The sequence below is a fragment of the Pristiophorus japonicus genome, chromosome 19, assembly GCF_044704955.1.
Source record: "Pristiophorus japonicus isolate sPriJap1 chromosome 19, sPriJap1.hap1, whole genome shotgun sequence".
In the NCBI taxonomy this organism is placed as follows: Eukaryota; Metazoa; Chordata; class Chondrichthyes; family Pristiophoridae; genus Pristiophorus; species Pristiophorus japonicus.
The window spans coordinates 22,107,459-22,177,458 of NC_091995.1; the positions used below are offsets into that span (position 1 = coordinate 22,107,459).

The 70,000-nt window shown below is 50.1% G+C and overlaps 2 protein-coding genes across 2 annotated transcripts in view; both read right to left on the minus strand.

The window, feature by feature from the left end:
• LOC139230137 (pre-mRNA-splicing factor ATP-dependent RNA helicase DHX16-like) overlaps nucleotides 1-6,876 on the minus strand; it is an 8,071-nt gene extending 1,195 nt beyond the window's left edge. The window contains exons 1-3 of the mRNA XM_070861980.1: nucleotides 6,791-6,876; nucleotides 4,298-4,502; nucleotides 1,580-1,791 (exon numbers count right to left, since the gene is read on the minus strand). Coding sequence (XP_070718081.1) covers nucleotides 1,580-1,791; nucleotides 4,298-4,495 — 410 coding nt within the window. The 5' untranslated portion in view covers nucleotides 4,496-4,502; nucleotides 6,791-6,876. The remainder of the gene's footprint in view (nucleotides 1-1,579; nucleotides 1,792-4,297; nucleotides 4,503-6,790) is intronic.
• Nucleotides 6,877-18,805: 11,929 nt separating this feature from the next.
• On the minus strand, nucleotides 18,806-45,799 carry LOC139230138 (phostensin-like). The gene is made up of 3 exons (XM_070861981.1): nucleotides 42,422-45,799; nucleotides 23,532-23,748; nucleotides 18,806-19,453 (listed from the first exon to the last, which is right to left on the minus strand). The coding sequence occupies exons 1-3, from the start codon at nucleotides 44,519-44,521 to the stop codon at nucleotides 19,437-19,439; spliced, it is 2,334 nt and encodes a 777-aa protein (XP_070718082.1). The 5' UTR covers nucleotides 44,522-45,799; the 3' UTR covers nucleotides 18,806-19,436.
• Nucleotides 45,800-70,000: the final 24,201 nt, after the last annotated feature.

Sequence of the window (70,000 nt, forward strand, 5' to 3'; positions counted from 1 at the left end):
ACGCAGTATCACACTGCCCTTACACACACACGCAGTATCACACTGCCCTTACACACACACGCAGTGTCACACTGCCCCTTACACAGTGTCACACTGCCACACTGCCCCTTACACACACACTGTCACACTGCCCCTTACACACACACTGTCACACTGCCCCTTACACACACACTGTCACACTGCCCTTACACACACAGTGTCACACTGCCCTTACACACACACAGTGTCACACTGCCCTTACACACACAGTGTCACACTGCCCTTACACACACACAGTGTCACACTGCCCTTACACACACACAGTGTCACACTGCCCTTACACACACACAGTGTCACACTGCCCTTACACACACACACGCAGTATCACACTGCCCCTTACACAGTGTCACACTGCCCTTTCCCTAAACAGTGTCAGACTGTCTCCCCACCCCACAACCAGTGTCAGACTGTCTCGCCCCCCACACACACTGTGTCAGACTGTCTCCCCCCCCAACACAGTCAGACTGTCTCTTCCCCCCACCCACACTGTCACTGTCTCTCTCCCCCCACCCCCCACACAGTCAGACTGTCTCTCCCCCCCCGCAACACACTGTCAGACTGTCTCTCACCCCCCCCCCACACTGTCAGACTGTCTCTCCCCTCCCACACTGTCAGACTGTCTCTCTCTTCTCTCCCCCCTCCCAGTCAGACTGTCTCTCTCTTCTCTCCCCCATCCCACTGTCAGACTGTCTCTCTCCCCCCCCACACCCCACACTGTCAGACTGTCTCTCTTCCCCCCCCCTACCCCACACTGTCAGACTGTCTCTCTCTCCCCCCCCCCACCCCACACTGTCAGACTGTCTCTCTCCCCCCCCCCCCATGTCAGACTGTCTCTCCCCCCCCCCCCCCTCACTGTCAGACTGTCTCTCCCCCCCCCCCCCCCACACACACTGTCAGACTGTCTCTCTCCCCCCCCTTCCCCCCCACCCAGTGTCAGACTGTCTTCCCCCTCCGCACACAGTGTCAGACTGCCCCCTGGTCCCACAAACAACTTGTATTTATCGAGCAGCTTCAATGTAGTGAAACCTCCCAAAGTACATCACAGGAGTATTATGCGACAAATATGTGACACTGAGCTGCACAAGTAAAAATTAGGACAGGTGATCAAAAGCTTGGTCAAAGAGGTATGTTTTAAGGAGCGTCTTGAAGGAGGAAAGAGAGGTAGAGAGATTTAGGCAGGAAACAGGAGGCACGGCTGCTGATGGTGGAGCGATTATAATTGGGGATGCCCAAGAGGGCAGAATTAGAGGAGCGCAGACATCTTGGGGGATTGTGGGGCTGAAGGGGATTAGAGATAGGGAGGGGTGAGGTCATGGAGGGATTTGTAAACAAGGATGAGAATTTGGAAATCGAGGCGTTGTTTAACTGAGAGCCAATGTAGGTCAGCGAGCACAGGGGTGATGGGTGAGCGGGACTTGTTGCGTGTTACAGACACAGGCAGCTGATTGTTGCATGACCTCTAGTATCGGCAGTGTCGACTGTGGGGCACGGTGTCAGACTGCCTCCTGTCCCCCCCCCGCCCCTCACTGCGGATACGCACGTTTTCTCATCGGCATCACTCTCCGATGACGACGCTTTCTTTTTCCGGATGTGCCGCCGTTTCGTTTTGCCTTTGTGGCGGCTTGGCTTCTCCTCGGGCTCGCTCTCCTCGCTGTCCTCCAGCAACGTGTAGGTGCGATTCTTCTGCTGCATGGCCAGGGCCTCTCGCTCAACAGCACGCGACGCCTTCTCAACCTGCTGCTTCTTGGGGATCTGATCGGGGGCGAAGACAGTGGGAAACATAAAAACAGATAGTAAAAGCTTTTACAGATATATAAAACGGAAAAGAGTGACTAAAGTAAATGTTGGTCCCTTAGAAGGTGAGAAGGGGGATTTAATAATGGGAAATGTGGAAATGGCTGAGACCTTAAATAATTATTTTGCTTCGGTCTTCACAGTGGAAGACACAAAAACCATGCCAAAAATTGATGGTCACGAGAATGTGGGAAGGGAGGACCTTGAGATAATCACTATCACTAGGGGGGTAGTGCTGGACAGGCTAATGGGACTCAAGGGAGACAAGTCCCCTGGTCCTGATGAAATGCATCCCAGGGTATTAAAAGAGATGGCGGAAGTTATAGCAGATGCATTCGTTATAATCTACCAAAATTCTCTGGACTCTGGGGAGGTACCAGCGGATTGGAAAACAGCTAATGTAACGCCTCTGTTTAAAAAAGGGGGCAGACAAAAGGCAGGTAACTATCGGCCGGTTAGTTTAACATCTGTAGTGGGGAAAATGCTTGAAACTATTAAGGAAGAAATAGCGGGACATCTAGATAGGAATAGTGCAATCAAGCAGACGCAACATGGATTCATGAAGGGGAAATCATGTTTAACTAATTTACTGGAATTCTTTGAGGATATAACGAGCATGGTGGATAGAGGTGTACCGATGGATGTGGTGTATTTAGATTTCCAAAAAGCATTCGATAAGGTGCCACACAAAAGGTTACTGCAGAAGATAAAGGTACGCGGAGTCAGTGGAAATGTATTAGCATGGATAGAGAATTGGCTGGCGAACAGAAAGCAGAGAGTCGGGATAAATGGGTCCTTTTCGGGTTGGAAATCGGAGGTTAGTGGAGTGCCACAGGAATCGGTGCTTACAATACAACTGTTTACAATATACATAGATGACCTGGAAGAGGGGACAGAGTGTAGTGTAACAAAATTTGCAGATGACACAAAGATTAGTGGGAAAGCGGGTTGTGTAGAGGACACAGAGAGGCTGCAAAGAGATTTGGATAGGTTAAGCGAATGGGCTAAGGCTTGGCAGATGGAATACAATGTCGGAAAGTGTGAGGTCATCCACCTTGGGGAAAAAAAAACAGTAAAAGGGAATATTATTTGAATGGGGAGAAATTACAACATGCTGTGGTGCAGAGGGACCTGGGGGTCCTTGTGCATGAATCCCAAAAAGTTAGTTTGCAGATGCAGCAGGTAATCAGGAAGACGAATGGAATGTTGGCCTTCATTGCGAGAGGGATGGAGTACAAAAGCAGAGAGGTCCTGCTGCAACTGTACATGGGGTATTGGTAAGGCTGCACCTGGAGTACTGCGTGCAGTTTTGGTCACCTTACTTAAGGAAGGATATACTGGCTTTGGAGGGGGTACAGAGACGATTCACTAGGCTGATTCCGGAGATGAGGGGGTTACCTTATGATGATAGATTGAGTAGACTGTGTCTTTACTCGTTGGAGTTCAGAAGGATGAGGGGTGATCTTATAGAAACATTTAAAATCATGAAAGGGATAGACAAGATAGAGGCAGAGAGGTTGTTTCCAGTGGTCGGGGAGACTAGAACTAGGGGGCACAGCCTCAAAATACGGGAGAGCCAATTTAAAACTGAGTTGAGAAGGAATTTCTTCTCCCAGAGGGTTGTGAATCTGTGGAATTCTCTGCCCAAGGAAGCAGTTGAGGCTAGCTCATTGAATGTATTCAAGTCACAGATAGATAGATTTTTAACCAATAAGGGAATTAAGGGTTATGGGGAGCGGGCGGTAAGTGGAGCTCAGTCCACGGCCGGATCAGCCATGATCTTGTTGAATGGCGGAGCAGGCTCGAGGGGCTAGATGGCCTACTCATGTTCCTAATTCTTATGTTCTTATGTTAAGTCAAGTCTGCACACACGGCCATCAATTGACAAATACAACGCAACACCAGCACTGAATTGAAACATACATTTTTACAGGGCTTGACAGGGTAGATGCAGGGAGGATGTTTCCCCTGGCTGGGGAGTCTAGAACCAGGGGTCACAGTCTCAGAATAAGGGGTCAGCCATTTAGGACTGAGATGAGGAGAAACTTCTTCGAGGATGGTGAATCTTTGGAATTCTCTACCCCAGAGGGCTGTGGAGGCTGTGTCTTTGAGTATATGCAAGACAGATCGATAGATTTTGGATATTAAGGGAATCAAGGGATAATGGGGGCAGTGCAGGAAAGTGGAGCTGAGGTAGATCAGCCATGATCTTATTGAACGGCAGAGCAGGCTCGAGGGGCCGAATGGCCGACTCCTGCTCCTGATTCTTATGCTCTTAAAAGGAACACAACAACACATGGGGAGGGGGTTGCTGGGAGTCCAAGCAGCCCACTGGAGAACCCAAAGACCCTGCACACATTACCACATCAGGAACCCAAAAATCCCATACCTTGCACCCCTCATCACATTGATACCGCATTAACCGAACCTGGAACCCCCCCCCTCGTCCTTGTGCATAACCCACCTTCGCCCACAGCTCGTTTGCGAACAGCCGGACGCTCTGCGTGATGTCAATGGTGCCCGTGTTCTCCAGACGCTGGATGAAGTCTGGTGCGCTGTTGCTTCGCTGGGCTGTGCCGATCAGGAACTGTGCCACATACTTGTCGCTCAGCCCCAGCAGCTGGTGGAGCTGGTCGTTCACCCACTTCTCCAACGATCCCATGGCAACTCTGCAAAACGGGTAACACTGAGCACTGACCAACAACCCAGTCCGCTCCAACAGTGACCCAACTAATCCTCCTGGGCGGGGGAGGAGAGAGCACGATATAGGGGCAGACAAGTTCAAAATTAGGTCAGGGACAGGGAGGAACATCAGTGTGGGGGGTGGGGGGGGGGGGGGGGGGGGGGGGGCGAGGCGAGGTGACCCACTGAGGTACTTTTGGGGTGGGCGGTGATCTAATGGGGCAGTCGGAGTGTCAGGGGAGGGGCCACTGGGATACTCCCGGGGGGAGAAACTCCTGAGGGATTGACCACCCGAGACCTGTTGCCTCCATTGTGGCAGACAGCAGAGGGAGTGAGTTACTGGGGACCCTGGGTTAATGGGACTCCAGGTTGATGGGGTCCCAGGTTACTGAGGAGGCCGGTCCCAGGGTTAATGGCAAACCCCCGGTCTGTGGAAACCAATGGGTATGAGCTGGCTAGGTGTCTGTCGGGGTCAGTGGGGTGTCCCGGGGCTCAGTGGGGAGGGGGGGGGGTGGATCCTGGGGCTCAGTGGGGAGGGGGGGGGTGGATCCTGGGGCTCAGTGGGGAGGGGGGGGGTGGATCCTGGGGCTCAGTGGGGAGGGGGGGTGGATCCTGGGGCTCAGTGGGGAGGGGGGGTGGATCCTGGGGCTCAGTGGGGAGGGGGGGTGGATCCTGAGGCTCAGTGGGGAGGGGGGGTGGATCCTGGGGCTCAGTGGGGAGGGGGGGGTCCTGGGGCTCAGTGGGGAGGGGGGGGGGTCCTGGGGCTCAGTGGGGAGGGGGGGGTCCTGGGGCTCAGTGGGGAGGGGTCCCGGGGCTGTGGGGGGGGGGGGGTTCCTGGGGCTCAGAGGGGGTGTGGGGGGGGTCCCGGGGCTCAGTGGGTGGGGGGGGTCCCGGGCTCAGTGGGGGGGGTCCTGGGGCTCAGTGGGGGGGGGGCCTGGGGCTCAGTGGGGAGGGGTCCCGGGGCTCAATGGGGGTGGGGGGTGGGGGGAGGGGGGTCCCGGGGCTCAGTGGGGGTGTGGGGGGGGGGTCCCGGGGCTCAGTGGGGGGGGGTCCTGGGGCTCAGTGGGGGGGGGGGGGGTGGGTCCTGGGGCTCAGTGGGGAGGGGTCCCGGGGCTCAGTGGGGGTGTGGGGGGGGGTCCCGGGGCTCAGTGGGGGGGGGTTCCTGGGGCTCAGTGGGGAGGGGGGGGGTGGATCCTGGGGCTCAGTGGGGAGGGGGGGGTCCTGGGGCTCAGTGGGGAGGGGGGGGGGGTCCTGGGGCTCAGTGGGGAGGTCCTGGGGCTCAGTGGGGAGGGGGGGGTCCCGGGGCTCAGTGGGTGGGGTCCTGGGGCTCAGTGGGGGGGGGGTCCTGGGGCTCAGTGGGGGGGGGGGGTCCTGGGGCTCAGTGGGGAGGGGTCCCGGGGCTCAATGGGGGTGGGGGGGGGTCCCGGGGCTCAATGAGGGGGGGGGGGTCCTGGGGCTCAGTGGGGGGGGGGGAGGGGTGGGTCCTGGGGCTCAGTGGGGGGGGTGGGTCCTGGGGCTCAGTGGGGGTGTGGGGGGGGGGTCCTGGGGCTCAGTGGGGAGGGGTCCCGGGGCTCAGTGGGGGTGTGGGGGGGGGGTCCCGGGGCTCAGTGGGGGGGGTCCCGGGGCTCAGTGGGGGTGTGGGGGGGGGTCCCGGGGCTCAGTGGGGGGGGTCCTGGGGCTCAGTGGGGGGGGGGGGTCCTGGGGCTCAGTGGGGGGGGGGGGGTCCTGGGGCTCAGTGGGGGGGGGGGGGTCCTGGGGCTCAGTGGGGGGGGGGTCCTGGGGCTCAGTGGGGGGGGTGGGTCCTGGGGCTCAGTGGGGGGGGTGGGTCCTGGGGCTCAGTGGGGGGGGGGGGGTCCTGGGGCTCAGTGGGGGGGGGGATCCTGGGGCTCAGTGGGGGGGGGGTCCTGGGGCTCAGTGGGGGGGGTGGGTCCTGGGGCTCAGTGGGGGGGGGGTCCTGGGGCTCAGTGGGGGGGGGGGTCCTGGGGCTCAGTGGGGGGGGGGATCCTGGGGCTCAGTGGGGGGGGGTCCTGGGGCTCAGTGGGGGTGTGGGGGGGGGTCCCGGGGCTCAGTGGGGGGGGGTCCTGGGGCTCAGTGGGGGGGAGGGGGGGGGGAGGGGGGGGGTGGGTCCTGGAGCTCAGTGGGGGGGGGGTCCTGAGGCTCAGTGGAGGGGGGGGTCCTGTGGTTCAGTGGCGGGGCCCGGGTGTATTTCCCCATTAAACAGCATTAACGCGGCAGGCCCCGACTCCCGGTGTGGGCGCTCCGGCTCCGCACTCACCCGCTCCGCCTCGCAGGCTCCACACCGCCCGACTAGGCCGCGCTCGTTTCCCCAACAACCGCAGCTCCGACCTTCGAACCGGAACCGCCCGCCGGGGAGCAATGCGCGCAGACTCGGGGACAGCGCCCCCTCTGTCGGGGAGGAGTGTGTGCAGACTCGGGGACAGCGCCCCCTCTGTCGGGGAGGAGTGTGTGCAGACTCCAGGGACAGCGCCCCCTCTGTCGGGGAGGATTGTGTGCAGACTCGGGGACAGAGCCCCCTCTGTCGGGGAGGATTGTGTGCAGACTCTGGGACAGAGCCCCCTCTGTCGGGGAGGATTGTGTGCAGACTCCAGGGACAGCGTCCCCTCTGTCGGGGAGGATTGTGTGCAGACTCGGGGACAGAGCCCCCTCTGTCGGGGAGGATTGTGTGCAGACTCCAGGGACAGCGCCCCCTCTGTAGGGGAGGATTGTGTGCAGACTCCAGGGACAGCGCCCCCTCTGTAGGGGAGGATTGTGTGCAGACTCCAGGGACAGCGCCCCCTTTGTAGGGGAGGAGTGTGTGCAGACTCCAGGGACAGCGCCCCCTCTGTAGGGGAGGATTGTGTGCAGACTCCAGGGACAGCGCCCCCTTTGTAGGGGAGGAGTGTGTGCAGTCTCCAGGGACAGCGCCCCCTCTGTAGGGGAGGAGTGTGTGCAGACTCCAGGGACAGCGCCCCCTCTGTAGGAGAGGAGTGTGTGCATCTCCAGGGACAGCGCCCCCTCTGTAGGGGAGGAGTGTGTGCCGACTCCAGGACAGCGCCCCTCTGTAGGGGAGGATTGTGCGCAGACTCCGACCACAGTACCCCCTCTGTCGGGGAGGATTGTGCGCAGACTCCGACCACAGTACCCCCTCTGTCGGGGAGGATTCTGCGCAGACTCCGACCACAGTACCCCCTCTGTCAGGGAGGATTGTGCGCAGACTCCGGGGACAGCGCCCCCACTGTCAGGGAGGAGTGTGCAGACTCCGACCACAGCGCCCCCTCTGTCGGGGAGCAGCGTGCGCAGACTCCGGGGACAGCGCCCCCACTGTTGGGGTGGAATATGCGCAGCCTCTGCTCATTCACCAATAATCTGCCCACCGAAGAGCAGTTTGGGGTTCCGCCAGGATCACTCGGCTCCAGACCTCATTACAGCCTTGGTCAAAACATGGACAAAAGAGCTGAATTTCAGAGGCGAGGTGAGATACCAAGGCAGCATTTGACCGAGTGCGGCATCAAGGAGCCCTAGTGAAACTGAAGTCAATGGGAATTGGGGAGGTCGGAGTGGGGTGGGGGGAATTGGGGAACTATCCACTGTCTGGAGTCATACCTAGCACAAAGGAAGATGGTTGTAGTTGTTGGTGGTCAATCATCACAACCCCAGGATATCGCTGCAGGAGTTCCTCAGGGCAGTGTCCTCGGCCCAACTATCTTCAGCTGCTTCATCAATGACCTTCCCTCCATCATAAGGTCAGAAGTGGGGCTGTTCGCTGATGATTGCATAGTGTTCAGTTCCATTCACAACTCCTCAGATAATGGAGCAGTCCATGCTCACATGCAGCAAGACCTGGACAACATTCAGACTTAGGCTGATAAGTGACAAGTAACATTCGCACCACACAGGTGCCAAGCAATGACTATCTCCAACAAGCGAAAGTCTAACTACCGACCCTTGACATTCAACGGCATTACCATCGGCCAATCCTCCAAATTCAACATCCTGGGGAATACCATTGACCAGAAACTTAACTGGGCCAGCCACATAAATACTGTGGTTACAAGAGCAGGTCAGAGGCTGTGTATTCTGCGATGAGTGTCTCACCTCGTGACTCCCCAAAGCCTTTCCACCATCTACAAGGCACAAGTCAGGAGTATGATGCAACACTCTCCACTTGCCTGTATGAGAATCTCCACCACATTGACTGCAGCAATTCAAGAAGGCAGCTCACCACCACCTTCTCAAGGGCAATTAGGGATGGGCAATAAGAACATAAGAAATAGGAGGAGTAGGCCATTTGGCCCCTCGAGCCTACTCCGCCATTCAATAAGATCATGGCTGATCTGATCACGGACTCAGCTCCACTTCCCTGCCCACTCCCCATAACCCTTTACTCCCTTATCGCTCAAAAATCTGTCTATCTCTGCCTTAAATATATTCAATGACCCAGCCTCCACAGTGCTCCGGGGCAGAGAATTCCATAGATTTACAACCCTCAGAGAGAAGAATTTTCTCCTCATCTCAGTTTTAAATGGGCGGCCCCTTATTCTAAGACTATGTCCCTTAGTTTTAGTTTCCCTTATGAGTGGAAATATCCTCTCTGTATCCACCTTGTCGAGCCCCTTCATTATCTTATGTTTCAATAAGATCACCTCTCATTCTTCTGAACTCCAATGTATATAGGCCCAACCTATCTTCATAAGTCAACCCCCTCAGCTTTGCCAGTGACGCCCACATCCCATGAACAAATAAAGAAAGAACTCCGGGAGTACAGCGGCCCCTCTATCGGGAAGGAATGTGCGCAGACTCCGGGGACAGCGTCCTCTCTGTTGAGGAGGAATGGGTGCAGACTCCGGAAACAGCGCCCCCTCTGTTGGGGAGGAATGAATGTAGACTCTGGGGACAGCGCCCCCTCTGTTGGGGAAGAGGTGCGTGTGAGGCTTCGCGTACAGCTGGCGTGTCATTTATTTATGAAAGTCCGATGGATTGGTGAGGCATTCTCTGAGAGGTCAGCCCTCTTAGGACCACAGGAGATGGTGCAGCTACTGGTATCAGGACTCTAACACTACCACCCCAAAATATATAATTACTATTATAAAATCAAAGGACTGCAGATGGTGGAAATCTGAAATAAAAATGGAAAATGCTGGGAATACTGAGCAGGTCAGGCGGAATCTGTGGAGAGAGAAACAGAGTTAATGTTTCAGGTCGATGACCTTTCACCAGAATTGGAAGAAGTTTATAAGCATGTACAGAGCCAAGGAAAAATTAGGTGTGGGAAGTATAAAAGGGAAGGTCTGTGATGGGTAGAAGGCTGGAGTGATTAAATGGCAAAAGGGATGATGGTGCAAGGCAAAGGGTATGGTAATGGGTCACGTAAGACAACAAAAGATGGGACCAGAGGAGGTGTAAATGCTTATAGGCATTACCATAATCTGCTGTCTGAGTAAATGGGAGCGTTTGTTACGATCTGAAATAAAAACTGAAAATGCTGGAAATACTCAGCAGATCAGGCAGTATCTGTGGAGAGAGAAACAAAGAGTTAACGTTTCAGGTCGATGACCTTTCATCAGAACTCTCTCCACAGATGCTGCCTGACTTGTGCTGAGTTTTTCCAGCATTTTTGGGTTTTATTTCCAGCATCCACAGTATTTTGCTTTTATGTCATGCTCTGCCGTTGTTGAACTCGAGACGGCATGATCTTAGAATAAGGGGCCGTCCATTTAAAACAGAGATGATGGGAAATTTCTTCTCTCAGAGGGTTGTAAATCTGTGGAATTCGCTGCCTCAGAGAGCTGTGGAAGCTGGGACATTGAATAAATTGAAGACAGAAATAGACAGTTTCTTAAACGATAAGGGGATAAGGGGTTATGGGAAGCGGGCGGGGAAGTGGACCTGAGTCCATGATCAGATCAGCCATGATCTTATTGAATGGCGGAGCAGGCTCAAGGGGCCTTATGGCCTACTCCTGTTCCTATTTCTTATGTTCTTATTATGAATGTTGAGGGCAGAAGGCTGTAAAGTGCTGAATCGAAAGATGAGGTGGTGTTTCTCGAACTTCTGTTGAGCTTCATTCGAACAGTGTAGGAGGCCGTGGGCAGAGAGGTTTATAAGCAAGTGCAGAGTCATGGAAAAAATGGGAGGAGGAAAGAACAGAAGGGAAAGTTGGAGATGGGGTAGGGGGGAAGTGTGATTAAATAATAAAGGGGATGAGGGCACAAGGGAGACATTGTTATACCAGTTGAGCTTTCGTGGCATTGTAGAGGGGGGGACGTAATCATGTATGGTCTTCGGGTGAATTGGAGTTAGAAGGTGAGGAATAATTGAATCAGGGAGTGCAGGCATAATGTCGCCCCCGTTTAAAGTGATCAATTCGGTACGTATTTTCACATTGTCATTGTGAAATTCTTATGTTCAAGAACTACTTGTCTGACTGGAATTACACCTCCCCCACCCCCCACCACCACTGTGGACATGCTGCAGCGCCATGAATGGCAGAAGAGTGTAATGACAGCACAATATATTTAGCTATATGGATATAGAATCATGGAATGATACAGCACAGAAGGAGTCCATTCGGCACATTGTGCCTGTACCGGCTCTTTGAAAGAGCTATGCACTTAGTCCCACTCCCCTGCCCTTTCAGTGTCAGCTGTGGCTCAGTGGGTAGCACACTTGCCTTTGAATTGGAAAGTTGTTGGTTCAAGTCCAACTCCAAGAACTTGAGCACGTAACTCTAAGCTGACACTCTAGAGCAGTCCTGAGGGAGTGGCTGCAATGTCAGAGGTGTCGTCTTTTGGATGAGACATTAAACCGAGGCCCCGTCTGCTCTCTCAGATGAGGGAATTGAGTGTAATATCTCCAAGTTTGCAGATGACACTAAGCTGGGGGGCGGTGTGAGCTGTGAGGAGGACGCTAAAAAGTTGCAGGGTGACTTGGACAGGTTAGGTGAGTTAGCAGTATAATGCGGATAAATGTGAGGTTATCCACTTTGGGGGCAAAAACACAAGGGCAGAATATTATCTGAATGGAGGCAGATTAGGAAAAGGGGAGGTGCAACCAGGCCTGGGTGTCATGGTACATCAGTCATTGAAAGTTGGCATGCCGTTACAGCAGGCAGTGAAGAAGGCCTTCATAGCTAGGGGATTTGAGTATAGGAGCAGGGAGGTCTTACTGCAGTTGTACAAGGCCTTAGTGAGGCCTCACCTGGAATATTGTGTTCAATTTTGGTCATCTAATCTGAGGAAGGACGTTCTTGCTATTGAGGGAGTGCAGCAAAGGTTCACCAGACTGATTCCTGGGATGGCAGGACTGACATATGAGGAGAGACTGGATCGACTGGGCCTGTATTCACTGGAGTTTAGAAGAATGAGAGGGGATCTCATAGAAACATATAAAATTCTGACGGGACTGGACAGGTTAGATGCGAGTGGAATGTTCCTGATGTTGGGGAAGTCCAGAACCAGGGGACACAGTCTAAGGATAAGGGGTAAGCCATTTAGGACTGAGATGAGGAGAAATGTCTTCACTCAGAGAGTTGTTAACCTGTGGAATTCCCTACCGCAGAGAGTTGTTGATGCCAGTTCATTGAATATATTCAAGAGGGAGTTAGATATGGCCCTTACAGCTAAAGGGATCAAGGGGTATGGAGAGAAAGCAGGAACGGGGTACTGAGGTGAATGATCAGCCATGATCTTATTGAATGCTGGTGCAGGCTCGAAGGGCAGAATGGCCTACTCCTGCACCTATTTTCTATGTTTCTATGTTTCTATCCCGTGGCACTATTTTGAAGAAGAGCAGGGAAGTTATCCCCGGTGTCCTGGACAATATTTATCCCTCAATCAACATAACAAAAAAAGATTATCTGGCCATTATCACATTGCTGTGTGTGGGAGCTTGCTGTGCACAAGTTGGCTGCCACGTTTCCCACATTACAACAGTGACTACACTCCAAAAGTACTTCATTGGCTGTGAGGCACTTTGGGACCTCGTGAAAGGCGCTATATAAATGCAAGTCGGTTTTCTTTCCCCACAACCCTGCCGCTATTTCCCCTACAAGTATTTATAGGATTCCCTTTTGAAAGTTATTACTGAATTTGTTTCCACCGCCCTTCCAAGGAGAGCATTCCCGATCACAGCAACTCGCTGCATGAAAAGATGTTTCAGTATGTCACCTCTGGTTCATTTGCCAATCACCTTAAATCGATGTCCTCTGGTTACTGACCCTTCTGCCACTGGAAACTGTTTCTCCAGATTTACTCTATCACAACCATTCATGACTTTGAAATCTCTCATTAACCTTCTCTGCTCTGAGGACAACAACCCCAGTTTCTCCAGTCTCTTCACATAACTGAAGTCTTTTATCCCTGGTAGCATTCGAGCAAATCTCTTTTGCACCTTTTCTAAGACCTTGGCCTCCTGCCTAAAGTGTGGTGCCCAGAATTGGCCACAATACTCCAGCTGGGGCCTAACCAGTGTTTTATAAATGTTTAGCCGAACTTCTTTGCTTTTGAACTCTATGCCTCTATTTATAAAGCCAAAGATTCCATATGCCTTTATAACAACCTTCTCAACCTGTCCTGCCACCGTCAAAGGTTTGTGTACAAGCACCCCCAGGTCTCTCTGTTCCTGCACCCCCTTTAAAATTGGACCATTTTGTTTATATTGCCTCCCCTTGTTCTTCATACCAATATGAATCATTTCACACTTCTCTGTATGTTAAATGTTATTTGCCATGTGTACTCCTGAAGTCTGTTACTATCGTATCGTGTCATCTGCAAATCTTGAAATTATGTCCAGGTCATTATATATCGCAAAGAAAAAGGAACGGCTCCAATAGAGACCGCTGGAAAACACCACTGCACTTGCCTCCAGTCTGAAAAACAACTGTTCACCACCACTCTCTACTGTCTGTCCCTCAGCCTATAGAAACATAGAAAATAGGTGCAGGAGTGGGCCATTCGGCCCTTCGACCATTCAATAAGATCATGGCTGATCATTCACCTCAGTACCCCTTTCCTGCTTTCTCTCCATACCCCTTGATCCCTTTAGCCGTAAGGGCCATATCTAACTCCCTCTTGAATATATTTAACGAACTGACATCAACAACTCTCTGCGGTAGGGAATTCCACAGGTTCACAATTCTCTGAGTGAAGAAGTTTCTCTTCATCTGGCTTACCCCTTATCCTTAGACTATGTCCCCTGGTTCTGGATTTCCCCAACATCAGGAACATTCTTCCTGCATCTAACCTGTCCAGTCCCGTCAGAATTTTATACGTTTCTATAAGGTCCCCTCTCATCCTTCTAAACTCCAATGAATACAGGCCCAGTCGATCCAGTCTCTCCTCATATGACAGTCCAGCCATCCCGGGAATCATATCCTCGCTGCCACTTCTCCCATTCATAGAATGTATAATGGAAAAAGTTGCCAGGAAGTGTACAAAATCCGTCCCAATTTTAAACTCACGCACTCTCATTTTTTTTAAAATAATCTTGTGTAAATTTCTGTCCATATTTGGAATAGAAACTGGCCGCTGTAGGCTTGCAATTGCCACTTGCCACCAGCGGTGGCGCTGCAGAGGCTGCCCCCGTGGGGAGGAACGTCACTGCAATATGACAAGTTTCTATCGGCATTTCCATTGTAGAGCGAGGACACAGTCTTTTATAATGGCAAGTGGTGACAGGAAGTGCATGCAGACGCAGGATTTCCAATACATTATATTTTTCTTTTTGTGGGAGTTGGATCTAGTGAAACTCTCTCCACACTGCCCCTTCAAGCGCTTGTTCCATTTAGATAAGGCAGAGCTGATCAGATCAAAGATTTGGTTGTACAGCATAGCAGGGCTCTGACACTGGCCGGGAACGCAGCTCTGGAAAGAGCCTCACTGGCTAAATACATTGCCCACTGTGGTACTGACCCATAAAGACCAAGCAAGTCCCAAGCACTGTGCTAAGATAAGCCGATCTCAGTCGAGGCAGCGTTACATCCACACAAACTTGCATTTATATAGCACAGTGTCAGCTAGTGGCTCTGAGTCAGAAGGTTCAAGACTTTGTGCTCAAGTCCCCACTCCTGGGACTTGAGCACAAAGATCTAGGCTGACACTGCAGTGCAGTGCTGTCTTTCTGATGAGACGTTAAACCGAGGCCGCCCCCCCCTCCCCCTCCTCTGTCCTCTCGTATGGACGTAAAAGATCCCGTGGCACTATTTCGAAGAGGAGCAGGGGAGTTATCCCCGGAGTCCTGCCCAATATTTATCCCTCAATCAACATAACAAAAACAGATTATCTGGTCATCAGCACATTGCTGTTTGTGGGAGCTTGCTGTGCGCACATTGGCTGCCACGTTTCCTACATTGCAACAGTGACTACACTCCCAAAAAGTACTTCATTGGCTGTAAAGCGCTTTGAGACGTCTGGTGGTCGTGAAAGATGCTACAGAAATGCAAGTCTGTCTTGCTTCGTAAACAGCTTTAACAAAGTAAAATGTCATAAGGCACTTCACAGGAGTATTATTAAATTAATATAAGGAAATATTAGGACAGGTAACCAAAAGCTTGGTAAAGTTGGGTGCCGCGTTTCACAACAGTGACTATGCTTCAAAAGTACTTAATTGGCTCTAAAGTGCTCCTGATGCTCTGAGGTCGCGCAAGGCACTATAGAAATGCAAGTCTTTCTTTTTTAAGACTATTGTTTGTGTGGAGGATAATCACCAACAGAGACTGGTTGGGCCTGTTTCTGTATTGTAATTTCTGTGCAGTACATTGGCTCCAAAATGACGCCTCCAGCTTAGGTCACATTTAAACTCTATCCAGCAGGCATTCTTCTTTCACCACTGCACGACAGGTATGTAATGCATTGGCTCAGCATTCAGTGTAAACCAACAAGCAAGGCCAAAGAAATGGGTGCAGGTAAACAGCAATTAACCAGTAAACCTAGGTGTAAACAGCAGCAGGGTTGAACAGAATAGGAAAGGATTAAGAAGTTGTGGTTCGGTAAGGCCAAGTTTGGGTTTGGAGGTTGTAGGACAAAGAAAAGACCGAGGGAGACAAGAGGCTCCATAGAGTTGAAGTTTAAAAAAAAATTTGTTCCTGGGATGTGGGCGTCGCTGGCAAGGCCGGCATTTGTTGTCCATCCCTAATTGCCCTTGAGGTGATGGTGGTGAACCGCTTTCTTGAACCGCTGCAGTCCCGTGTGGTGAAGGTGCTCCCACAGTGCTGTTAGGGAGGGAGTTCCAGGATTGTGACTCAGCAACAATGAAGGAACGGCCGATATATTTCCAAGTCAGGATAATGTGTGATTTGGAGGGGAACGTGGAGGTGGTGGTGTTCCCATGCGCCTGCTGCCCTTGTCCTTCTAGGTGGTAGAGGTCGCGGGTTTGGGAGGCGCTGCCGAAGAAACCTTAGCGAGTTGCTGCAGTGCATCTTGTAGATTGTACACACTGCAACCACGGTGCGCCGGTGGTGGAGGGAGTGAATATTTAAGGTGGGGATGGGGTGCCGATCAAGCGGGCTGTTTTGTCCTGGATCGTGTCGAGCTTCTTGAGTGTTGTTGGAGCTGCACTCCTCCAGGCAAGTGGAGAGTCCTAGGGAAGAGTGCCTTAAGATTGGGGGACAGTGCAATAAGTCTTGCTTAGTACAGAGCGAGAATGCAGAGGAGGAAGTTGTATAAAGCTCTGGTTAGACCACATCTGGAGCACTGCGCTCAGCTCTGGGCCCCACATCTCAGGAAGGATATGCTGGCCTTGGAGGGGTTGCAGTGCAGATTCACCAGAATGATACCGGGTCAAGTGGGTTACATTATGAGGACAGGTTGCACAGACTGGGTTTGTATTCCCTCGAGTGTAGAAGATTAAGGGGTGGTCTAATTGAGTTGTTTAAGATGATTAGAGGAGTTGATGGGGTAGATAGAGAGAGAAACTAGTTCCTCTGTCAGAGGGAGTCTAGAACACTGGGGCATAACCTTAAATTTAGAGCTAGGCCGTTCAGGGGTGATGTCAGGATGCACTTCTTCACACACAATGCTTTTGAGGCTGGGGTTCAGTTGAAAATTTCAAAACAGAGATCGATAGATTTTTGTTCGGTAAGGATATGAAGGGTTACGGAACCAAGGAGGCCAAAAGGGGTTGAGGTACAGATCAGCCACAATCTAATTGAATGGCAGAGCAGGCTGGAAGGGCTGAATGGCCTCCTTCTGCTCCAAAGTTCCGAAGAGGGCTTAAGAGGAACAACAGAGGAAAGTTCAGAGGAGCAGGAGAGAGCCACAACAGAGCAGAAACGACCTCACTCCCTGTGGGGGGGGGGGGGGGGGCGAGACTGTCCCTGAACCCCAGTCCCAAGAGGGTGAGAGCAGGGAACCAGAGGTGTGGCCGAGATTCGAAGAGCCAACTTCACAAATCAGCAGCCCGGGTACCAGTTACAAAACTTTATTGAGGTTGTGGCATGCGTACAATTTGAAGGATGCAGAATGTGAGTTTCGAGGTGATGGCGTGCAATGGTAAACCGTTTATACAGAACCGATACACAAAATTCATATTAAAAAAACACCAAAGATCGTACAAAACCCTCCATGTTTAAAGCAGCCTCGGAAAGCCCTCGGACAGTTTTTAAAAAAAAAACACGCGAGCCTGTAAACCATCGAAATCGGACTTCAAATACAAAAGTAACACCATCCAGCGATGCTGCCGGAGGTCGGCTGTGGGAACTTTGCATCCGGACCTGGGGGGGGGGAAAAACAGGAACTCCGCAGCCACCTCCAGAGCATCGTCATTTAATACAAGTGCAAGTCAAATGATACAGTGGCTTCTAAACACAAACAGTAACAACGCTCCATCTCACCCCCCAGCCTGGCGCCCCAGATAATTTCAGGGGGAAGTCCCAGGATGATTTCACGGTTATCTCGGGATGATTGCAAAATGGGTTTAAGGGATGATTTAGGGAAACAGGGACAAAAGTGATGTCAGGGAGAATTGCATGATTGTGTGGAGAATTCTGAGATTTTGCGGCAAATTCCTTGATTGCGAGGAGAATCCACCGATTTCAGGGAGAATTCATTGATTGCGGGGAGAATCTCCTGATTTCAAGGGCATTCCGTGATTGTGGGAAGAATCTCCTGATTGCGGGGAGAATTCTGTGTTTGCGGGGAGAATCTCCTGATTTCAAGGGCATTCTGTGATTATGGGAAGAATCTCCTGATTGCAGGGAGAATTCTGTGATTGCGGGGAGAATTCTGTGATAGAGCAAGGAATCCCCTGATTTTGGGGAGAATCCCCTGATTTCAGAGAGAACCCCCTGATTTCAGATTGAATCCACAGATTTCAGAGAGAACCCCCTGATTTCAGAGAGAACCCCCTGATTTCGGATTGAATCCACAGATTTCAGAGAGAACCCCCTGATTTCAGAGAGAACCCCCTGATTTCGGATTGAATCCACAGATTTCAGAGAGAACCCCCTGATTTTGGATTGAATCCACAGATTTCAGAGAGAACCCCCTGATTTCAGAGATAACCGCCTGATTTCGGATTGAATCCACAGATTTCAGAGAGAACCCCCTGATTTCAGAGAGAACCCCCTGATTTCAGAGAGAACCCCCCGATTTCGGGGAGAATCCAGTGTGCGACAGACACTCATTTTCTCGCACGTTCTCAGATTCCGTTGACTTCTCCATTATCCCGACGATTGGCATTTCCCACGCCAACACCAACAGAGATATAGCTGGGATTCTTACTGCCCGAACCCACAGCCGCCCCACACTGCATTACCAAATCCCAGCCTGTCTTGTACACGGGGCTGGGGTGGGTTGGGGGCTAGGGTGGTGGCAAATGGGGGAGGGGGTGGGGGTTAGGAGATCTGTACAGCCACAGCCCAGATAAAACAACAGCTCCATCAAATCACATGATCAAATCACATGACAAAAGATGGATGCCCTTATGTGTAAAATTAAATTATTATCGAGATGTTTTTTTTAAAAAAAACAAGCAGGTTGGAGGAGTGGTCCAGTCAGGCAAGAACGCAGAAACCCAACAACACTCCCTCCCCCTCATGGGGCAGTCCAGCGTCCACACACCTTCCCCCGCCCCAACCCCATCATAGTCTGTCCCCAGGTCCCTCCCTTCCCCGCCCCCCCACTCCTGTCAGGTCCATTTCCAAGGTCCGAGTCCCACATCACAATCTTAGCCCTGGGTTTGGTGCTACCATCAGAAACTGTCCACGGGGCCTGCCCCTGTCTGGGTCAGTGCCTGGAGTCTGGCCACCGGCAGAATCTATTCGCCACCCCACCACCCCCCTCCCTCCCCCGCCAAGGATCTGGAACATATTTATGCGCCCTGAACAAAATAACCCGTCACGTCACAATCATCATCATCCTGGGAAGTTCCCATCACGTCGCAGTGGGGGCCTCCACTTACACACAGGGTACAAGGGGAATAAATATTATTGCAATACCGACCCCTTACCGTCACACTAAGCACACAAACATAGACATTACTATGGCAACCGGCCTCCTTGAGAGGCCTGCGTCCTTGAAGAAATTCAAATAATCCAGCATATAAAGCTATAAAAAGGTAGGGAATGTGAGGAATCCCTTATAGAGCATTTTTTTTTTTAAAAACACGTGAAAACTCCCAACTGGAGCCGAGTATAAACACCCGAGGCCTGTCCAATCCTGACAACGGGATTCGAGGTTCACTCGGTCTACGAGAGTTCTGTTCAGTTCTGAGACACATCCAGAGGAAATGGGCCACTGGTGATCCAGCGGTGAGTTCAAAGAGTCATCTGTGGGCAGTTCCGCTGAGTGAAATGAAGGAACACGTGGGAATCCGGTCTGTTTGATTGTTTCTTGTCACGTGGTCCTTGGCAGTTTACAAGAGCAAAGCAGAGTTTGGCGGCAGTTCCAAAGTCAAAGGTCGAGTTATCGCGCTCGAAGGTTCAGTCATCACCTGCAGCTTTCGTCTAGAGAGAAAGGAGAATGAGAAACACGACTGTTACTGAGAGGCCGGAATGCCCAGTCAGGGAGCGGTCTTCAGTGAGGATGGAACAAGGCTGACAGTTCGGCCCAGGGTGCCCAGAGCAGGTACAGCACGGGTTAGATACAGAGTAAAGCTCCCTCTACACTGTCCCATCAAACACTCCCAGGGCAGGTACAGCACGGGTTAGATACAGAGTAAAGCTCCCTCTACACTGTCCCATCAAACACTCCCAGGGCAGGTACAGCACGGGTTAGATACAGAGTAAAGCTCCCTCTACACTGTCCCATCAAACACTCCCAGGGCAGGTACAGCACGGGTTAGATAGAGAGTAAAGCTCTCTCTACACTGTCCCATCAAACACTCCCAGGGCAGGGTACAGCACGGGTTAGATACAGAGTAAAGCTCCCTCTACACTGTCCCATCAAACACTCCCAGGGCAGGTACAGCACGGGTTAGATAGAGAGTAAAGCTCTCTCTACACTGTCCCATCAAATACTTCCAGGGCAGGTACAGCACGGGTTAGATACAGAGTAAAGCTCCCTCTACACTGTCCCATCAAACACTCCCAGGGCAGGTACAGCACGGGTTAGATACAGAGTAAAGCTCCCTCTACACTGTCCCATCAAACACTCCCAGGGCAGGTACAGCACGGGTTAGATAGAGAGTAAAGCTCTCTCTACACTGTCCCATCAAACACTCCCAGGGCAGGTACAGCACGGGTTAGATACAGAGCAAAGCTCCCTCTACACTGTCCCATCAAACACTCCCAGGGCAGGTACAGCACGGGTTAGATACAGAGTAAAGCTCCCTCTACACTGTCCCATCAAACACTCCCAGGGCAGGTACAGCACGGGTTAGATACAGAGTAAAGCTCCCTCTACACTGTCCCATCAAACACTCCCAGGGCAGGTACAGCACGGGTTAGATAGAGAGTAAAGCTCCCTCTACACTGTCCCATCAAACACTCCCAGGGCAGGTACAGCACGGGTTAGATACAGAGTAAAGCTCCCTCTACACTGTCCCATCAAACACTCCCAGGGCAGGCACAGCATGGGGTTAGATACAGAGTAAAGCTCCCTCTACACTGTCCCATCAAACACTCCCAGGGCAGGTACAGCACAGGTTAGATACAGAGTAAAGCTCCCTCTACACTGTCCCATCAAACACTCCCAGGGCAGGTACAGCACGGGTTAGATACAGAGTAAAGCTCCATCTGCTCTCTTTTCCAGCCATGTACTTGGCCTCACTGGCAGTAGGTGGCCTTTCGCACAGCTGCACATGCCTTAAAACCTATCACAACTCAAATTTTTTTCCAGCTCTGATGAAAGACCTGAAACGTAAAGTCCAGTTCTGTCTCCAGAAACGCTGTCTGACCTGCTGAATATTTCCAGAAATGTTCTGTTTTTACTGCACATGCCTATGGGGCTATGAGGAAAGATTGGCTCGGCTGGGTCTGTTTTCTTTGGAACAGAGGAGACTGAGGGAAGACCTGATTGAGGTGTATAAAATTGTGAGGGGCCTGGATAGAGTGGATAGGAAGGACCGGTTTCCCTTGGCAGAGGGGTCAACAACCAGGGGGCATAGATTTAAAGTAATTGGGGGGAAGTTAGGAGATATGAGGGGAAATTTCTTCACCCAGAGAGTGGTGGGGGTCTGGAACTCACTGCCTGAAAGGGTGGTAGAGGCAGAAACCCTCACCACATTTAAAAAATACTTGGATGTACATCTGAAGTGCTGTAACCTACAGGGCTACGGACCGAGAGCTGGAAAGCAGGATTAGGCTGGATAGCTCTTGATCAACCAGTGTGAACACGATGGGCCGAAATGGCCTCCTTCCATGCTATAAATTTCTATGCCTAACCTTGCAAGCATATTACCTTCTCTGTGGCATTCCACCACTAATCTTATAAGCTGCATATTATCTTATAATCTAATTGTAATGTGTTCCCCGGTTGTTTTCTACAATTTAAAAAAATATATATAACAACCTTTACACCCAGGATGAGACTTCAAAACAAACGCAACCAAAACTTTTCAGGGGAAAAAAAAATAAAGAACTGGAGTGTCTCCGCACCGATTTGCAAAATCATGCTGCTCGGGATTGTGCAAAGTTTTGCGACTACTGTAGTTCCCATCCTGGGAACTTTTCCCGTGGGAGATCCTCCCTTTCAGTCAGGAAAAGAAAAGGAATCAGGCGTGCCGGCAGGATTCAAAATAGACGGCCAATCCACCACTGCCTCCCGGTTAAAACTGAACTGAATTCTCAACATAATAGCAGGGCTCGGGACTTTCCAGCTGGAAACCCCATGATCCCACCCCCCTCCCATCACATTGTAAATCGGGTGGCCAATCTAAATTGAAATACCTGTCAGCTTTGGTAGAAGGACATAAGATCATAAGAAATGGGAGTACGAGTCGACCATTCGGCCCCTCGAGCCTGCTCCACCATTCAATGAGATCATGGCTGATCTTTTACCTCAACTCCACTTTCCTGCACTGTCCCCATATCCCTTGATATCCAAAAATCTATCCATCCCTGTCTTGAATATACTGAAAGACTGAGCCTCCACAGCCCTCTGGGGTAGAGAATTCCAAAGATTCACCGCCCTCTGAGTGAAGAGTTTTCTGCTCAGCTCACCCCTAAATGGCCGGCCCCTTATTCTGAGATGGTGACCCTTGGTCAGAACTGGAGAGTGTTCGAAAATAACACATTTTTTAAACAAGCACTGAAAGGGGGAGGGGAAGAAAGAACAAAAGGGAAGGGCTGTGATAGGGTGGAAGGCAGGAGAGATTAGAGAGACAAAAGTGATAATGGACCCAATTCAAATGGTAATGGCAGAAGTTAGAAAAAGACGAATCGAGATAGGGTGTGAATGGCGGGATAATGACTGAGTACCATTCGAGACAAGGAGAAAAAAAGAAACAGACTCTGAGAAGCGGGGGTGGGGGGGGGGGAAGGGGGGTGCGGCAGGGGGGAGGGAGAGTGGGGGAGGAGGGGGAAGGGAGCCAAAGATTGGCAGCAATTACGCTCTAAAATTTTTGAACTCGATGTTTCCTTTCTCCCTCATTTGTTTATCCAGCTTTCCCTTAAAGCCTTTATGCTATTCGCCTCAACTACTCCGTGGTAGCAATTGCACATTCTCATCACTCTGGGTAGAGAAGTTTCTCTTGGATTTATTAGTGATTGTCTTACATTGATGGACTCTAGTTTTGGACCCCCCTCCACACCACAAGTGGAAACGTTTTCTCGATAACTACCCTATCAAACTCTTCCATAATCTGAAAACCTTCATCAGGCCTTCTTTTCCAGAGTGAAGGGCTTCAGCCTGTTTAATCTTTGCAGATAGGTACAGCCTCTCAGTTCTCATCCTATCTAGCACCTTTAAAGTAGTAAAATGTCCCAAGGCTTCACGGGGGTGTACACCGGACAAAAATTGATCCAGAAAGTGCCGATGAGCTCAGGCACGTAAAATCCCTGGCGACACAGTGAGGCGCGGGTGGGTTCTGGGCTGTGGAATGACGTGGGGCCGACCCCCCCCCACTCACAGCTGGATTGGAACGGCCCAAATTCAGAACCGGTGGCTCCCTTGCAACAGAACACAAGAAATCTGAGCAGGCGTTGGCCACTCGGCCCCTCGAGCCTGCTCCGCCATTCAATGAGATCATGGCTGACCTTCCAACTCAACTCCACTTCCCTGCACTATCCCCATATCCCTCGATTCCCTTCGTTTCCAGAAATCTATCTCAGTCTTGAATATGCTCAATGACTGAGCCTCTGGGGCAGAGAATTCCAAAGATTCACCACCCTCTGAGTGAAGCAATTTCTCCTCTTCTCAGTCTTAAATGGCCGACCCCTTATCCGGAGACTGACTCCTGGTTCTAGACTCCCCAGCCAGGGGACAAAATACCCTCCCAGGTTCTACCCTGTCAAACCTCTGAAGAATTTTAGATGTTACATTCAGTGAAAGGAGACCTTGATCATCCCTACACCGCACCCCCCCCGCCAACCCAATGCACCCCGCCATGGCTGGGTTCATTTTCTCCTGCGTGAAAAGACCTACCTACGAGAAGCGGTTTCCTGCGGATGGCCTTGCCAACAAGGGGTGATCCGGGCACACCGAGGCGAGGGACCAGGACCTCCTCCTCCTCTTCCTCCTCATCGAGCTCTCGGGCCGGGAGCGGCTCCTCCTCCACCGTGCCGAACTCCGCCAACAGCGCCAGCTCCGACGGGTACTCGAACGTAGACTCCAGCTCACAGTCATTAAAGGAGATGTTCACCTGAAAGTCGGGAAAGGGACGCAGCCGGGTCAGGAGGCAGTCGTCAGCCCAGCCCAGCACCGACCGGCCCTGGCCCCAGACCCTCCCCAGACCGTCCCCAGACCAGACCCTCCCCGACCCCAGACCATCCCTGGACCGGACCCTACCCGACCCCGGACCCTCCCCGACCCCAGACCCTCCCCGACCCCAGACCGTCCCCAGACCAGACCCTCCCCGACCCCAGACCGTCCCTGGACCGGACCCTCCCGACCCCAGACCCTCCCCGACCCCAGACCAGACCCTCCCCGACCCCAGACTGGACCCTCCCCAATCCCGGACTGGACCCTCCCCGACCCCAGACCATCCCCAGACTGGACCGTCCCCAGACCGGAGCCTCCCCGGCCCCAGACCATCCCCAGACCAGAGCCTCCCCGGCCCCAGACTGGACCCTCCCCGACCCCGGACTGGACCCTCCCCGACCCCAGACCATCCCCAGACTGGACCGTCCCCAGACCGGAGCCTCCCCGGCCCCAGACTGGACCCTCCCCGGCCCCAGACTGGACCCTCCCCGACCCCGGACTGGACCCTCCCCGACCCCGGACTGGACCCTCCCCAACCCCAGACCGTCCCCAGACCGGAGCCTCCCCGGCCCCAGACCGGAGCCTCCCCGGCCCCAGACCGGAGCCAGACTGGACCATCCCCAGACAGGAGCCTCCCCGACCCCAGACCGGACCCTCCCCGGCCCCAGACCGGACCCTCCCCGGCCCCAGAGAGGAGCCTCCCCGGCCCAGACCATCCCCAGACTAGACCGTCCCCAGACCGGAGCCTCCCCAGCCCCAGACCGGACCCTCCCCGGCCCCAGAGAGGAGCCTCCCCGGCCCAGACCATCCCCAGACTGGACCATCCCCAGACAGGAGCCTCTCCGGTTCCAGACCGAACCCTCCCCGGCCCCGGACAGGACCCTCCCCGGCCCTGGACAGGAGTCTCCCCAGCCCCATTCCGGACCCGACCCTCCCCAGCCCCAGACAGGACCCTCCCCGGCCCCAGACAGGACCCGGCCTCTCTCAGCTAGCAACAATACCCAACCAAGCATGGAAGGGAAAACTGAGCTCGGCATGTAACGGGCAGCTCATTGGATTGGCCAAATTTGAGGGGACCCCGAGGGTATTTGCAGAGATCGGTGCAGATTCCCAAGTTGCTAAGGGGATATAAAACCGGTGTTTGTGGAGCGGCCGCTCGTTGCAACCACCGGCCATATTTATTTACATCGATTTCCATCTGGTGGTTTCTGCAACGGGCGACGGATCCATAACACCAGTCACTTACACACGGGCCCATCGGAGATCTACCCCAGAGTCTCGGACTGGGGCGGGGGCGCGGTGAATTATTGGTGGTTATGGGACTGTCGCCGGTGGAGGTGCAACTAGGGTTGGGCATGATATGCATTCAGAGAAAAAAATAAACTTTGAACGGATATATTCAGGCTCTGAACTGTGGGTTTCAATAAGCCACTGAGTCGAGCTCCCTGTGGCACTTAAAGCAATGACTGTACGGTTGCTTGATTTCCCTATCAGGAAAACCTGTCTGAAACTCGTTCAACAGGTATACGACCAGGAAAAGAGCATGTATTATTGAGAAACCATTTTTGCATAGAAATTACAGCACAGAAACAGGTCAACAGGTCCAGGTCGGTGTTTGTTCCCCAAACGACCCTCCTCCCACCCCTCTTCATCTCACCCTATCTGCATAACCTCTCTCCCTCATGTGTTTATCCAGCTTCCCCTTAAATGTATCTATACTCTTTGCCTCAACCACTCCCTGTGGTAGCGAGTTCCACATTCTCACCACTCTCTGGGTAAAAAAGTTTCTCCTGAATTCCCCATTTGATTTATGAGTGACTGTCCTATATTTGTGACCCCTAGTTCTGGTCTTCCCCCACACAAGTGGAAACATCTTCTCTATGTCTACCATGTCGAACCCTTTTCATAATTTTGAAGACCTCTAGCAGGTCAACGCTCAGAATTCTTCTTTCTAGAGAAAAGTGCCCCAGCCTGTTCAGTGTCTCCTGTTTATAAACACTCTGCTATCATTCTAGTAAATCTTTTTTGCACTTTCTCCAGCACCTCTATATACTTTTTGTACTATAGTGACCAGAACTGTGCACAGTACTCCATTAAAGGCCTAGCCCCATAGTGTGGGACACCAGCAAGATTAAAAATTGGGGCAAGAGGGGGTGCGGGGGCGGGGCACGAAAGATTAAGTAGATTAAACAAAAGTGTTCAAAATTAAAAGTGTCTTTTTTTTTCAGCCTCACAATCCCACATGATGTCTGCACTCCTCAAATTCTGGTGTCTTGAACATCCCTGATTATAAATCGCTCAACCATCGCTGGCCGTGCCTTCAGTTGCCTGGGCCCCAAGCTCTGGAACTCACTCCCTAAATATCTCTGCCTCTCTTTCCTCTTTTAAGATGCTCATTAAAACCTACCTCTTTGTTGTGAAGCGCTCTGGGATGGTTTACTACGTTAAAGGCTCTATATAAATAAAAGTTATTATTATAAAATGAAGCATGGTTTCGATAGAGTAAATGGGGAGACACTGTTTCCACCAGCAGGATGGTCAGTAACCAGAGGACACAGGTTTAAGGTAATTGGCAAAAAATTCATGGAGGAAATGAGGAGAATTTATTTGATGTAACGTGCTGTTACGAATTGGAATGCCCTGCCTGAAAGGGAGACGGAAGAAGATTCAATAATAAGTTTAAAAGGGTGAACTGACATTCTCGTGAGGCCAACGCCAAGCGGCACAAATCGTCCAGCAACTTGTGGCGATTCGCAATTCTTCCTTGCCACTAGTTGATGATTTTCACGTTAATAATGGCGAGTGCCATTAAACGCGACGCTATTCCTCAGGCAGCCTCCAGTGCACCAGCGCAGCCTTCGACCACCTGAGGAAGAGAATGTTTGAAGACTAGGACCTCAAATCTGGCACCAAGCTTATGGTCTGCAGGGCTATAGTGATACCCGCCCTCCTGTATGGCTCAGAGGCGGGGACCGTATACAGTAGACACCTCAAATCACTAGAGAAGTACCGTCAACGATGCCTCTGCAAGATCTTGCAAATCTCCTGGGAGGACAGATGCACCAACTTCTCAATCAGGCCAACATCCCCAGCATTGAAGCACTGACCACACTCGACCAGCTCCGTTGGGCGGGCCACATTGTTCGCATGCCCAACACAAGATTTCAAAGCAAGCGCTCTACTCGGAACTCCTACACGGCAGCGAGCCCCAAGTGGGCGGAGGAAACGTTTCAAGGATACCCTCAAAACTTCCTTGATAAGATGCAACATCCGCATCGACACCTGGCCAAAGACCATCCTAAGCGGAGGAAGAGCATCCGGGAGGGCGCTGAGCACCTCGAGTCCCATCACCGAGAGCATGCAGAAAGCAAGCGCAGGCCGCAGAAGGAGCGTGCGGCAAACCAAGACTCCCCACCCACCCTTTCCTTCAACCATTGTCTGTCCCATCTGTGACAGAGACTGCAATTCCCGTATTGGACGGTTCAGTCACCTGAGAACTCACTTTTGGAGTGGAAGCAAGTCTTCCTCGATTTTGAGGGACTGTCTATGACGACGATGATATTATTTTGGCAGCAAGATTTGGACCATTGTCTCAGCAACAATTCTACTACTTCCATTTATACAGCGCTGTTAACATACTAAAATGTCCCAAGGCGCTTCACCGGAGCGATTATCACACAAAGCTTGACACCGATCCACATAGCGAGATATCAGGTCAGGTAATCAAAAGCTTGGTCAAAGTGTAGGTTTCAAGGAGCGTCTTTAAGGAGGAGAGAGAGCGCGGTGAAGAGGTTTAGGGAGGAAATTCCAGAGTTTGAGGCCAGGGCAGTTGAAGCCACAGCTGCCAATGGTGGAGAGATTAAAATCAGGACGCACAAGAGGCCAGAATTGTGGGACCGCAGAAATCGCAAGGGGTTGTAGGGCTGGAGGTTTGCCTGTCAGCTGTGGCTCAGTGGATAGCATCACACTTGCCTCAGAATCAGAAGGTTGTGGGTTCAAGTCCCACTCCAGAAACTTGAGCACAAAAAATCTAGGCTGACACTCCAGTGCAGTGCTGAGGGAGCGCTGCACAGTCGGAGGTGCCGTCTTTCAGATGAGGCGTTAAACCGAGGCCCCGTCTGCTCTCTCAGGTGGACGTAAAATATACCATGGCACTATTTCGAAGAAGAGCAGGGGATCCTCCCCAGTGTCCTGGGGCCAATATTTATCCCCTAATCAGCATCACAAATACAGATTATCTGGTCATTATCACATTGCTGTTTGTGGGAGCTTGCTGTGCGCAAGTTGGCTGCTGCGTTTCCCACAAAAAAGTGACTGCACTTCAAAAGTACTTCTTCATTGGCTGGAAAGCACTTTGAGACGTCTGGTGGTCATGAAAGGCACAATATAAATGCAAGTCTTTCTTTTACAGAGATATGGAGAGGGTGGGGGCGGGGGGGGGGTGCGGGAAGAGATGGTGAGGCCGTAGAGAGGATTTGAAAAACAGCTTCTGGAGTTGACACCATTGCCATTGCAACACTCCCCTCAATACTGCACCAGAGTGTCAGGCTAGATTGGGAGGTCCTAGATGTGGGTAATTCAAGAAGTAGTGGCAAACTGGACATTTAAAAAGTCTGTAAGGTTGTTCAGAGGACAGCTCGACTGAAGGAGGTGAGCTGTTCTACAGCTCTTGGAATGAAGGAGTTAGCGTAGGAGCCTGGGGTGCCCAGTCTTGGTTCTCAACACTGCAAGAACAGCACGATGAGTGTGTCAAACAGGCAAGATTCTTGCTCACAAGCCAGGGCAAAAAAGAAAATGTTGCATTCCGATCTCCCAGCTCATTACCAAATCCACCAATACCAACTATCAGTGTTTCATCCCGTGCGTCATCTCGTCAGCATTTCACAATCATTCTTTTTTTTTTGTTGTTCCCTCACATTTGCAATGAATCATAGAATGGGACGGTAACGAAGGAGGCCATTCGACCCATCATGCCTGTGCCAGCTCTTTGAAAAAGCTATCTGATCCATCCCACTCCCCGCCCCATCTCTTTCCCCATTGGCCCTGCAAATTTTTTTTTGTTGCCTTTTCAAGTATTTATAGGATTCCCTTTTGAAAGTTACTATAGAATCTGCTCCCATCGCCCTTTCAGGCAGCGCATTCCAGATCACTACAACCCGCTGCGTAAAACATAATTCTCCTCATCTCCCCCCTCGGGTTCTTTTACCAATTGTCTTCTATCTGTGTCCTCTGGTTACTGACCCTTCTGCCACTGGAAACCGCTCCTCCCTATCTACTCCATCACAACCGTTCGGAATTTTGAACCCCTCAAGGCCTATGTTCGGGGTTGTTTATTGAGCAGTCAGCTTTTTGGGGTTGAATCAGAACTTTTTTTTTTTAAAAAGGGAGCACTGGAAGATTTTCCAATTTTTGTTTTTAGGTCGGAATAACTGCAAATCTTTCCCCTGCGGGACTGGGACCAACTCGCAAGCAAAATAAACCGCCTGCTGTTTCCAAAGGATTTCCCCTTCCCGCAGTCACTTCCCGTATCCAGCTGTGGGACGCGGGCAGTGCTATTAGTCATGCGGATTGCAGTGGAGAATAATTGGTGGCGGGTTAAATCCTCAACTTGCCTGCACTTGAACAGTGAGATGCGCCCAGTATCTGTCCAAACTTGGGTTGTGTCTGGAGACGGGGGGGGGGTTGGGGGGAGGATAGAGAAGGTCACTTGCAACTGGGGTGAGGCACTGAGGGCTACAGGTCTGCCAATGGTGGGAGGACCAATTACAGGACATGAATTCAGAGCCTCACACAAGCTAGAAAGAATGACTTGCATTTATATAGCACCTTTCACGACCACTGGACGTCTCAAAGCGCTTTACAGCCACTGAAGTACTTTTTGAAATGTGGTCACTGTTGTAATGTGGGAAAACGCGGCAGCCAATTTGCGCACAGCAAGCTCCCACAAACAGCAATGAGATAATGACCAAATCATCTGTTTTTTGTGTGATGTTGATTGAGGGATAAATATTGGCCCAGGACTCCGGGGATAACTCCCCTGCTCTTCTTCGAAATAGTGCCATGGGATCTTTTACATCCACCTGAGAGAGCAGATGTTTAATGTCTCATTCGAAAGATGGTACCTCCAACAGTGCCATGCTCCCTCAGCACTGCATTGGAGTGTAGGCCTAGATTTTTTTTTCTGCTCAAGTCTCTGGAGTGGGACTTGAACCCTCAACCTTCTGACCCAGAGGCGAGTGATCTACCCACTGAGCCACAGCTGACACCAAGAAGCACGTTGAGCAACTTTAAGACACACTTGACTAAGCTGCGGCTCGGGACACTAGCACTCTCCCTGCGAGTCGGAAGGTTGCTGGTTAAAGTCCCACTCGAACTCCTGTGACTTGAGCATCTAATCAAAACTGACAGTACTTAGGGAGAGCATTGCCCTATCGGAGGTGCTGCCTTTCGGATGAAATGTTAAACCAGGACAGCGTCTCTGCCCTCTCAGGTGGACGTAAAAGATCCCATTTCGAAGAAGAGCAGCGGAGTTCTGGTCAATGTTTATCCCTCGACCAACAACACTAAAACCGAGGGTCTGGTTGATGCTGTTTGTGGGAACTTGCTGCATGCAAATTAGCTGCAGCATTTTATCAACTTCAGATGTACCTCATTGGGACATCCTGAAGTTGTGAAAGGTGCCATATAAATGCAAAATCGCTCCTTAAGTTTGTTCTATTTTGTCCTACAAAATGATGCTTATATCATCACAAACACTCTTTGGAATAAATTGCCTGTAAACCACACAGCACATTGCGGGGGCTGGGAGAGGGGGTGATTGAACATGTGAACTCTCAGCACACTCTCCAAGAGGACCGATAGTCTAAATGTAAACACTCATCAGCACTCTAGTTATTTGGGCCAAAAGGAACGTAGAAACAGGAGGAGGCCAATCAGTCCCTTGAGCCTATAGGAACAGAGGAGGCCATTCAGCCCCTCAAGCCTATAGGAACATGAGGAGGCCATTCAGCCCCTTGAGCATATAGGAACAGGAGGAGGCCATTCAGCCCCTCGAGCCTATAGGAACAGGAGGCCATTCAGCCCCTCAAGCCTATAGGAACATGAGGAGGCCATTCAGCCCCTTCAGCATATAGGAACAGGAGGAGGCCATTCAGCCCCTCGAGCCTATAGGAACAGGAGGCCAATCAGCCCCGAGCATATCGGAACAGAGGAGGCCATTCAGCCCTTCGAGCCTATAGGAACAGGAGGCCATTCAGCCCCTCGAGTCTATAGGAACAGAGGAAGCCATTCAGCCCCTCGAGCCTATAGGAACAGGAGGCCAATCAGTCCCTTGAGCCTATAGGAACAGAGGAGGCCATTCAGCCCCTTGAGCCTATAGGAACAGGAGGCCACTCAGCCCTCGAGCCTTTAGGAACAGGAGGCCAATCAGCCCCGAGCATATCGGAACAGAGGAGGCCATTCAGCCCCTCGAGCCTATAGGAACAGGAGGCCAATCAGTCCCTTGAGCCTATAGGAACAGAGGAGGCCATTCAGCCCCTTGAGCATATAGGAACAGGAGGAGGCCATTCAGCCCTTCGAGCCTATAGGAACAGGAGGCCAATCAGCCCCGAGCATATCGGAACAGAGGAGGCCATTCAGCCCCTTGAGCCTATAGGAACAGGAGGCCACTCAGCCCTCGAGCCTTTAGGAACAGGAGGCCAATCAGCCCCAAGCATATCGGAACAGAGGAGGCCATTCAGCCCCTCGAGCCTATAGGAACAGGAGGCCAATCAGTCCCTTGAGCCTATAGGAACAGAGGAGGCCATTCAGCCCCTTGAGTATATAGGAACAGGAGGAGGCCATTCAGCCCCTCGAGCCTATAGGAACAGGAGGCCAATCAGCCCCGAGCATATCGGAACAGAGGAGGCCATTCAGCCCCTCGAGCCTATAGGAACAGGAGGCCATTCAGCCCCTCGAGTCTATAGGAACAGGAGGAGGCCATTCAGCCACTCGAGCCTATAGGAACAAAGGAGGCCATTCAGTCCCTTTAGCCTATAGGAACAGAGGAGGCCATTCAGCCCCTTGAGCCTATAGGAACAGGAGGCCACTCAGCCCTCGAGCCTTTAAGAACAGGAGGCCATTCAGCCCCTCGAGCCTATAGGAACAGGAGGAGGCCATTCAGCCACTCGAGCCTGCTCTGTCATTCAATTAGATCATGGCTGATCTGTATCTCAACTCCATTTACCCGCCTTAGCTCCATATCTCTTGATACCCTTACCTAATAGAAATCTACCCATCTCAGCCTTGAAAACTCCAATTAACCCTTAATCGGGGAGTCCCGAGGTCAGGCAAGACGCAATATAAATGCAAGTCTTTCAGCATCCACAGCCTATTGGGAGAAAGAATTTTAGATATCCACCACTCTGTGTAAATAAGTCCTTCCTGATTTTGCACTTGAATGGCCCTTTTACGATTATATCGCCCTCTTTCTTGATTGCCCCTACCAGAGGAAATAGTTTTCCTGTATCTACCCTATCGAATGCTTATAACATTTTAAACCTCGATCAGATCACCCCTCAATCTTATGCACTTGGGGGAATACAAACCAAGTTTAAGCAACCTGCCCTCGTAATTTAATCCCCTATGTTCCGGTATTATTCTGGTGAACCAACATACTGTCGCTGGAACTCTTCTCCCTGCTTCCGTCACCTCCAGACACAATTGCTCCAAAGCTGGCCTTCCTTTGCCCACCCTCAACATGCAACTCAACATGTCCAAAATGCAGCCGCCCATATAGAACATGAGAACATAAGAAATAGGAGCAGGAGTTGGCCATTTGACCCCTCAAGTCTGTTCCGCCATTCAATAAGATCATGGCTGATCTGATCTTGGCCTCAACTCCACTTCCCTGCCCGCTCCCCATAACCCGTTATTCCCTTATCGCTCAAAAATCTGTCTATTTCCAGCTTAAATATATTCAATGACCCAGCCTCCACAGCTCTCTGGGGCAGAGAATTCCACAGATTCACAACCCTCAGAGAAGAAATTCCTCCTCATCTCCGTTTTAAATGGGCGACCCCTTATTCTGAAACTTTGCCCCCTAGTTCTAGATTCCCTCACGAGGGGAAACATCCTCTCTGCATCTACCCTGTCGAGCCTCCTCAGAATCTTATAGGTTTCAGTAAGATCATCTGTCACTCTTCTAAACTCCAATGAGTACAGGCCTAACCTGCTCAACCTTTCTTCATACGACAACCCTTTCATCTCAGGAATCAATCTTGTGAACCTTCTCTGAACTGCCTCCAATGCAAGTATATCTTTCCTTAAATAAACGAGAACAAAACTGTACGCAGTACTCCAGGTGTGGTCTCACCAACACCCTGTACAGCTGTACGTTTCAAGGGCACCCTCAAAGTCTCCTTGATAATGTGCAACATTCCCACTGGCACCTGGGAACCCCTGGCTCAATGCTGCCCTAAGTGGAGTTAGAGCATCCGGGAGGGCGCTGAGCACCTCGAGTCTCGTCGCCGAGAGCATGCAGAAACCAAGCGCAAGCAGCGGAAGGAGCGTGCGGCAAACCAGACTCCCCACCCACCCTTTCCTTCAACCACTGTCCATCCCACCTATGACAGAGACTGTAATTCCCGCATTGGACTGTATAGCCACCTGAGAACTCACTTTTAGAGTGGAAGCAAGTCTTCCTCGATTTTGAGGGACTGACTATGATGATGATGACAATGACACACAATTGTAGAAGGACTTCCCTACTTTTATGCTTCATCCCCATTGCAATAAAAGGCAACATATAGCATGCTGCACAACGCACCCCCCCCCCCCCGCCTCACCCCTTTGCCCAACTCCCTGATTGCACAGTTCCCCAATGCAGTTAATTGAAAATTCTCATCCTTGCCTTGGAATCCATTCAAGGCCTCTCTACATCCCCGGTTGTAAACTCGTACAGTCTGCCAGCTCTTGCCCTCCCGTGATTTGTCCTCTTCCTTTCATCCCACTAAGCTTTCATCAGCCGAGACCCTGCTGTCTGGAACACCGACCTGCTGCCCCCTCACCACTTCACTCTGCTCTGTCAAACATTTGCAAACCCAATTCTTGGCCCCAATCTTCAACCAGCCCTCCAAACTCTCTCCCCTGGCTCTGTGTTTCCATTTCTCTTCATACTCCTCAGCAAAGACACTATATAAATACAAGTTGCTGTAGACTATAATATAAACCCCTATGAGAACACTCCAGTATAGGGTCGTTAGACTCCAGTGTAAACACTCTGCAATAGGGTTTATAGATTGCTGTGTAAACACCTATCACCACACTCCGTAATAGGGTCGATAGACAACAGTGTAAACAACAATTTGTATTTAAATAGCACGTTTAACTTAGTGAAACATCCCAAGGCGCTTCACAGGAGTATTATAAGTTTAAAAAAAAGAATTTGACAACGAACCGATAAGTAGAAATTAGCACAGGTGACCAAAAGCTTGGTCAAAGAGGTAGGTTTTAAGGAGCGTCTTGAAAGAGGAAAGAGAGGCAGAGAGGCGGAGAGGTTTAGGCAGGGAGTTCTAGACAACAGAAGGCATGGCCACCAATGGTTGAGCGATTATAATCAGGGATGCTCAAGAGGGCAGAATTAGATTTGAAAATAAGGATGAGAATTTTGAACTCAAGGCGTTGCTTAACCAGGAGCCGATGTAAGTCAGTGAGTACAGGGGTGATGGGTGAGCGGGACTTGGTGCGAGTTAAGATACGGGCTGCCGAGTTTTGGATCACCTCTGGTTTACGTAGGGTAGAATGTGGGAGGCCAGCCAGGAGTGTGTTGGAATAGTCAAGTCGAGAGGTAACAAAAGGCATGGATGAGGGTTTCAGCAGCAGATGAGCTGAGGCAGGGGGCGGTGACGGGCGATGTTACAGAGGTGGAAATAGACTGCGGAAATAGTTATGCTGCGGATATGTGATCAAAAGCTCATTTCAGGGTCAAATCAGGAACAGTCTGGTACAGCCTCAGACAGGAGTTGGGGAGAGGGAAGAGTCAGTGACTAGGAAATGAAGTTTGTGGCGGGGACTGAAAATAATGGCTTCGGTCTTCCCAATATTCAATTGGAGAAAATTTCTGCTCATCCAGAATTGGATGTCGGAGAAACAGTCTGACAATTTAGAGACTGTGGAGGGGTCAAGAGAAGTGGCAGTGAGGTAGAGCTGGGTGTCAGCAGCGTACACGTGGAAACAGATGCTGTGTTTTAGGATGATGCCACCAAGGGGCAACAGATATGATGGTAAGTACTTTAGGGAATCTAATATGGCCAGAGTAATCTTAAGACTAGTTTCGATCACCTGGATGAGTCGTAGAGGAATTTTCCCAGATTTTCTTTCCCAATTGGCCTGGGTTTTAAATCTGTTTTGTTGCCTCTCCCAGGAGATCACATGGCTCCGGGTGGGATGGAGTGTAAAGTGTTGCAATATATGGGGTATCGCAGTTGGGGGAGCGGACTGGTCATAGGTTTATATGTAACCTTCAGGGCTGCTGACCGAGGGCCATGCGGCTCGGTGTTGGCCGGCGCGGACACGGTGGGCCGAAATGGCCTCCTTCTGCGCTCTAAATTTCTATGTTTCTATGTAGATGAGAACTAGGAGGGGATCAAGGGTAGATCCTTGGGCGACACCAGAGGTAACAATTCAGGGGCAGGAAGAGAAGCTGTTGCAGGTATTTCTCTGGCTATGGTTAGCAAGAGTCCCACCCAGCTGGACGACGGTGGAGAGCATGGGAGAAGGCTAGAATGGTCAACTGTGTCAAAGGCTGCAGACAAGTCAAGGAGGACGAGGAGGGATAGTTTGCCTTCGTCACAATCACAAAGAATGTCATTTGTGACTTTGATGAGAACTGTTTTGGTACTGTGCCATGGGTGAAAACCAGATTGGAGAGATTCAAACATGGAATTGCAGGAAAGATGGGCACAGATTTGAGAGGTGACATCATGTTCAAGGACTTTGGAGAGGAAAGGGAAGTTCGAGATGGGGCGGTAGTTTGCAAGGACGGAGGGGGTCAAGGCTTGGTTTTTTGAGGAGAGGGGTGATGACAGAAGATTTGAGGGAGAGGGGGACAGTACCGATGAGAGAGAACCGTTAACAATATCAGCTAACATGGGAGCCAGAAAAGAAAGTTGGTTGGTCAGCAGTTTGGTGGGAATAGGGTCACGGGAGCAGGAAGTGGGTCTCGTGGACAGAATGAGCTCGGAAAGGTCATGAGGGGAGATCGGAGAGTAACTGGAGAAAGATGTGAGGTCAGGGCTAGGGCAGGAGGGTTCCTTCGAGGAAGTTTGGCCCGGTGGGCCAAGAGAAGGAAGGGAAGAGGCAGAGGGGGCCAAATGGATAGTATCAATCTTAGTGACAAACAAGTCCATGAGCTCCTCACACTTATTGTCAGAGGTGAGGGTGGAGACTGGGGAGAGGGGTTTTAAAAGGTGTTTAGCAGTGAAGAATAGAAGCCGGGGTTTATCTTTACATTCCAGAATGATTCTGGAATAATGAGCGATTTTGGCAGACGCGAGCAGAACCCGATAGTGTGTTATGTGGTCCAGCCAGATCTGGCAGTGAATGGCTAAACAATTTGTCCGCCACATCCGTTCAAGTCTGCGCCTCTTGGACTCAAGGGAGCAACGATCAGGACTGTACCGGGGGAACGGCCAGGGTGAGAGAGAGTCATTGTTTTAACAGGGACTAAGGCATCAAAAGTGGTGGTGAGGGTGTGGTTGAACAGATCGGTAGCTGCAGGAATGTCATGGTGAATGGAGGGCCGAAGGCTGGACAGTTGGGAGTTCATAAGTGCAGTTGTGAGAAAGTTGGGCAGAGTTTTTTTTCCCCACGGGTGGACACAGAAGGAGGTTGGGTTGGGGAGGGGGATGGAAAGAGGATTTGGGTGGAGAGCAATACGAGGAAGTGGTCAGACATGGCCCTATTTGCGATTGACACAATGTGAGTAGCGATGCCACGAAAGATGGCAAGGTCAAGGGGGTGGCTGTGAATATGGGTTGGGGATTTTACATGGAGGACAGGAGGCGAGTGAACTCGGAGGAGAGCGAGCATGATGAATTGAGATGGAGGTTGAAATCACCGAGGATGAGAAGTCGTTCGGTGGAGAGGCAGAGGGAGGAAAGTGATGAAGAAATCTCGGTAATAAAACGTTTATGGTACTTGGGTGGGTGGTAGAGAATGAGAATTTTAAATGAGGAGAGAGGGGTGGAATAAGGCGAGATGCACAAAGGAGGAGAAAATGCCGGAGGAGTCGGGACAGACCAAGGTGTGATTTGGTGATGAGAGCTACACTGCCACCACGGTGGTCTGAGTGGGGTAAGTGGTGGAAGGTATAGCCAGGTGGGGAGGCGTCATTTAAGGGTAAGGTGTCATCACTCCTCAATCAGATTTCCATCAGGGCCATGATGCCGATGCCATCATCCACAGTAAGCTCATGAATGGCAAGGGTTCGCAAGCGAACAGACAGTCTGGAGAGAGATGCGGAGAGGGTCGGTGATGGCTGATCCACTGCCAGCGTCCACAGGGTCAGCGCCGGGTGGGGGGTGGGGTTGTTAGATGGGGAGGAGGTTGGCAAGATTAGCCCCCAGTGGGCACGCTGGGCGGGAAGGTCGGTGAGAGAGTAGGATGGGATAGTTGGGGCTGCTCGTAAAGAGGGAGCGACGATTACTTTGATGGGCCTTTTGTAGGATACTAACAGAGGCACAAAAGGAAGCTGTAGGAGGGAATCAAGCCTCGGACAGTGGCAGGAGAGCAAGAAGGTCTAAGAGTAGTGAAGGGTTGGGGTAGGGACTTGGGAGGGCAGAGTATCCGAGAGAGGAGGCATGACGACAGGAGAGAACAGTCATGGAGGGAGAGAGAGAAAAGTAAAGAGGGAGAAAAGTGGAATGGCTTGGGTCCGGCGCGGCAGCCAAAGTGCGCACGCAAATGGGCAATAGGGTCTGTAGACCCATCAATGTACTCTGCAATCGGGTCTATAGACCTATCAATGTACTCTGCAATCGGGTCTATAGACCTATCAATGTACTCTGCAATCGGGTCTATAGACCTATCAATGTACTCTGCAATCGGGTCTGTAGACCTATCAATGTACTCTGCAATCGGGTCTGTAGACCTATCAATGTACTCTGCAATCGGGTCTGTAGACCTACCACCGCGCTCTGCAATCGGGTCTGTAGACCTATCAATGTACTCTGCAATCGGATCTGTAGACCTATCAATGTACTCTGCAATCTGGTCTGTAGACCTATCAATGTACTCTGCAATCGGGTCTATAGACCTATCACCGCACTCTGCAATCGGGTCTGTAGACCTATCAATGTACTCTGCAATCGGGTCTGTAGACCTATCAATGAACTCTGCAATCGGGTCTATAGACCTATCAATGTACTCTGTAATCGGGTCTGTAGACCTATCAATGTACTCTGCAATCGGGTCTATAGACCTATCAATGTACTCTGCAATCGGGTCTGTAGACCTATCAATGTACTCTGCAATCGGGTCTATAGACCTATCAATGTACTCTGCAATCGGGTCTATAGACCTATCAATGTACTCTGCAATCGGGTCTGTAGACCTATCACCGCACTCCGCAATCGGGTCTGTAGACCTATCAATGTACTCTGCAATCGGGTCTATAGACCTATCAATGTACTCTGCAATCGGGTCTGTAGACCTATCAATGTACTCTGCAATCGGGTCTATAGACCTATCAATGTACTCTGCAATCGGGTCTATAGACCTATCAATGTACTCTGCAATCGGGTCTGTAGACCTATCAATGTACTCTGCAATCGGATCTATAGACCTATCAATGTACTCTGCAATCGGGTCTGTAGACCTATCAATGTACTCTGCAATCGGGTCTATAGACCTATCAATGTACTCTGCAATCGGGTCTGTAGACCTATCACCGCACTCTGCAATCGGGTCTGTAGACCTATCAATGTACTCTGCAATCGGGTCTATAGACCTATCAATGTATTCTGCAATCGGGTCTGTAGACCTATCAATGTACTCTGCAATCGGGTCTATAGACCTATCAATGTACTCTGCAATCGGGTCTGTAGACCTATCAATGTACTCTGCAATCGGGTCTATAGACCTATCAATGTACTCTGCAATCGGGTCTATAGACCTATCAATGTACTCTGCAATCGGGTCTGTAGACCTATCACCGCACTCTGCAATCGGGTCTGTAGACCTATCAATGTACTCTGCAATCGGGTCTATAGACCTATCAATGTACTCTGCAATCGGGTCTGTAGACCTATCAATGTACTCTGCAATCGGGTCTGTAGACCTATCAATGTACTCTGCAATCGGGTCTATAGACCTATCAATGTACTCTGCAATCGGGTCTGTAGACCTATCAATGTACTCTGCAATCGGGTCTGCAATCGGGTTTATAGACCTATCAATGTACTCTGCAATCGGGTCTATAGACCTATCAATGTACTCTGCAATCGGGTCTATAGACCTATCAATGTACTCTGCAATCGGGTCTGTAGACCTATCACCGCACTCTGCAATTGGGTCTGTAGACCTATCAATGTACTCTGCAATCGGGTCTATAGACCTATCAATGTATTCTGCAATCGGGTCTGTAGACCTATCAATGTACTCTGCAATCGGGTCTATAGACCTATCAATGTACTCTGCAATCGGGTCTGTAGACCTATCAATGTACTCTGCAATCGGGTCTATAGACCTATCAATGTACTCTGCAATCGGGTCTGTAGACCTATCAATGTACTCTGCAATCGGGTCTATAGACCTATCAATGTACTCTGCAATCGGGTCTATAGACCTATCAATGTACTCTGCAATCGGGTCTGTAGACCTATCAATGTACTCTGCAATCGGGTCTATAGACCTATCAATGTACTCTGCAATCGGGTCTGTAGACCTATCACCGCACTCTGCAATCGGGTCTGTAGACCTATCAATGTACTCTGCAATCGGGTCTGCAATCGGGTCTATAGACCTATCAATGTACTCTGCAATCGGGTCTATAGACCTATCAATGTACTCTGCAATCGGGTCTATAGACCTATCACCGCACTCTGCAATAGAGTCTGTCGACCTATCAATGTACTCTGCAATCGGGTCTATAGACTACAGCTTAAACCCCTATCACTGCACTCTGCAAGAGGGTCTGTAGATGATAGTGTAAACCCCTATTGCCGCACTCTGCAATCGGGTCTATAGACCTATCACCGCACTCTGCAAGAGGGTCTATAGACTACAGCATAAACCCCTATCACCGCAATCTGCAATCGGGTCTTTAGACCTATCACCGCACTCTGCAAGAGGGTCTATAGACTACAGCATAAACCCCTGTTGCCGCACTCTGCAATAGGGTCTATAAATTGCTGGGAAAACATCCAGCACCAAACTCTCCAATAATGTCTATCGATTGCAGTGTTAAAAATAATCTGCACTCACAAGATTTCGGGAATGGTGGTGTGTTTCGTGTAAATATAGCAGAAAAGTAGAGGGTTCTTACCATCCCTCCCAGTGGACAGTCTTAAATTGGGTTTAATGCACAGCTCGGTTACTGGGACACAAAGAGGCAGTGTCCTAGCATGTGTCTTTAAATGAAGTGGACCGGTCTATAACATGTGGAGCTGAGCCGAGGAATGCTGCAGTGCATAACTCTCCGATTACAACAGACACATTAACAACCCCAGCGGCAGAGAATGGCCAGCTGTTAGCAGGACAGTGAGTGTGGAGTGATTGAGCCACATTCATTCACACACAGAGCGAGGAGGAGAGGAGGAGGAAAGTGGGCAGAGAGAGAGAGAAAGAGAGAGAGAGAGAGCTATACTGGCAGAAGTGAGGAGATAATAAAGGAAAACAGAATTAACTTGTATTGACGTAGCATCCACAACATCCTCAGGGCATCCCAAAACAATTCAGAACCAATTAGTGTAATTCCTTCTGAAGGGCAGTTACTGTTGCCAAATGCAAGAGGCAATTTGCACTTAAAAGGTGCTCAAAGATAGAACAGGAAGTGAATATAGAGCAAATGACTGATAGAAAGAGAGGGGAGAGATGGGCGCACACAGAAGGGAAAGAAAGTGAGGGGGGGGGGTGGGGGGAGGGGAGAGTGATGCACACAAATGCTGAGAAAAGTCACAGAAAGGGAAGGGGAGAAAAAACATGCATAATAGATACCCGGGAGTGAATGAAGGGGTTGTCTTATGAGGAAAGGTTGAGCAGGTTGGGCCTGTACTCATTGGAGTTTAGAAGAATGAGAGGGGATCTTATCGAAACGTATAAGATTCTGAGGGGGCTCGACAGGGTAGATGCTGAGAGGATGTTTCCCCTCATGGGCGAATCTAGAACTAGCGGGCAAAGTTTTAGAATAAGGGGTCGCCCAATTAAGATGAGGAGGAATTTCTTCTCTCACAGAGTCGCGAATCTTTGGAATTCTCTGCCCCAGAGAGCTGTGAAGGCAGAGTCATTGAATATATTCAAGGCTGAGACAGACAGATTCTTAAACTATAGGGGAGTCAAGGGTTACGGAGCATCAGGCAGGAAAGTGGAGTTGAGGCCAAGATCAGATGAGCCATGATGTTATTGAATGGTGGAGCAGGCTCGAGGGGCCGTATGGTTTACTCCTGCTCCTATTTCTTATGTCCTTATGAGTTACAGGCTGGAATCTAAATCGAGGGGTTCAGGTGGTTTATATATAGAATAATGGATACCTGGGAGTGAGTTACAGACTGGAATCTAATCGAGGGGTTCAGGTGGTTTATATATAGAATAATGGATACCTGGGAATGAGTTACAGACTGGAATCTAATCGAGGGGTTCAGGTGGTTTATATATAGAATAATGGATACCAGAGAGAGAGGGAGTGAGGAAGTGAGTTTGAGAGTGAGTGAAACAAACAGCTCTATGTTATTTCTCGTTTAATCCCAAACTCCACACACCCAGCCAGTGAAATGTAGGATACTGCATAAAATTCTCCCACTCATTCTGGGCTGCTACACACAGTATCACTGCACTCGTCATAAATAAAGGCTGGTGGATAATGCACAGTTTGTGAAAAAACTGCACAGGATTCAGAGGAAATGAATGTAGAATTCTACAATCACAGATAGAATGATAAAATAATTAATGCAGAGCATCAGGTACCTGAGAGTGAGTTACAGGCTGGAATCTAATCGAGGGGTTCAGCTGGTTTATATATAGAATAATGGATACCTGGGAGTGAGTTACAAGACTGGAATCTAATCGAGGGATTCAGGTGGTTCAAATACACAATGACGGATGCTTGAGAAGGGATTGAAGTTTAGGCTGTGATGCTGGTTGTTTATAAACTTGTTTCTGTTCTGTGGACAGGTTTTGTTCCACCTTTGGTGATCTATCGGCAGGCAGGTTGTGAGTACGCTTGCACTCTCGAGGAACCAGGGCGTAGGCCCTGGGCCGAGGTTCTGCGTGTTTGCTCTCGAGTGATGGTGCGGCAGTGTTCAGCAAGGTCACCCTTGGCGGTGCCACCTCGAGCCGGTGGGCTTTCCCTTCCTGGACCCCGTCACGCCGTGGCTCTGCCTGCCCCCCTAACCCCCACCCACTCCCTTTGCGTATCTTACCTTTCTCCGCCTCGGGCCCGCCTTGGCCAGGCAGGACCTCTGCAGGTGCACGTAGCCGCCGATGACCCGGATCTCCTCAGCCGTCGGGTACCGCTTCTTCACTGGGGCCCCCGGCACAGCCGTGGGCGGGGTCCCCGCCGGGGGGCCCACACCATTCTCCGCTGTTGCGCCGCTGGCGGGCACCGGCTTTCCGCCCGCCATCTTGCGGGGGTTGATGGTTATCGTCTTGCCCGACTTCCGCTGCGGGGTGCCCACCCGGCCCGCTCGGCCGGTGGGTGTTGGCGGGCTCCCGCTGCCCGCCGGCCGGTCTTCCCTCGGCTGCGCACGGGCCCAAAACCCTTTCTGCCCCGGCCCCTCGCGGCCATCCGCCCCGGGGGCACCCCGCTCCGCCAGGGGTTCGCCGCTGCCGGAGGCCGAGTGGGGCACTGGAGCTGCTGCCCCCTCCGACCGGCTGAAGGGGCCGCCGGCAGCTCGGCTGCTGTAGGCCGTGAGCCGAACTTCCTCTGGGCCGGTTGCCGGGGTTCGAGGCGGGCCCGCCGACGAGGGCAGCTTGACGTGGTACAGCCGGCTCATGCCGGGCTCCTCCTGGGCTTCCTGCCCGACTGCCGCTGGCTCTTGCCCGAGCTGGGAGAGCACAGGACTCTCCGGGCCTAGTTCAGTCTGCCCGTCTCGGGGGCCATTGTCTGCGTCTCTCTGGTTGGGTGCAGCAGGGCAGGAAGCGGCAGCAGCAGAAGCAGCTGCGACAGCAAGACTGTCTGAGGCCCATTCGGCACAGGAAGAGGAAGCCATGCTGACAAGCTGCGGTTTCACAAGGCTGCCTGCTGAGTTGCCGGACCGGGAGGAGCCGCCGGCTTCGTCCTCTGGCTCTGACTCGGGAGGGGCCCCCCGCCTGGGCCGGGGAACCACGACGAAAGATTTCTTGGACCGGGCCCGCAGTTCGGCCAGGGCCCGAGCCTGGGCCTCGGTTGCCGGGTGGGGGTCGGGAGCGGAGGGCGGCTTGGCTTCGTGGTCGGGGGAGGGCCCCTGCTGGCTGGGGTCGGGACTGGGCCGCCGCTCGTCCGCATCGCAGTGGCCGGCGCTCGACGCGGGGGCCACGGCTAGCCCCTCCCGCAGTCCCGCCCGCCCAGGCTCGGATGCGGGCGCACCCAGTGGGCGGGTGGCAGCGCCGGCGGCCTCCGCCAGCCCCTCGGCCTCGGGCTGGCGTGCCTCGGGGGCCCGGCAAGGGGACTCGGCCCCCTCGGCGGCCCAGCGGGCCTCGAAGCGGCTGCGGAATGCGGCCACCGTGCGCGCCGGGGGCGGGGAGGGCGAGCGGGGGAGGGGCTGGCGGTGGCGCCGGTGGTGGCGGGCCGGGGAGGCCCGCCCGATGATGTTGTCGGTGCTGTGGGAGCGGGCGGGGCGCGGACGGCCGGCAAAATCCCTCCCCTGGTCGAAGCGCGACAGCAGCCGACTGACCCTGCCCCGCTCCTCCTGCTCCTCCTGCTCCGCATAATCCTCCCGGCCTCTCTCCAAGCTGTTGAGATCCTCCACGCTGCGGCTTAAGGAGGATTTGACGTTAAGCTGGCCTGCAGCTGGGATGGGCCCGGCCTGCTCCGGCCCGAGGCAGGGGGGCGCCTTCCCCCGGCCCTCCAGGCACACGGGGTCGCACTCGACGACGGTGATGTTGTCCGCCCGGATGGTCCTCACCCCCGGCACATGGTCGAGTGGCTCGGCCGCCTGCCGGGGCCAGGGGGGCTGCTCCGGCTCCAGGGTCTCCCTCCTCTGCTTCTCCTGCTGGATGAAGTGGTTCTGGTAAACGGGGCAGATGTTCTCACGCAGCACCGCACCCTGCGCGTCGCCGGGGAGCCGCTCCACCCCGTCGGCGCCGTTGAGCCCGGCGGGCAAAGCGCCCGCTCCGCCGCCGGGCGCCAGCCCCTCGCCCGGGGCCTCGGACAGCGAGGACCCAGAGGAGAGCCGGGCCCGCCGCCTCTCGATGATCTCCCTCTTCCAGGCCGGCATCCTGGCAAGCCGCTCCAGTTCCGCGTTCTCCCTGCGCCGGCCTTCCTCCTCGTCCCTCCGCTTCCGCTCCAGGAGCTGGACCTTCCACTGGGGCAGGGTCGCCATTCCGCAAATTCCCCCTTCCGCGGGGCCACACCTCTCTCTCTCTCTCTCCGATGGCGGACGGAAATGCCAAACAGGGGCCTCAGGATTCAGACAATGTCACCGGCCTTCGGACATGGCCACAGGGGGCAGTCCCAGACAACGGGCTCCAGCCGACCAGTCACAGATGCCCAGGCCCCGCTGCCAATTCTTTGACACTTAGTCCCAAATGCCCAATTCCCAACACTGAGACCCAATCTCAATGCCAGACACACAGACACCCAGAGCCAGACACCCAGTCTCACAGAGCCAGCGCCTGACACCCAGCCCCAGACGCTCAGTCTCACACAGCCAGCACCAGAAGCCCAGACCCTGACACCCAGACCCAGATACCCAGCCACCCAGACGCTCAGTCTCACACAGCCAGCACCAGAAGCCCAGACCGTGACAACATCCAGACCCAGATACCCCGCTCCAGACACCCAGCCCCAGACGCACAGTCTCACACAGCCAGCACCAGAAGCCCAGACCCTGGCATCCAGACCCAGACGCACAGACCCCGACACCAAACCCCAGACGCTCAGTCTCACACAGCCAGCACCAGAAGCCCAGACACCCAGCCCCAGACACCCAGTACTAGAAGCCCAGACCCTGACATCCAGACCCAGATACACAGCTCCAGACGCACAGACCCTGACACCAAACCCCAGACGCTCCGTCTCACACAGCCAGCACCAGAAGCCCAGGCACCCAGTCACACACAGACAGCCCTAGACACCCAGACCCTGCTCCAGACACCCAGCCTTACACACCCAGCCCCAGCCCAGACCCTATCCTCAGCCCCACATTCACAGACCCCATAGTCAGACCCAGATTCTCCTCAGTCCCGGGATGAAATCTCGCTGCTGTCCCAAGCTCACACCCGTGTGTGTCCCGGGCTAAATTGCGGCGGCTTTCCCTGAGCAAGTCCACTCGGTGTGTGTCGCGGGCTGCAATGTCCTTCTGTTGCGAGTTGAGCGCCGGGCTGTGCCGGGGCAGCCTGCCTTGTCTCTCCTGCTCCCTGCGCCCCCCACCCGCCCGCCTCGGAAACAAAAGGAGCGAATCGCTGGGGCGAGTCTGGCCGCTCGGACGCTCCCTGTCCCCGGCTGTAAGGCGATTCCCTCCCCGCCCCCCCGGCGGAGAGCTGGGCTGGGCTTCCCTGCCGCCAAGGTGTGCCTCGGATCGCTCCGGCTCCCGAGCAGCCGCTGCGCTCAGCAAATCTCTGAGATTCAATGACAGACTCGACCCGCCGCCCACAGTAACTGGGAGAGAATAAGAGAGCATCCGGGAGTGGGCAGGAAATAGAGAGAGGGACTGGAGAGACAGAATGGAGAATCTATATATATATTCCAGAGAGAGAGAGAGAGAGAGAATAGGGAAACTGTATAAATCTATAGAGAGACAGAGGGAGAGAAAGAGATAGAGAGAGAGAGAATAGGGAATCTGTATAATATATTACATATATATATAGAGGGAGAGAGAGGGAGAATAGGGAATGTATAATATATTATATATAGAGAGAGAGACAGAGGGTTAGAGAGAGAGACAGAATACAGAATCTATATAAATATAGATGATAGAGAGAGAGAGACTGAATAAAGAATACATATATATATATAGATTAGAGAGAGAGACAGACAATAGAGAGACAGAGAGAGAGAGAGAGACAGAATAAAGAATATATATATATATAAAGATATATAGATTAGAGAGAGAGACAGAATAAAGAGAGAGAGAATAAAGAATATATATGTCGGCACCTCAAAGCACTGGAGAAGTACCACTAATGCTGCCTCTGTAAAATCCTGCAAATCTATTGACAGGATAGGTGCACCAAAGTCAGTGTTCTCGCTCAGGCCAACATCCCCAGCATCGTGGCATTGACCACGCTCAATCAGCTCCGATGGATGGGCCACATTGTCCGCAGGCCCAATGCTAGACTCCCAAAACATGCGTTCTACTCCAAGCTCCGTCACGGCAAGTGAGTCCCAGGAGGGCAGAGAAAACACCTCAAAGCCTCCATGAAAACATTTAACATCTCCACCAACTCTTGGAAATCCCTGGCCCAAGACCGCTCAAAGTGGAAGAGAATCATCGGAGAAGGTGCCGAATACTTCAGGTCTCTTCGTCGAGAGCACACGGAAGCCAAGCGCAAACAGCAGAAGGAGTGTACAACAAACCAAGCACCCTACCCACTCTTCAACCAGCATCTGCCCCACCTGTGACAGACTGTAGGTCCCGCATTGGTCTCATCAGTCACCTGAGAACTCATAGTAGTGTGGAAGTAAGTCATCCTCGACTCCAGGGGACTGCCTAAAATGAAGATATATATATGGAGAGGAATAGAGAGACAGAATAGAGAATCTATATATATATATACATATATGAAAGAGACAGAATATATATATTTATATATATGGAGAGAGAAAAAGAGACAGAGAGACAGAATAGAGAAGCTATATATATATTAGAGAGAGAGAGGAATAGAGAGTCAGGGAGATTAGAGAATCTATATATATATAAAAGAGAGAGAGGGAATACAGACAGGCAATAGGCACTGGATAATTCTCTCTATATATAGCGTGGGATAGAAAGAATAGATAATCTATATATATTAGATTGACAGGGATGGAATAGAGAGAGACAGAATAGAGAATATATTTGAGAGCGAGACAGAGAGGAAGACAGACAGAAGAAATATCGATATATACAGAGAGAAAATAGAAAATATATATATAATGAGAAGGAATAGAGAGAGAGAGAGAGAGATAAAGGAGGATAAAAGTGACAGGGGAAAGAGAGAGGGAGTGTTAGAGAGCAAATAGAGATAGGAATAAAGAGAAAAAGAGAGGCAATAGAGGGTGAGAGAGCTAATAGACAGAGGCTGAGAGAGAGGGCTGAGAGACAGAGAGGGAATAGAGAGACCGAGGGAATGGAGAGAGATAGAAGAGAATCAGTGACAGAAAGATGGAATAGACAGAGTGAATATAGAAAGGGACAGAGTGGGGATAGAGAGAGAAAGCTAGGAGTCTGAGAGGGTATAGAAAGAGAGGGGAGAGAATGAATAGAGAAAGTAACAGAGAGGGAGTAGAGAGAGAGAGAGAGAGATGGAGCGAGGGAGCAAAGAAAGGATAGAGAGTGTGAGCTAATAGAGACAGAGGGAATAGACAAAAAGAACAGAAGAGACAGAGAGAATAGAGAGACAGAAAGGGACAGTGGAAATTGAGAAAGGGTCAGAGAAGGATTAGACAGAGTTGATAGACAGTTCTCTTAGAATCACTCTTGCGCTCTGTCTGGTTCTCTCTCTCAGGTCTATCTCCCACTCTCGCTCTGCCTCTGGTTCACTCTCAGGGATTCTCTCTCACTCAGGGTCTCTCTCTCTCACTCACTCGCTTTGGGTCTCCCGCTCTCTCAGGGTCTCTCACTCGCTGTCTCTCACTCTCTTTCTCAGGGTCTCTCTCTCGCTCTCGCTGTCTCTCTTTTGCTGTCTCTCGTTCAGTCTCTCTCTCTCTCTATCTCAGTCTCTCTCAGGTCTATCTCTCTCTCTCTCTGGTTCTCTCTCTCAGGGTCTCTCAGTCTCTCTCTCTCTCTCTCTCTAAGTCTCTCTCTCTCCCTCTCTGGGTCTCTCTCTCAGAATTACTTTCTCGCTCTGACTCTGGTTCTCTCTCTCTCTCTCTCTCTCTAAGGGTTTCTCTTTCTCGCTTCCTCTGTCTGTCTCTCTCAGGGTCTCTCAGTCTCTCTTTCTCTTCCTCACTCTCTCTGTCTCTCAGGGTCCCTCTCTCTCACTCTGTCTCTCTCCCTCAGGTTCTCTCTGTCTCAGTTATCTCTCTGGGTCTCTCTCAGTCTCTCTCTCTCTCTCTCTCTCTCTCTGGGTCTCTCTCTCTGATTCTCTCTCTGTCAGAATCATTCATTTGTTCTGTCTCTGGTTCTATCTCTCTCAATCTCTCTCTCTCAGTCTCTCTCTCTCTGGGTCTATTTCTGTCCCTCTCAGTCTCTCTCTCTCTTTCTCTGGGTTTCTCTCTCTCTTGCTCTCTCTCACTCTGTCTCTCTCCCAGGGTCTCTCTCTGTCTCAGTCTCTCTTTCTTTGGATCTTTCTCTCTCTCTCTCTGGGTCTCTCTCTGGTTCTCTCTCTGTCAGAATCACTCTCTCGCTCTGATTCTCGCTCTCTGTCAATCTCTCTCTCTCTCGCTCACTCTGTCTCTCTCTCTCTCTCTCAGGGTCTCTTTCTCTCTCGCTCTGTCTCTAACTCTCTCTAAGGGTCTCTCTCTCGCACTCTCCGGGTCTCTCCCGCTCACCCTCTCTCTCAGGGTCTCTCTCTCGCTTGCTCTCGCTGTCTCTCTCTTTTGCTGTCCCTCACTCTCAGGATCTCTCTCTCGCTATAAGTCTCTCTCTCACTCTCAGGTCTATCTCTCTCTCACTGTCTCTGGTTTCTCTCTCTCTCAGGGTCTCTCTCTCTCTCTCTGAGTCTCTCTCTGAGTCTCTTTCTCTCTGAATCTCTCTCCCTCTGTGGGTCTCTCTTGTAATGAATATTATGACTCAAAAGACTTGTTACTGCAAACTGACTCAGGTGTAAACCTGATCCAACTTTATTCGTGCCCAAATCAGCCGCGTGACATGGTACCCGTGCTTATATACCAGTGATCGCGCACGTGCTCTGATAGTGGCGCCCCTTATGTCTGGTGACCCCAGGCATCAATACATAACAACATCCTTTTTCAAGATCTTAATAGAAACCTAGAAACATAGAAAATAGGTGCAGGAGTAGGCCATTCGGCCCTTCGAGCCTGCACCGCCATTCAATAAGATCATTGCTGATCATTCCCTCAGTTCCCCTTTCCTGCTTTTTCTCCATACCCCTTGTTCCCCTTAGCCGTAAGGGCCATATCTAACTCCCTCTTAAATATATCCCATGAACTGGCATCAATAACTCTCTGTGGCAGGAAATTCCACCGGTTAACAACTCTCTGAGTGAAGAAGTTTTTCCTCATCTCTGTCCTAAATGGCCTACCCCTTATCCTAAGGCTATGTCCCCTGGTTCTGGACTTCCCCAACATCGGGAACATTCTTCCTGCATCTAACCTGTCCAGTCCCGTCAGAATCTTATATGTTTCTATGAGATCCCCTCTCATCCTTCTAAACTCCAGTGAATAAAGGCCCAGTTGATCCAGTCTCTCCTCATATCACAGTCCAGCCATCCCTGGAATCAGTCTGGTGAACCTTCGCTGCATTCCTCAATAGCAAGAACGTCCTTCCTCAGATTAGGAGTCCAAAACTGAACATAATATTCCAGGTGAGGCCTCACTAAGGCCCTGTATAACTGCAGTAAGACCTTCCTGCTCCTATACTCAAATCCCCTAGCTATGAAAGCCAACATAACATTTGCCTTCTTTACCGCCTGCTGTACTTGCATGCCCACTTTCAGTGACTGATGAACCATGACACCCAGGTCTCGTTGCACCCCCCCTTTTCCTAATCCCAGTTTTAATATCAGTCTTTTTACAAATTAAGACAGTCTGGGACTTTCCACTCATGAGTTGATCGTCTCAGTTCAACTTTAGTTCTAGGCAAGCGTTCTGAGTCAGTTGTGACTGAAGGCTGAGTAACCGATCTGATGGGAGTGGTAATGACCACATCAGAGACTGGTGGCCCAGTTTCAATAATGACAGCAGAGTGCTCTGATGAATGAACATTGGTTGGTTGGTCACTGACTGCATCTTCCTCAAGCGGTTCCAGATGTGTCGCAGTTTTATCTGATCAACATGTTTCCTGCATGTTTGCCCATTCTTGAGCATGACAATAAACACTCTGTTACCCTCTTTGGCTGTAACAGTACCGGCGATCCACTTTGGACCTTGACCATAGTTCCGTACTTAAACCAGATCGTTGACAGAGATGTCACGTGACACAGCAGCACGATCATGATACCTTTGCTGACTATGATGTCTGTTTTCAACACGATCATTCAAATCGGGATGAACAAGAGAGAGCTTGGTCTTGAGAGTTCTCTTCATCAGTAGTTCAGCAGGGGAGACCCCAGTAAGCGTATGAGGTCTGGTCCTGTAACTGAGCAGTATACAGGATTAGCGAGTCTGCAGTGAACCCTGAGTTACACATTTCATACTCTGCTTGATCGTTTGAACAGCACGCCCTGCTTGACCATTAGAAGCAGGTTGGAATGGGGCTGACCTCATATGTTTCATGCCATTGAGTTTTATGAACTCTTGAAACTCCAGACTTGTGAAGCAAGATCCGTTGTCGCTCACAACAATGTCAGGCAAACCATGAGTAGCAAACCTGACACAAAGGCTCTCAATAGTAGCTGTAGACATACTGGATGACATAATAATACACTCTACCCACTTTGAATATGCATCCACCACAACAAAAAACATCTTTCCCAGGAAAGGGCCTCCAAAATCGATGTGGATCCTCGACCATGGTTTAGATGGCCACGACCAAAGACTCAGCGGAGATTCCGCTGGTACTTTACTTAGCTGCATGCAAGTATTGCACTGATGCACACATGAATCCAGATCAGAGTCAATTCCAGGCCACCATACCCTAGCAATGGCTTTCATCATGACAATACCAGGATGAGTGCTATGTAATTCACGTACAAATTTTTCTCTACCTTTCTTGGGCATAACAACATGATTCCCTCACAGTAAAGTCTTACTGAATGGACAGTTCATCTTTGCGATGTTTGTAAGGTTTGTTCTCATCACACATTTCCATAGGTATTGCAGATGAATCACCACTGAGGACACAACATTTCACAACCGATAAAATAAGGTCATGGCTGGTCCAGATCCTAACTTGTTGAGCAGTGACAGGAATTCCTTCACTCTCAAAAGCATCCATTACTAACAGTAGATCTGCAGGTTGAGGCATCTCCATCTCAGGCGTGGGCAACAACCAGATGACACAGTGCATAGGCACAATTCTCAGTGCCAGGTCTATGATGAATAACATAATCATAGGTGTCATGTATGATGTATGTATGCGTGAGGTTACTAGCCACCAGGTGGCGCGACTGTTGGAGATCATTGGGCTGTACGCACGTGTGTGCAGCCCAGGTATAAAAGACAAGCCATCATGTAATGTAATCACTTTGGGCCCTAATAAAGCAGAGCCAGGTTTTTACCTGTGTTAGTTTACATTATTCAGTCTATTGAGTCACTACATACATAACATTTGGCGATGAGGTAACTTAAAAACCTTTGTTTGCAAAACTGAGCACAATTGGAATTCTGGAGAGATTCGTGGAGGGAGAGGATTGGACAGATTTTGTAGCTCGCCTGGACCAGTATTTCGTGGCAAACAAAATGGAGAAATCCACTGACGCAGTTAGGTATAGGGCAGTCTTCCTCACGGTTTGCGGTTCGAAAATCTATGGACTTATAAAGAATATTCTCTTCCCTGCAAGTCCAATGGACAAGGACTATGAGGAATTGTGTGCTCTGGTACGTGACCATCTCAATCCAGAAGAAGGCATCATTATCTCACGATATCGCGTCTACACGCACGTTTGTTCTGAGGGCCAGGATGTGTCGGAATTCGTTGCCGACCTAAGATGTCTAGCTGGACCGTGTAAGTTTGAAAACGCATTGGCAGACATGCTGCGGGACTTCTTTGTAATCGGCATCAACCACGAGGTGATCCACGTAAGCTACTGGCGGCGGAAACGTTGGACTTGAGCAAGGCCATCACGATTGCCCAGGCATGCATGACGACAGACAAACACTTGAAGCAGATATCATCGGAAAATCGGAACTCGGCCAGTACTATAAACAACATTGTATCGTCATTTAGCAGAGCTTCATATGGCAGAGCCTACTCGACTGAGTATGCGAAACCTGTGGCTGCTCAAAGTCCGCCAACGGGAACAAATCCAATTTCACCATGTTGGCGTTGTGGGGGCAATCATCGGCCTCATCAGTGTCGGTTTAAACAGTACATTTGTAAAGGCTGTTGGAGACGGGGGCATCTCCAGCGCATGTGTCCGCAACTGAATCAGGGGAAGTCATAACGGGGAACAAAGAAATGGCGGACCAATTGAACAAGTACTTTGGTTCGGTATTCACGAAGGAGGACACGAACAACCTTCCGGTTATAAAAGGGGTCGGGGGGTCTAGTAAGGAGGAGGAACTGAGGGAAATCCTTATTAGCCGGGAAATTGTGTTGGGGAAATTGATGGGATTGAAGGCCGATAAATCCCCAGGGCCTGATGGACTGCATCCCAGAGTACTTAAGGAGGTGGCCTTGGAAATAGTGGATGCGTTGACAGTCATTTTCCAACATTCCATTGACTCTGGATCAGTTCCTATGGAGTGGAGGGTAGCCAATGTAACCCCACTTTTTAAAAAAGGAGGGAGAGAGAAAACAGGGAATTATAGACCGGTCAGCCTGACATCGGTAGTGGGTAAAATGATGGAATCAATTATTAAGGATGTCATAGCAGTGCATTTGGAAAGAGGTGACATGATAGGGCCAAGTCAGCATGGATTTGTGAAAGGGAAATCATGCTTGACAAATCTTCTGGAATTTTTTGAGGATGTTTCCAGTAGAGTGGATAAGGGAGAACCAGTTGATGTGGAATATTTGGACTTTCAGAAGGCGTTCGACAAGGTCCCACACAAGAGATTGATGTGCAAAGTTAGAGCACATGGGATTGGGGGTAGTGTACTGACATGGATTGAGAACTGGTTGTCAGACAGGAAGCAAAGAGTAGGAGTAAATGGGTACTTTTCAGAATGGCAGGCAGTGACTAGTGGGGTACCGCAAGGTTCTGTGCTGGGGCCCCAGCTGTTTACACTGTACATTAATGATTTAGATGAGGGGATTAAATGTAGTATCTCCAAATTTGCGGATGACACTAAGTTGGGTGGCAGTGTGAGCTGCGAGGAGGATGCTGTGAGGCTGCAGAGCGACTTGGATAGGTTAGGTGAGTGGGCAAATGCATGGCAGATGAAGTATAATGTGGATAAATGTGAGGTTATCCACTTTGGTGGTAAAAACAGAGAGACAGACTATTATCTGAATGGTGACAGATTAGGAAAAGGGGAGGTGCAAAGAGACCTGGGTGTCATGGTACATCAGTCATTGAAGGTTGGCATGCAGGTGCAGCAGGCGGTTAAGAAAGCAAATGGCATGTTGGCCTTCATAGCAAGGGGATTTGAGTACAGGGGCAGGGAGGTGTTGCTACAGTTGTACAGGGCATTGGTGAGGCCACACCTGGAGTATTGTGTACAGTTTTGGTCTCCTAACCTGAGGAAGGACATTCTTGCTATTGAGGGAGTGCAGCGAAGGTTCACCAGACTGATTCCCGGGATGGCGGGACTGACCTATCAAGAAAGACTGGATCAACTGGGCTTGTATTCACTGGAGTTCAGAAGAATGAGAGGGGACCTCATAGAAACATATAAAATTCTGACAGGGTTAGACAGGTTAGATGCAGGAAGAATGTTCCCAATGTTGGGGAAGTCCAGAACCAGGGGTCACAGTCTAAGGATAAGGGGTAAGCCATTTAGGACCGAGATGCGGAGGAACTTCTTCACCCAGAGAGTGGTGAACCTGTGGAATTCTCTACCACAGAAAGTTGTTGAGGCCAATTCACTAAATATATTCAAAAAGGAGTTAGATGAGGTCCTTACTGCTAGGGGGATCAAGGGGTATGGCGAGAAAGCAGGAATGGGGTACTGAAGTTGAATGTTCAGCCATGAACTCATTGAATGGCGGTGCAGGCTAGAAGGGCCGAATGGCCTACTCCTGCACCTATTTTCTATGTTTCTATGTTTCTATGAGCAAGCGTGCTGCGACACACCATGTGGACGATGATGACCAGTATAGCGCGGATCCGGATATGCAATCTGAGATACCAGAAGAGGAAGTATATGATCTGTATTCATTCCTAACAAAGAGCCAACCGATAATGATTTATGTAAAACTTAACATAAGAACATAACGTAAGAACATAAGAAATAGGAACAGGAGTAGACCATAAGGCCCCTCAAGCCTGCTCCTCCATTCAATAAGATCATGGCTGATCTGATCATGCACTCAGTTCCACTTCCCTGCCCACTCCCCATAACCCCATATCCCCTTATCATTTAAGAAACTGTCTATTTCTGTCTTAAATTTATTTAATGTCCCAGCTTCCACAGCTCTCTGAGGCAGCGAATTCCACAGATTTACAACACTCTGAGAGAAGCAATTTCTACTCATCTCAGTTCTAAATGGGCGGTCCCTTATCCTAAGATCATGCCCTCTAGTTCTAGTCTCCCCCACCAGTGGAAACATCCTCTCTGCATCCACCTTGTTCAGCCTCCTCATAATCTAATACGTTTCCATAAGATCACCTCTCATTCTTCTGAATTCCAATGGGTAGAGGACCAACCTACTCAACCTTTCCTCATAAGTCAACTCCCTCATCCCCGGAATCAACCTAGTGAACCTTCTTAGATTCAGGTGAATTTATAATGGGGAACAAAGAAATGGCAGACCAGTTAAACAAATACTTTGGTTCTGTCTTCACGAAGGAAGACATAAATAACCTTCCGGAAATACCAGGGGACCGATGGTCTAGTGGGAAGGAGGAACTGAAGGAAATCCTTATTAGGCGGGAAATTGTGTTAGGGAAATTGATGGGATTGAGGGCCGATAAATCCCCGGGAATGATACTCTGCATTCCAGAGTACTTAAGGAAGTAGCCCTGGAAATAGTGGATGCATTGGTGATCATTTTCCAACAGTCTATCGACTCTGGATTGGTTCCCATGGACTGGAGGGTAGCTAATGTAACACCACTTTTTAAGAAAGGGGGGAAGAGAGAAAACGGGTAATTATCGACCAGTTAGCCTGACATCAGTAGTGGGGAAAATGTTGGAATCAATTATTACAGATGAAATAGCAGCACATTTGGAAAGCAGTGACAGGATCGGTTCAAGCCAGCATGGATTTATGAAAGGAAAATCTAGCTTGACAAATCTTTTAGAATATTTTGAGGATGAACTAGTAGAGTGGACAAGGGAGAATCAGTGGATGTGGTGTATTTGGACTTTCCAAGGATTTTGACAAGGTCCCACACATGAGATTGGTGTGCAAAATCAAAGCACATGATATTTGGGGTAATGTACTGATGTGGATAGAGAACTGGTTGGCAGACAGGAAGCAGAGAGTTGGGATAAACGGGTCCTTTTCAGAATGGCAGGCAGTGATTAGTGGGGTGCCGCAGGGCTCAGTGCTGGGACCCCACCTATTTACAATATACATTAATGATTTGGATGCGGGAATTGAGTGTAATATCTCCAAGTTTGCAGATGACACTAAGATGGGTGGCGGTGTGAGCTGTGAGGAGGACACTAAAAGGCTGCAGGGTGACTTGGACAGGTTAGGTGAGTGGGCAAACGCATGGCAGATGCAATATAATGTGGATAAATGTGAGGCAAAAACATGAAGGCAGAATATTATCTGAATGGTGGCAGATTAGGAAAAGGGGTGGTGCAACGAGACCTGGGTGTCATGGTACAACAGTCATTGAAAGTTGGCATGCAGATACAGCAGGTGGTGAAGAAGGCAAATGGTATGTTGGCCTTCATAGCTAGGGGATTTGAGTATAGGAGCAGGGAGATCTTACTGCAGTTGTACAGGGCCTTAGTGAGGCCTCACCTGCAATATTGTGTTCAGTTTTGTTCTCCTAATCTGAGGAAGGACATTCTTGCTATTGAGGGAGTGAAGTGAAGGTTCACCAGACTGATTCCTGGGATGGCAGGACTGACATATGAGGAGAGACTGGATCGATTGGGCCTGTATTCACTGGAGTTTAGAAGGATTAGAGGGGATCTCATAGAAACATATAAAATTCTGACGGAACTGGACCGGTTAGATGCAGGAAGAATGTTCCCAATGTTGGGGAAGTCCAGAACCAGGGGACATAGTCAAAGGATAAGTGGTAAGCCATTTAGGACTGAGATGAGGAGAAACTTCTTCACTCAGAGAGTTGTTAACCTGTGGAAATCTCTAACGCAGAGAGTTGCTGATGCCAGTTAATTGGATATATTCAAGAGGGAGTTAGATATGGCCCTTACGGCTAAAGGGATCAAGGGGTATGGAGAGAAAGCAGGAAAGGGGTACTGAGGTGAATGATCAGACATGATCTTATTGAATGGTGGTGCAGGCTCGAAGGGCCAAATGGCCTACTTCTATGTTTCTATGTTGAACTGCATCCAAAGTAAGAATATCCTTTCGTAAATATGGAAACCAAAACTGCACGCAGTATTCCAGGTGTGGCCTCACCAATACCCTGTATAGCTGTGACAAGAATTCCCTGCTTTTATACTCCATCCCCTTTGCAATAAAGGCCAAGATTCCATTATCCTTCCTGATCACTTGCTGCACCGGTATACTATCCTTTTGTGTTCATGCACAAGTACCCCCCAGGTCCCACTGTACTGCAGGCACTTTGCAATCTTTCTCCATTTAAATAATAACTTGCTCTTTGATTTTTTTTCTGCCAAAGTGCATGACCTCACATTTTCCAACATTATATTCCAGCTGCCAAATTCTTGCCCACTCACTTAGCCTGTCTATATCCTCCTGCAGCCTCTTTATGTCCTCCTCACACATTAGCCTTTCTCCCATCTTTGTATCATCAGCAAACTTGGCTACATTACACTCAGTCCCCTCTGCCAAGTCAATATAGATTGTAAATAGTTGGGGTCCCAGCACTGATCCCTGCGGCACCCCACTCGTTACTGATTGTCAACCAGAGAATGAATAATTTATCCCGACTCTCTGTTTTCAGTTTGTCAGCCAATCTTTTATCCATGCTAATATATTAACCCCAACCCCGTGAACTTTTATCTTGTGCAGTAACCTTTTGTGTGGCACCTTGTCAAATGCCTTCTGGAAGTCCAAATACACCACATCTACTGGTTCCCCTTTATCCACCCTGTTTGTTACATCCTCAAGGAATTCCAGCAAATTTGTCAAACATGACTTCCCCTTCATAAATCCATGCTGACTTTGCCTGACCCAATTTTTACTATTCCCAAATGTCTTGCTACTGCTTCTTTAATAATGGACTCCAACATTTTACCAACCACAGATGCTAGGTTAACTGGTCTATAGTTTCCTGCTTTTTGTCTGCCTTCGATGCCGGTACCAATGGAATTGGACATGGGTGCGAGTCAATCAATAATGAGCCAGAGGCCTAAGCTGAGTCCAGTCAATGCCAAGTTGCGTATGTACATTAAAGAACTCATAACGGTGATTGGCAGTGCAGTAGTCAAGGTGTCGTATGATGGTGCTGTTCATGACTTACCTTTGTGGATTGTTCCAGGCAATGGTCCAACACTGTTCGGCAGAAGTTGGCTAGAAAAAATCAAATGGAATTGGAACTATATCAAAGCATTGTCGTCGGAGGATGATACTCCATGTGCTCAAGTGCTGAGCAAGTTCCCCTCGCTGTTTGAACCAGGCCATTGGCAATTTCGTGGGAGCCAAGGTACAGATCCACGAAGACTCGGATGCAAGACCCGCCCATCATAAAGCTCAGGCGGTTCCGTACATGATGAGGGAGAAGATCAAAATCAAACTGCACAGACTCCAGCGTGAAGTGAGCATATCACCGGTCAAATTTAACGAATGGGCCAGCCCCATTGTTCCCGTGTTGAAAAGTGATGGCACTGTCAGGATTTGTGGAGACTACAAGGTTATGATCAACCGAGTTTCAAAACAGGATCAATATCTGTTACCGACGACTGATAACCTAGCGGGGGGGAAGTCGTTCACTAAACTGGATCTGACATCGGCCTACATGACATCGGCTTACAAGAGCTTGTCGAGACGTCGAAGAAACTTACGCGCATCAACAGTCATAAAGGACTGTTTAGCTACAACAGGTGTCCTTTCGGAATTCGCTCGACTGCAGCTATATTTCAGAGGAACATGGAGAGTCTACTGAAGTCCATCCCTAGAACCGTCGTGTCCCAAGATGACATCCTGGTCACAGGCCGTGACACCTCCAAACATCTGAACAACCTGGAAGAGGTTCCACATCATCTGGACAAACTGGGACTCAGACTGAAACGTTCAAAGTACGTCTTCATGGCACTGGAAATCGAATTCCTGGGGAGGAAAATTGCTGCTGACGGCAGCAGGCCTATGGACTCGAAAACCAAGGCCATCAAAAATGCACCCAAGGCTCAGAATGTGATGGAGCTGCGTTCGTTCCTTGGTCTACTCAACTACTTCGGTAATTTCCTACCTAGATTGAGCACCTTTTTAGAGCCACTACACATACTGCTAAGAAAAGGCGACAACTGGGTTTGGGGTGCGTCTCAAGATAGAGCTTTTGAGAAATCTACTAATCTGCTTTGCTCTAACAAGCTGCTGGTACATTATGATGTGTGCAAGCGTCTAGTATTGGCCTGTGATGCTTCGTAAAATGTAGTTGGTTGCGTGCTGTAACATTCTAATGAGTCGGGTAAACCATAACCTGTTGTATATGCTTCTAAAAGTTTGTCAAAGGCAGAAAGAGCCTACAGCATGGAAGAGAAAGAAGCATTAGCCTGTGTAGATGGGGTTAAAAAGATGCATCGGCAGCTGTTTGGTCTTCAGTCTGAACTGGAAGCAGATCACAAGCCATTCATTTCATTGTTTTCGAAAAACAAAGGTATCAATTCCAATGCATCGTCCTGCATCCAGAGGTGGGCGTTGACATTATCTGCCTATGATTATGTCATTCGCCATAGACCTGGCACTGAGAATTGTGCCGATGCACTGAGCCGTCTGCCGTTGCCCACACCAGAGGTAGAGACGCCACAACCTGCAGACCTACTGTTAGTTATGGATGCTTTTGAAAGTGAAGGAACCCCTGTCATGGCTCAACAAGTTAAGACCTGGACCAGCCAGGACCCGATATTATTGGTTGTGAAATGTTGTGTCCTTAGTGGTGATTGGTCTGCCATACCCAAGCGAATGGGTGATGAGACCAAATCTTACAACCGTCGCAAAGACGAATTATCCATTCAGTCAGATTGTTTACTGTGGGGTAATTGTGTTGTTATTCCTAAGAAAAGCAGAGAGAAATTTGTACATGATCTACATAGCACTCATCCCGGTATTGTCATGACGGAAGCCATTGCCAGGTCTCATGTATGGTGGCCTGGAATTGACTCTGAGCTGGAATCATGTGCATCAGTGCAACACTTGCATGCAGTTAAGTAAAGCACCAGCGGAATCGGCGCTGAGTCTGTGGTCGTGGCCATCTAAACCATGGTCCAGGATCCACATCGACTTTGCAGTTCCCTTCCTGGGAAAGATGTTCTTAGTTGTGGTGGATGCATATTCCAAGTGGATAGAGCGTACAATCATGTCATCCAGCAGATCCACAGCTACCATTGAGAGCCTTCGTGTCATGTTTGCCACTCATGGTCTGCCCGACATCGTTGTAAGCGACAACAGATCTTGCTTCACTAGTCTGGAGTTTCAAGAGTTCATGAAACTCAATGGCATCAAACATGTGAGGTCAGCACCATTCAAACCTGCATCTAATGGTCAAGCTGAGCGTGCTATCCAAACCATCAAGCAGAGTATGAAACGTGTAACTCAAGGTTCACTGCTGACTCGCTTGTCATACATACTGTTTATTTACAGGACAAGACCCCACACACTGCTGAACTATTGATGAAGAGAGGTCTCAAGACCAAGCTCTCTCTTGTCCACCCTGACTTGAACGATCATGTTGAATACAGACATCAAAGTCAGCAATGGTATCATGATCGCGCTGCTATGCCACCCGACCTTTCTGTTAACAATCCTGTGCATGTACTAAATTATGGTCAAGGTCCCAAGTGGATCGCTGGTACTGTTACAGCCAAGGAGGGTAACAGGGTGTTTATCGTTAAGCTCAAGAATGGACAAACATGCAGGAAACATGTCGATCAGATAAAGCTGCGGCACACGGATGAACTGGAACAGTTTGAGGAAGACACGATCAGTGACCAACCAACCTACCCTCAGTCATCAGAGGACTCCGCTGTCATCAATGAATCTGGACATTCAATCCCTGACATGATCATCGCCACTCCCATCAGATCGGCTACCCAGCTCCCAGTCATAACAGACTCAGAACACTCGCCCAAGGCTGAAGTTGAACTGAGACGATCAACTCAGGAGCGGAAGGCTCCGGACCGTCTCAATTTGTAAAAGGACTGTTACTAATATCTTAAAGGGGGATAATGTCATTTATGTATGCTTGGGGTTACTAGCCACCAGGTGGCGTGACTGTCGGAGGTCATTGGGCTGTATGCACGTGTGCACGGCCCAGGTATAAAAGGCAAGCCATCATGTAATGTAATCACTTTGGGCCCTAATAAAGCAGAGCCAGGTTTGTACCTGTGTTAGTTTACAGTATTCAGTCTATCGAGTTATTACATACATAACAATAGGTAGGCAATGTCGATGCCCACCTCTGGATACGGGATGATGCATTTGTATTAATACCTTTGTTTTCCGAAAACAATGAAATGAGTGGCTTGTGATCCGTTTCGAGTTCAAAACGAAGACCAAACAGGTACTGATTCATCTATTTGACCCCATACGCACAGGTCAAAGCTTCTTTTTCTACCATGCTGTAGGCTCTTTCTGCCTTTGACAAACTTCTCGAAGCATACGCAACAGGTTGAAGCTTATACGACTCATTTGCTTGTTGGAGTACACAGCCAACCCCATACGATGAAGCATCACAGGCCAATACAAGATGCTTACACGGATCATAATAAACAAGAAACTTGTTTGAACAGAGCAGATTCTTAGCTTTCTCAAAGGCTCTGTCTTGAGACACACCCCAGACTCAGTTGTTGCCTTTTCTGAGTAGCACGTGCAGTGGCTCTAAAAAAGTGCTCAATCTGGGTAAGAAATTACCAAAGTAGTTGAGTAGCCCAAGGAATGAATGCAGCTCCGTCACATTCTGAGGCCTGGGTGCATTTTTGATAGCCTTGGTTTTCGAATCAGTAGCCCTGATGCCATCAGTAGAAATCTTCCCCCCCAGGAATTCAACTTCAGGTGCAATGAAGACACACTTCGAATATTTCAGCCTGAGTCCCGCTTTGTCCAGACGATGTAGGACTTCTTCAAGATTGTTCAGATGTTCAGTAGTCATGACCTGTAACCAGAATGTCATCTTGAAACACGACAGTTCTAGGAACGGAATTCAGTAAACTCTCCATATTCCTCTGAAATGTGGCTGCAGCCGAACGAATTCCAAAAGGACACCTGTTGTAGACAAACAGTCCTTTATGGGTGTTGATGCAGGTGAGTTTCTTCGAAGTGCCGACAAGCTCCTGCGGCATATAGGCTGACGTCAGATCCAGTTTATTGAACGACTTTCCGCCAGCTAGCATGGCGAACAGGTCATCAGCCTTCGGTAACGGGTACTGATCCTGTTTCAAAAATAGGTTAATCGTAACCTTGTAGTCTCCACAAATCCTGACAGTGCCATCACTCTTCAACACAGGAACAATAGGACTGGCCCACTTATTAAACTCGACTAGTGATATGATCCCTTCAGATTGGAGTCTGTCAAGCTCAATTTCAACCTTCTCCCTCATCATGTAGGGAACAGACCGAGCTTTATGATAGACAGGCCTTGCATCAGAAATCCAGGTGAATCTGCACCTTAACTTCAGTAAAATTGCCAATGCCTGGTTTAAACAAAGAAGGAAACTTTTTCAACACTTGAGCACACCAACTATCATCCATCGATGACAACATTTTGATATCATTCCAATTCCACTTGATTTTCTCGAGCCAATTCCTGCCGAACAGCATTGGACCTGGGTCATAGAAACATAGAAGCATATAAAATAGGTGCAGGAGTAGGCCATTCGGCCCTTCAAGCCTGCACCACCATTCAATAAGATCATGGCTGATCATTCATCTCAGTACCCCTTTCCTGCTTTCTCTCCATACCCCTTGAACCCTTTAGCCGTAAGGGCCATATTTAACTTCCTCTTGAATATATCCAACGAACTGGCATCAACAACTCTCTGCGTTAGAGATTTCCACAGGTTAACAACTCTCTGAGTGAAGAAGTTTCTCCTCATCTCAGTCCTAAATGGCTTACCCCTTATCCTTACACTGTGACCTCTGGTTCTGGACTTCCCCAACATCGGGAACATTCTTCCCGCATCTAACCTGTCCAGTCCCGTCAGAATTTTATATGTTTCTATGAGATCCCCTCTCATCCTTCCAGTGAATACAGGCCCAGACAATCCAGTCTCTCCTCATATGTCAGTCCTGCCATCCTGGGAATCAGTCTGGTGAACCTTCGCTGCACTCCCTCAATAGCAAGAATGTCCTTCCTCAGATTAGGAGACCAAAATTGTACACAATATTCCAGGTGAGACCTCACCAAGGCCCTGTACAACTGCAGTAAGACCTCTCTGCTCCTATACTCAAACCCCCTAGCTATGAAAGCCAACATACCATATGCCTTCTTTACCGCCTGCTGTACCTGCATGCCAACTCTCAACGATTGTTGTACCATGACACCCAGGTCTCGTTGCACCTCCCCTTTTCCTAATCTGCCGCCATTCAGATAATATTCTGGCTTTGTGTTTTTGCCACCAAAGAAGATAACCTCACATTTATCCACATTATACTGCATCTGCCATGTATTTGCCCACTCACCTAACCTGTCCAAGTCACCGTGCAGCCTCTTAGCATCCTCCTCACAGCTCACACCGCCACCCAGCTTAGTGTCATCTGCAAACTTGAAGATATTACACTTAATTCCTTCATCTAAATCATTGATGTATATTGTAAATAGCTGGGGTCCCAGCACTGAGCCCTGCAGCACCTCACTAGTCACTGCCTGCCATTCTGAAAAGGACCCGTTTATCCCGACTCTCTACTTCCTGTCTGCCAACCAGTTCTCTATCCACGCCAGTACATTACCCCCAATAATTTTGCACACCAATCTCTTGTGTGGGACCTTGTCAAACGCCTTTTGAAAGTACAAATACACCACATCCACTGGTTCTCTCTTGTCCACTCTACTAGTTACATCCTCCAAAAATTCTAGAAGATTTGCCTTTCATAAATCCATGCTGACTTGAACCGATCCTGTCACTGCATTCCAAATGCGCTGCTATTTAATCTTTAATAATTGATTCCAACATTTTCCCCACTACTGATATCAGGCTAACCGGTCTATAATTACCCGTTTTCTCTCTCCCTCCTTTTTAAAAAAGTGGTGTTACATTTAGCTACTCTCCAGTCCATAGGAGCTGATCCAGATTCAATAGACTGTTGGAAAATGATCACCAATGCATCCACTATTTCTAGGGCCACTTCCTTAAGTACTCTGGGATGCAGACTATCAGGCCCTGGGGATTTATCGACCTTCAATCCCATCAATTTCCCTAACACAATTTCCCAACTAATCAGGATTTCCTTCCGTTCCTCCTTCTCACTAAACTCTCGCTCCCCTAGTAATTTCCGGAAGGTTATTTGTGTCTTACTTCTTGAAGACAGAACCAAAGTATTTATTCAACTGGTCTGCCATTTCTTTGTTCCCCATTATAAATTCACCTGATTCTGACTGCAAGAGACCTACATTTATCTTCATTAATCTTTTTCTCTTCACATATCTATAGAAGCTTTTACAGTCAGTTTCTATGTTCCCAGCAAGCTTCCTCGCATACTCTATTTTCTCCCTCTTAATTAAACCCTTTGTCCTCCTCTGCTGAATTCTAAATTTCTCCCAGACCTCAGGTTTGCTGCTTTTTCTGGCCAATTTATATGCCCTCTTCCTTGGATTTAACACGATCCTTAATTTCCCTTGTTAGCCACGGTTGAGCCACCTTCCCCGTTTTATTTTTACTCCAGACAGGGATGTTCAATTGTTGAAGTTCATCCATGTGATCTTTAAATGTTTGCCATTGCCTATCCACCGTCAACCCTTTAAGTATCATTTGCCAGTCTATTCTAGCCAATTCACGTCTCATACCATCGAAGTTACCTTTCCTTAAGTTCAGGACCCTCGTCTCTGAATTAACAATCTATAACGGTAGATCATGAACCACACCATCATATGACACCTTGACTACTGCACTGCCAATCACCGGCATGAGTTCCTTAGTGTAAGTACACAACTTGGCATTGACTGGACTCAGCTTAGGCTTCACGGCCTCAGTGTCCCACAGCTTGTCGAATGTCCTTTGGCTCATTATCGACTGACTCGCACCAGTATCCAGTTCCATTGATACAAGCACGCCATTCAGTTTCACATTAACCATTATCGGCTGGCTCTTTCTCAAGAACGATTACAGACCATACACTTCCTCCGCGGGTTGTGTATCCAGGCCAGCACTGGACTGGTCATCATCAACAATGTGATGAGTGGCAGCACGCTTGCTCATGTGGGCACATTCTCTGAAGATGCTTCACTTTCGAACAGCCATTACCGAGTACTGTTTAAACTGACACTGATGAGGCCGATGATTGTCCCCACAACACCAATAGGGTGAAATCGGATTTGTACCAGTTGGCGGACTCTGAGCAGCTACAGGTTTCACATAAGCGGTTTAGTAGGCCCTGCCATAAGCAGCTCTGCCAGAAGACGACACCATCTTGTTTACAGTACCTGCCGTGGAGCTCCGACTCTTTGATGATATCTGCCTCAAAATATCATCAGTCGTCATGCATGCCTGGGCAGTCACGATGGCCTTGCTCAAATCCAGCTTCTCTTCGGCCAATAACTTCTGAAGAATCACATCATGGTTGATGCCTTTCACGAAGAAATCTCGCAGCATGTTTTCCAACACGTTCCCGAACTTACACGGCATAGCAAGACATCGCAGGTCGGCAACAAATCCCAATACATCCTGGCCCTCAGCACGAACATAGCGTGAGATGATGTTTCCCTCTTTTGACTTAAGATGGTCACGCACCAAAGCACACCAATGCCCATATTCTTTGTCCGACAGAAGGTTCTTCATGAGGCCATAACTTTTTCGACACTCAAACGGCGAGGAAAACTGCCCTGCGCCGAACTGCGTCAGCCTCTCCCTCCATTTTGTTGGCCACAAAATACTGATCCAGACGGTCGATAAAATCCGCCCAATCCTCACCATCCACAAATTTCTCCAGAATTCCAATAGTGCCCATTGTACATGCGAAGGTTCTTAAGTTACCTCGTCGCCAAATGTAATGTGTTGTGTATCTGTAAAGTATGCACTCCCATGTTCTGCCACCAGGGAGCGCATCCCCTGAAGTCCTAAGGGATCCCAGCATCCCTGGGAGCACTGTATATAAGCTGGCCCCTAAGGCCTGTTCCTCACTCTGGAGTGTCTTAATAAAGACTGAGGTCACTGTTACTTTAACCTCCCTGTATGCAGTCTCATCTGTGTTAGGAACACAACAACTGGCGACGAGTACATGAATCCAACGCAAAAATGCAGCAAACTGTGGGCATCCTGGAAAAGTTCTCAGAGGGTGAGGACTGGGAAGTCTATGTTGAACGGTTAGACCAGTACTTTGTAGCCATGGAACTGGACACTGGCGCTCGCCAATCCACCATGAGTAAAAAGATGTTTGAGAGACTGTGGTGCAACAAGGCACTCAGATCAGCCCTGAGCCCCATCCACACGAAACTGACAACGTACACCAAAGAGATTATCACTGTCCTGGGCAGCGCCATGGTCAAGGTCACCTATGAGGGCACGGTGCATGAACTGCCTCTCTGGATTGTCCCGGGCGATGGCCCCACACTGCTTGAGAAAGAGGCATTAGCGTGTGTGTTCAGGGTAAGGAAAATACATCAGTACCTGTTTGGCCTCAAATTTGAGCTGGAAACCGATCAAAAGCCCCTCATATCCCTGTTCGCTGAAAACAAGGGGATAAATACTAATGCCTCAGCCCATATACGAAGGTGGGCACTCGCGCTATCAGCGTATAACTATACCATCCGCCACAGGCCAGGCACCAAGAACTGTGAGGATGCTCTCAGTCGGCTACCATTGCCCATCACAGGGGTGGAAATGGCGCAGCCTGCAAACTTGTTGATGGTGGCGCAGCCCGCTGACTTGTTGATGGTCATTGAAGCGTTTGAAAATTTTAAATCACCTGTCACGGCCCGCCAGATTAGGACTTGGACCAGCCAAGATCCTCTGCTGTCCCAAACTGTGAAAAAACTGTGTACTGCATGGGAGCTGGGCCAGCATCCCCGTTGAAATGCAAGAGCTAATCAAGCCATTCCAGCGGCGAAAGGACGAGCTGTCCATTCAGGCAGACTGCCTGTTGTGGGGTAACCACGTAATGCTACCCAAAAAGGGCAGGAAGACGTTCATCTCGGATCTCCACAGCACACACCCGGGTATAGTAATGATGAAAGCGATAGCCAGATCCCACGTGTGGTGGCCCGGTATTGACTCTGACTTAGAGTCCTGTGTACAGCAATGCAGCGTGTGTGCTCAGTTGTGCAACACGCCCAGAGAGGCACCACTAAGTTTATGGTCCTGGCCCTCCAGACCATGGTCGAGGATCCATGTCGACTATGCGGGCCCGTTTCTCGGTAAAATGTTCCTGGTGGTGGTGGATGCTTTTTCAAAATGGATTGAATGTGAAATAATGTCGGGAAGCACTGCCACCGCCACCATTGAAAGCCTGAGGGCATTGTTTGCCACCCACGGCCTGCCTGACATACTGGTCAGTGACAACGGGCCATGTTTCACCAGTGCCGAATTTAAAGAATTCATGACCAGTAATGGAATCAAACATGTCACCCTGGCCCCATTTAAACCAGCCTCCAATGGGCAGGCAGAGCAGGCAATACAAACAATCAAACAGAGCCTTAAACGAGTCACAGAAGGCTCACTCCAAACCCGCTTGTCCCGAGTACTGCTCAGCTACCGCACGAGACCCCACTCGCTCACAGGGGTGCCCCCGGCTGAGCTACTCATGAAAAGGTCACTTAAAACCATACTCCCGCTGGTTCACCCCAACCTGCATGATCAGGTAGAGAGCAGGCGACAGCAACAAAATGTAAACGATGGTCGCGCCACTATGTCACGGGAAATTGATCTGAATGACCCTGTGTATGTGCTAAACTATGGACATGGTACCAAGTGGATCGCGGGCACGGTGATAGCTAAAGAAGGGAGTAGAGTGTTTGTAGTCAAACTAGACAATGGATAAATTTGCAGAAAGCACCTGGACCAAACGAGGCTGCGGTTCACAGACTGCCCTGAACAACCCACAGCAGACACCACCTTTTTCGAGCCCACAACACACACCCAAAGAATCAACGACGCCACCCCGGACCAGGAAATTGAACCCATCACGCCCAACAGCCCAGCAAGGCCAGGCTCACCCAGCAGCCCTGCAGGGCCAGCAACACGCCAGCCCAGCGAGGGCACAGCCAACACACCAGAACAGACATTTGTACCGAGGCGGTCCACCAGGGAAACAAAGGCTCCCGACCGCCTCACCTTGTAAATAGTTTTCACTTTGACTTTGGCGGGGAGAACCAGAGAGTTGTGTATCTGTAAAGCATGCACTCCCATATTTCGCCACCAGGGAGCGCATCCCCTGAATTCCCAAGGAATCCCAGCATCCCTTGGGAGCACTGTATATAAGCCGTCCCCTAAGGCCTGTTCCTCACTCTGGAGTGTCTTAATAAAGACTGAGGTCACTGTTACTTTAACCTCCCTATGTGCAGTCTCATCTGTGTTAGGAACACAACTTAATGAATGTAATGACTCAAAAGACTTGTCACTGTAAACTGCCTCAGGTGTAAACCTGATCCAACTTCACTTGCGCCCAAAGTAAGCCACGTGACATGGTACCTGCGTTTATATACCAGTGACTGCACACGCGCGCGTACAGCCCAATGACTTCCGTAAGTGGCGCCCCCTGGTGTCTGGTGACCTCAAGCATAAATACATAGCATCTCTCTGGTTTTCTCTCTCTCAGAATTACTCTCTCACTCTGTCTCTGGTTCTCTCAGGGTTTTTTTTTCTCTCTCTTGCTCTGTTTAAATCTCTCGCTCTGTCTCTCTAACTCTCTCGCTCTGTCTCCCTCTTAGTCTCTTTCTCTGAATCTCTCTCTCAGAATCACTCCTTTGTTCTGGCTCTGGTTCTCTCTCTCAGGGTCCCTCTCTCTCAGGATCTCTCCCACTCTCTCTCTTTCTCTCACTCTCTCTCTCTCTCTCTGGGTCTCTTTCTGGCCCTCTCTGTCTGTCTGGGTTTATGTCTCTCTCTTGCTCTCTGTCTCTCAGGGTCCCTCTCTCTCACTCTGTCTGTCTCTCTCTCTCTCTCTCTAAAGGTCTCCTCTCTTTCTCTCTCGGTCTCTCTCTCTTTGGGTCTCCTTCTCTCTCTCTGGGTCTCCTTCTCTCTCTCTGGTTCTCCCTGGCAGAATCACTCTCTCGCTTTGTCTCTGATTCTCGTTCTCTCTCAGTCTCTCTCTCTCACTCTGTCTCTCTCTCTTTAACTCTCTCACTCTGTCTCTCCATCTCCCTCTCGCTCTGTCCCTCTCTCTCTAACTCTCTCTCAGGGTCTCTCTCAGTCTCTCTTTCTCTCACTCTCTCTCCCAGTGTCACTCTCTCTCTCAGTGTCTCTCTTTCTCTCACTCTCTCTCTCTCAGTGTCACTCTCTCGCTCAGTGTCTCTCTCTCTCACTTTCTCTCTCAAGGTCTCTCTCTCTCTCAGTGTCTCTCTTTCTCAGTGTCCCTCTCTCTCTCAGTGTCTCTCTCTGGGTCTCTCTCAGTGTGTGTGTGTGTGTCTCTCTCTCTCTCAGGGTCTCTCTCAGGGTCTCTCTCTCAGTGTCACTCTCAGGGTCTCTCTCTCTCTCTCAGTGTCACTCTCCTTCTCTCTCAGTGTCACTCTCTCTCTCTGTCACTCTCAGTGTCACTCTCTCAGAGTCTCTCTCTCTCAGTGTCTCTCTCTCTCAGTGTCTCTCTCTGTCTCAGGGTCACTCTATCTCTCTCTCTCTCTGTGTCTCTCTCTCAGGGTCTCTCTTTCTCTCTCTCTCTGTCACTCTCTCTCAGTGTCTCTCTCTGTCAGTGTCACTCTCTCTCTCTCTCAGTGTCACTCTCTCTCTCACTCTCAGTGTCACTCTCTCTCAGTGTCACTCTCTCTCTCTCTCTCTCAGGGTCACATTCTCTCTCAGTGTCACTCTCTCTCTCAGTGTCACTCTCTCTCTCAGTGTCTTTCTCTCTCTCTCTCTGTCTCTCTCTCTTTTTCTCGCTCTCTGTCTCTCTCTCTCAGTGTCACTCTCTCTCTCCCTCTCTCTCTCTGTGTCTCTGTCTCTGTCTCAGGGTCACTCTCTCTCTCTCTCTCTCTCTCTCTCTCTCAGGGTCACTCTCTCTCTCTCTCTCTCTCTCTCTCTCTCTGTCACTCTCTCTCAGGGTCTCTCTCTCTCAGTGTCACTCTCTCTCAGGTCACTCTCTCTCTCAGGGTCAC

What these genes read in the sequence shown, in the direction of transcription:
- LOC139230138 (XM_070861981.1), bottom strand. Translation starts at nt 44,521, where the DNA reads ATGGCGACCCTGCCCCAGTGGAAGGTCCAGCTCCTGGAGCGGAAGCGG. An exon ending in CGGGCCCGAGGCGGAGAAAG is followed by an intron (nt 23,749 to 42,421) that starts GTAAGATACGCA and finishes CCCGACTTTCAG; the next exon opens with GTGAACATCTCCTTTAATGA.